The sequence below is a fragment of the Fundulus heteroclitus genome, chromosome 16 (assembly GCF_011125445.2).
Source record: "Fundulus heteroclitus isolate FHET01 chromosome 16, MU-UCD_Fhet_4.1, whole genome shotgun sequence".
NCBI classification, from domain to species: Eukaryota; Metazoa; Chordata; class Actinopteri; order Cyprinodontiformes; family Fundulidae; genus Fundulus; species Fundulus heteroclitus.
Window position 1 is genome coordinate 37,716,005 of NC_046376.1, and position 72,089 is coordinate 37,788,093.

Here is a 72,089-nt window from a genome sequence, read left to right on the forward strand (position 1 = left end):
CACAATGTTAGGAAATTGGAGAGAAAATGGCGCTCTACACACCAAGAGGAATCCTACTTAATCTGGGGGGACAGTCTATTTTTGTATAACAAGACCCTTCGCAGAGTTAAAGCAGCATATTTTTCAGCATTAATTGAAGAGAATAAAAATAATCCTAGATTTCTCTTTAGTACAGTTGCCAAACTTACCCAGAGCCACAGCTCTGTTGATCCATCCATTCCCTTAGCTCTAAGTAGTAACGATTTTATGGGATTCTTCATAAATAAAATTGATGCCATTAAAAATAACATAATTGGCATCCTCCCAAACATGATTACCTCGTCCTCAGTAAATGGGGCAGCATTGGAGGAATCTTTAGAACCTGTGCAGTGTTTGAACTGTTTAGAAGCAGTAGAGCTTCCCTGCTATCTAAAATTTTAGCTTCATCTAAACCTTCTACCTGTATGTTAGACCCAATCCCAACCAAGTTGTTTAAGGACATATTCCCTTTGATCAGTGGCACTATTTTAGACATGATTAATCTATCCTTAATAAATGGATATGTACCACAGGTTTTTAAAGTAGCTGTTATTAAACCTTTACTTAAGAAACCTTCTCTTGATCAAGATGAGTTAGTAAACCACAGACCTATATCTAATCTTCTTTTCTTATCTAAAATTCTTGAGAAAGTAGTTGCTAATCAACTTTGTGAACATTTACAAAGCATTGACCTACTTGAGGAGTTTCAGTCAGGCTTCAGAACTCATCATAGCACTGAAACAGCTCTGGTGAAGGTCACTAATGATATTCTCATGGCCTCAGATAATGGACTTGTGTCTGTACTTGTCCTGTTAGATCTCAGTGCTGCATTTGATACAGTTGATCACAATATTCTCCTACAAAGACTTGAACATACTGTAGGGCTTAAGGGGAAAGCATTAGGCTGGTTTAAATTTTATCTATTGAGGAGTTTCAGTCAGGCTTCAGAACTCATCATAGCACTGAAACAGCTCTGGTGAAGGTCACTAATGATATTAGTGACCTTCACTAATATCATTAGTGAAGGTCACTAATGATATTAGTGAATATCATTAGTGAGGAGCCGTGTGGCAGTGTTTTGTGGGAACACTGCCACACTGTCCCCACAAAAATATAAGTATGTTATCAATGTTTATCTTTTGTTTAATAGCGGTAGTAATGTACTGAATTCAGAATATTTTTTCAGCCAAATTCACAAAAGGATAGCGCAGAGCAGCAATTGTACCAGCAACAAAACATACTGCATAGCATTTCCTAGTTTTTGTTATTTAATTAACCAAAAAAATTTATTTTTGTATGTTACAAAAATAAATTTCTAAAATAGTTGTATTATTAAAATATTCTTGGATGTTCCATCAACGATGACTTAAAAAAAGCGCGTGTGCTGACTGACACTGACCATTTTAATAGTCAGTCAGAGTGTCAGTTTCGGGGCCCCCCTCTGTCCTGGGCCCGGGACAACTGACCCGTTTGTCCCCCCCTGTCGGCGGGCGTGATTCCTCCAACACTGCATCACTTACTGGGGATGAGGTAATCAGTTAGAGATATGAAAAAAAAAAAAAACAAGAACAGCACATATGACGAGTCAATATTCCAGCAGTGGGTTACATCGGAGGCTTGAGTGTCACATGTGAGTCCATGAAGAATTGAGCATGAGTTGTGTGTGTGTGTGTGAGAGTGTGTGCAATTTGTCCATGATTGCTGTCCAGAGGCCATTTTCCTTTATATGATGAAAAGTTTATCAACTGGCGCCACAGTTCTGAACACATCCACAGGTGTCCGCGGGGGGAGGGGTTGGGCAGTTCTGGGCCCTTCTGCCATAACATCCAGGGGAGTTTTGATAAGGTGGGAAGCCAAAACAGAACATACACTTTTTGTTTTGAGCGCAAGCTGCACAAATGTTCCGTCAGCCTTGAAGTCTATGTCGCTGGGCTCCATGTGGTGAATCAAATACTCCGAATTTGTTGGGCTTTTTCGCCTTGAAGCGAGCGTGCACATCCAAGATTTTATCCCATCCCATGTATGAGTTCAACGACCGCAGCCAGCCTGCGTTCCATCGCATCCAGCTTGAGGCTCTGCTCATCCAGTTTACAGTTCTGCTCGTTCACAGCCTTTGTGAGCACATCAAATGCATCCGGCAGCCTGATTATGGCCATAATTGCCACCAACATCCTCTGTAATTGTAGATACATCAGGTATGCTCCAAATCCAAACAGAAGAAATATGAGCATCATGAATCCAAACATGTATACGTCTTCAACGTCCTCGATTGACAAAATCGAAAAGCATATCATTTTCTACCTGTTCCAAGAATCTAGGGTGTATCCCACAAAGTGTGTCCCATCAGGACAGGAAGCAGTCCCCTTTACTCGGCCTTCCCATCGAAAAAAATTTGATCAATTACATTGAGAGACCAGCAGACCAGATCCATGCAGAAGAGGTTTTATTGCTTTTCAGTTTGGATGAGGGAAACTGAGGGTTAAATGTTCAGAAGAATTGTAGTTATTAATTTGCCTATGACTAATTAATAAATCAGACTGAAAGATGGTTGCCATTCCTCCTCTTTGTCCTTTAGTTCTGGGAATGTGAAAATTTTAAAAATTTGACTCATTTATACTAACATAGTTCTCTTGCAGCCAGGTTTCTGTGGGACCAAATAAATCAATCTGATTACTAGAAATCAATTCATTAACTGCAAAAGTCTTTGGAGGGAGAGACCTTATATTTAATTAACCACATTTAATTGTTTTATTTTTGGTTCAAGTTGAGTCGTATATGACATTTTTATCATTTGCTCATTTTAGATACGTTTTTTTTAATTCAGATGTCTGAATAAGAAGAATCAAGACGTCTCAAGGCATTTTTGCACATCAAGACGTCTTAGGACATCTTAAGACAAAAATCTGAAGACATGCACCCATGTCTTAAGACATGTAATTGCAGGAAATGGGATGCTCTCAGACAGTATTTTGTGTCTTGAAGACATTGACTGTCTTGAGATGTCTTAAGACATCTTTTTTTGTCTCAAGGCATTCAAATCTTAAGATGGCTTAAGACACCCTTTGCAGCCTGTCTCAAAAGTATGGCCTAGCTATCTTATTTTAACAGGAGTTTTATGGTTGTAAAAATTGGGGGCAAAACGGGAAAATATGGGCACATTGGTTGTGTTGCCTTTCAGGCATGAATCTGAATGGACCTTTGTTTTGAAGGAGCTCTTATTTTGAAGGGCAGTTTTTACTAACATTCCAAATCTCAGGTTTGTTTTCAGTTAGTACAGCAGTTAGTACGGCAGCTGGCAGAGGAGGTTAGCAGAGTTCACATTTAGCTTCATTTCTGTGTTCAGCTATCTGAATTTATCACTGTAAACGTCACAAAGGCAACGTTGTAAGTTGATAATTTCATAATTTCATAATTTGATAATTACATTTATACGTTTATATGTACTACACACTGGGGAGCATTGCTCCCCAGTGCGTAGGGGAGCAATCGATATGCTGGTCCACCCTATGATTGGTGACTGCAGCCGCTTTGAGTGATACCACCAGAGGATCAAGGACTTGGGTAGGTACCCTTTCCGTACATTTCATATACTAGGTCCTGAAGGTGTTTGAAGCTCACTGTCTTGATATTTTTGTTGTACTTCAGTTATTGCTCATAAAAATGGTATTGAAAAATGAATGGTGAAGAGGATTGCTGTGTTGGATACCTTTTGCACACTGTCAACACCAAACAAGGAAACAGCATAAAATACATCTGTCCCTGGGCTTCCAGGCTACGGCCCGGTTTACAAGCCATCAGTATCAGCCACAGTGATATCTGCAGCTGAACTTCGTCAAAGACATGGGCTTGGTAGGCAAATCTATGTTACAAAAATAAATGTCTAAAATAGTTGTATTATTAAAATATTCTTGGATGTTCCATCAACGATGACTTAAAAAAAGGTAACAAAATTATTTTATTTATTGTAATTAATTTCTTAACAGGGTTGCACCTTGGAACCCAAATGCCAGAGCTATCCCACCTGAAAGTGTCAAAAATTATGCGCCAGCCAGACCTCATTGAGAGAATGGGGGATAGAGTCCTGACACAGGAAGATATCTTCCTTGGCCCAAAGGTGTGACTCCTGTAGTTGATCTCAATCCAGTACAGGAAAATACATATTAATAAATATTAATTATACATTATAATGTACTGTAAGCACTGTCTTCTTGAATAGGAACATAATTTTCTTTTATTCCCAAGGTTTGGAGAAGGGGAAGCATAGCATCAACATCATTAACAACCCTTTCTCTGGGCAACCAGAGAGATGCATTAAAAACCAACCTGCCACACTGTCCCCACAAAAATATAAGTATGTTATCAATGTTTATCTTTTGTTTAATAGCGGTAGTAATGTACTGAATTCAGAATATTTTTTCAGCCAAATTCACAAAAGGATAGCGCAGAGCAGCAATTGTACCAGCAACAAAACATACTGCATAGCATTTCCCAGAAGCTGTGCATCATTTTGTATATTAGACCCTTGGATATTTATCTAAATAAATGGAATACGCCCCCCCCCCCCCTCCCCACCCCATACCCCCAGAGCGCTGAGGCAAATGCCGGAGAACCAGAACCCGAAGCTTCTGAAAGGGCTCCTACAGCACAGGAGCTCAAGAAGGACCAACCCAGGGATAGCTACCTTCCCCATACCAAAGAAGAGCAGACGAGAGCCCCAGGCACTCCAACCCCCCCCCCCCACCCAAGGCGAAGTTAGGAACATATGGGGCAATCAGAACTCTGATATATGATGGAGCTTGACTATTAAGAGCTTTATACATGAGAAGGAGCATTTTAAATTCTATTCTTGATTTAACAGGAAGCCAATGAAGGGAAGCTAAAATAGGAGAAATATGATCTCTCTTGTTAATTTTCACCAGAACTCTGGCTGCAGCGTTTTGGATCAGCTGAAGACTTTGAACTGCATTTTGTGGACTTCCTAATAGTAAAGAAACACAATAGTCCAACCTTGAAGTAACAAATGGATGGACTGACTTTACAGCATCAGTCCTGGACATAATATTTCAATTTTTTTGTAATTTTCCAGAGATAAAGAAAAGCAAACCCTAGAAACATGTATAATATGGGATTTAAAAGACGTCCCGGTCAAAAATACCACCCAGGTTTTGTACTTTATTACCAGAGGCCAATTAATCCAAATCCAAATAATCCAACAAAGTTCCAGGATTTAGATATTATATAAACTGAAATGGGTATTTAATAAATTAGCTGAGTCGGTAAAATAAGCAATTAATAAATAGTGTCATGAGTTCAGGACAGGTTGTGGGTTTTTTAAACAAATTTATCCTAGATATCTATGCACCATATTGTTTATTGTGTACATTGTTAAGACATATTTTGAACTAAAAATGTTAACAGGGAAACATTCTTTTAGATTGCGTTTTGCTTGATTATTAAAACCTGCAGAGCCAGCTGTTTCTGCAGTGTATCATTTGATAAAAGATCTGCTTAATAGCTTGTCATTCTTGAGGCAGCAGTGGATCAGCCTGTCTGGTGAGATAGAGTTGTTTTTTTCTTACATTAAGCTCCACCCAGATACCTGCTAGTTGGTCTGAACCACTCTGACAAGCAGGGTTTCACTCAGGTGAGGTAGTACTTTGTGATACAAAGAAGAAAAGGGTGGTTTTCCCCACTGTTAAAACTCTGCCATAGTTTGTTTAAAGTTTTTATTCCATTCCTGCTTTATTAGGGTTTTTTTATACTCGAGTATATTTGGAGAACTTCTAGGAGAGGGGTTCATTGTGAACTAGAGTGGTGGAGCATTATCTTGAAAATCACAGGTGAGTTTAATTGGTAATTAAATTTTTAGCTTGTTGAACTGTCTGCACATCACTTGTATAAACTGTGAAAGTTAATGTATTGACATCAACGTAAAAATAAATCTTGTATATGTATATTATCTGCATAATATATTTTTTGTTCTCACTTTTACCCTGTGAAAACAGGAAGCTACTGTACCAACAGGGCCAGTCTTAACTCTGCTTGGTTTATTTGATTTGTTTAGTAATTTAGTAAACTCAAGTACTAGTCTGTTTTTCAGTCTACTCACCAAAGATGAAGTTATCTTTGGTGAGTAGATTGAAAAAAAAAAACAACCTGTTCATAAAAAAAAAATCATTGGGTCTTGAAGTCACTAAGCTGAGAGTAGTGACAATAAAGTCATAGCTGTTTATAGGAAGAAAGTCCAGTTTGTTTGGTTAAACAGTACTAAAAAGTAGTTTTTGATCTTGTACATTGCTGTAGAGATAAATAAGCAAAACAAAACAAATTAAGTTTTATTTAGATTAATTTTACTATATACATGGATAAAAATGACTTTGAAAAAGTATTAAGATATTTTAAAATATCAGTTACAAAAGTGGGCTATTTGAACACTTTTAAGATAATCAAGTAATAATCCAGGATAATGTATTGTACAAAAATAAATTTAGATTGATTTAGATTATAACTAGAAGCAGCTTTTTTGTTTTATTTGTAAACACCAATGATTTCTATGACTTAATTTTCTTTAGAAGGATAAAACATTTTAACAAAATAAGAATTATGCTGGTAATCAGATGTCATTCTGCCATTTGAAAATAAACTCGCAGGCAGAGCATTTCCAACCTTAATAAAATAATACTAAAAGCCTTAGCAGTTTCACATTAATTTAAACATTTCCTGGTCTCATCATAAGACTGGAATTTTTAGTCAAATATTTTTCAAGAACTTTAAATTGATTCGAAGGCTCTATTTATTTTTTCTTTTTAGCAATTCCAGTCAAAATTATATGTATCTTAAGCAACTTTTTTTTTTGCAGAAAGATTACAGCAAAAGCTGTAATGCTCCGCTTGTGAAAGTAAATCCGTTGAGCTCTCTTTGGTGCTAAGAAAACAATTATTAGTGTTACACAGCCAGACAGGACATGTAAAAAAGATATTTGTCTTTATACTTTTTAAATTTGTGGCATTTAATAGGGATGGATTGTCAGTGAAAATTTTCAGTCTATTCTTTTTACTGCAGATGTATGAAGATTTTATATCCTGTTTTTTCCTAGCTGTATCTATCTTAAATTTATCAAACACTTTTTGTTGGTCACAGTTCTTCAGGTCTCTCCATGAAACACACCTAGCTCCAAAGATAGTTTCTGTCTTTGCAAATTTATCCTCATCAAATTACCCTGATGGACCCTCAGGTGAGCAGCAGCCAGTCTGTCATTACCTGCCCTGACAAATCCCCTGCCAGCACATTTAAACCATCCCATTCAAGGAATAACAGCACTGGTTCGTCAAAGCACTCAAAACAGGTAACAAAAAATTTTGTGCAGTTGTAGTACTAGATAATTTGGATAGATAATTTTCTAAATGATTCAAAAATAATTATTTATTGAAATTTGATTCTTCATTTGACTTGATCACATTCATTTGAGGCAAGACACTGGGACAGTTACCAGCAGCTTTTTCTTCTCCCCGGACATTCATCTCCAAATTTCTACTTTATTTAAAAGAAAATCCATTGGAAATTAACAGGACACCTGTCAAAGTTACACCTTCTCAGAATGTTTCATACAGATGCATTAATAATTCATACAGATGACACATTCCTTTTAGAGAAATTTGTTGTTGTTGCAAACCAGCTATAATTGTGGTTTTTTTTTTACTTTTTTCACCCTTTTTCGAAGTGTACTGCTAGACCTGTGGTGTCCAACATGTATAGTTTAGATCTTTTACAGTTTCTCCGAGTAGAAGCTTGGGGTACATTTTCTATAATGTACACCTCTGGGAATACTGGTTCCATTCTTATAGTCTATGGAAAAGTTATTCCACTAGAAAATAGGATTGCATTTAAATTGCTTGGATTTGTGGGTGGAAACAATTTAATTTACAATTTTTTAAGACACTTCAGATCAATTAACTGGAATAATTGCTGCTATAAAAGTGATTATGCTTGGTGGGGAAGAGCAGTGCATTTGATTATCAGTACCATGCTAGCTACTCACCCCTGCAATCCAATGGAACTAGGAAGCATATTCTTTGTTTTTCCCATAACTGCAAATTGTATTTAAAAATAACAAACATCTTTATCTTGCATGTACTGACATTTACAGTCACCTGATCAATATTGTAGTAAAAGGGCTCCGCAAGACATGGTTCAAAAGGGCTCTGTAAATTTTCTTTAGACTCAAGTCTATTCATACCTGCCAGCACACAATCTGCTGGTATTAATAATGCATTACATTTCCTGACTCTCAAAAGGTTTTTCTTTTTGTGTTAGTCTCGTAACTGGGAGATCATGGATGATGTTCCTGGTTCTTCTCTGGATCTCAGTATTCCTGGAATCTGTGAGGGATACCTGATGAAAAGAAGGAAGTACCCACTGAAGGGCTGGCACAAGGTGACTTTTTGTATAGCTAGCAAAATGTGTATAAAGCTCTTTGGTGTCATTGCAATTAAGAATGCAGAGCCATATCCATCTAAAAGGGACGCCAATACAAATTGGGGAAATTGCATGTAGAGAGGTAAAATAAAACAGACATTCTGAAAATACTGTAGATTATAAAAGTTAACACCACAGACACGTTTTGTTCTTCTTTTGTGTGTGTGTGTGTGTGTGTGTGTGTGTGTGTGTGTGTGTGTGTGTGTGTGTGTGTGTGTGTGTGTGTGTGTGTGTGTGTGTGTGTGTGTGTGTGTGTGTGTGTGTGTGTGTGTAAATAAATTAATTAATTTTAAAAAAATTATAATCCATCCATTTTCTGACCCGCTTAATCCCTCATGGGGTTGTTTTTCTTTTTATCTATCCTGAGGTCTCCCTCTGGACAAACATGTTCAGCCCCATCATAGTAACCTGACTTGCTGTAATTTTGGTCAAAACTTGCACACATGTTGTTTTTTATTATTGACGGAAAAGCTAAAATTATCTGTAGTTTAACCGCAATCCCATAACTGGAAGAAAATCAAGTGGCACTAACACAAAACAAGGGAAGACATTTTTTAGCAGTTTGGCTGTGCACATCTTTGCTTAGAAAAGTAAATGACTGAATTCAGCAGTTTTTCATTTGCTTATTTTCACTCAGAGGTACTTCCTGTTGGAGAGAGGCATTCTCAAATACTCAAAGACTCAACAGGATGTGAGTCAAAGCTCTTTGCACTGTACTGAACATCCATAAAATGTTTGTTTTTTGATATAGTATGGTGGTAAACATGTCCTTGTGCTTAAGGTTCAGAAAGGTAAACTCCATGGTTCTCTTGACATCAGCATGGCTGTTATGTCTGTGAACAAGAAGTCCAAACGAATAGACCTTGATGCTGGAGACAACCTTTATCATCTTAAGGTATTTAAACCTTTTTAGCTAAGAGATTGAAAACACTGAAAAGATGCTCCTTTAAAACATCTTACCAAAATCTCGATATTTAAACTACATGTTAAAAATGGATGCTCTCAAGTTCATCCTGCATTAATCAGTTTCCTCATTTTCTCATTTTATTTCCTTCTTTTTACATGTTAGGCAAAGAGCAGTGACATCTTCTACATTTGGCTGACGAAGCTTGCCGCCCATCGTCTTTATAGAAAAAATGAAGCAATGAGTGTCCATCGTGGTGTTCTTCAGGCTCTTTCCTTGAGCCAGAGTACACTACCAGTTGTGGCCACTTTGACCCAGCAAAACCAATCAACTGTAAGTACAAATTGATTTCTTAGGGTAATTGCCACACAAATGATATAACTTATTTCAGAAAGAAACGGTTTAATATTGCACTAGTTTTTTTAACCTTTTTATTTAACCAGGGAAAAAAACATTGAGATTAAAAATCTCTTTTTCAAGGGACTCCTGGCCAAGAGGCAGCAAAGTTACATATTGAACAGATACATTAAATTAAATTTCTTCAATTATAACAGGTTTCAAGACTGTATTTAGAATAAAATTGACTGTATAAAATGTGTTTTTAAGGCTCATGGGTTTAGGTAGTGAATTACTTTTAACACACTCATTGATAATTCTAATGTCCTTTTACAGAAAAAACGTTCATATTTATCATTCTGATTTTTGGATTTCTTTTTGTTTGTTCTGATAGTGAAACAGAAGTAAGCCTTGCTATTTTTTGGTTCTTAAAAAGTGAAAATTGAACAAAACATTTTTTGTGGCAACAAAGCACAGCAATTACGTACCAGGGTTTTAATGAAACATTCATTTTATTCTCTCTTTTCTGTTTAAATTTATTACAAGGTCCTAAATATTGTAACCCATTTCTGACCTGCCTGCTTTTCTTCTTGGTGTGTGATTTCATGTTTGTTTGTCTAGCCTCCTCAAGACACCAGCTCAACATTTGTAGACCATCCAGAGGTTACAAGCACCACTCCTCTTTCCTCTTATTCAGGGGTAAACAACAAGGTGTCGGCTTGGCTGCAACAGACCCACAACATTGATGCAACTTCCAACGGTGAAATAGCTGTGTACTTTACATCTTCAGGAAGCTTGATTGGCAGCAGTGAATATAATAACATAGTCAAGGCTATTAAAAGCCTATCTCATTGAATGCAAGCATTTTTTTAATTGATTAATTGAAACTTTCCTTGCTGTTCACCAGAATTAGCTAGGAGTCAAGCAGAACTGACTGAACTGGTTCAACTCGTGCAGAGACTACACTGGCTTGAAGGAGGTATCCCTATTACAAATACCGACCTTGAGATGCGCATCAGTATGCAGGTATGTACACTGATCCCGACTGTCCTTTTCAAAGTTTCTGTAATGGTGTTGTCTTTTTGCTATTTTAATATTTGCTAAGAAAAAGTAACCAATTGACCTGCATTCTGAAACACTTTTTATAACAGTGTTTCTCATTGTTAAATATACTTATTTAATGTTGGACCCGCTCCTATCATATCCTCTCTCTCTACAGCCATGCTATGTTCTGTTGGAGAGCAAAACTTGAGAGCTGACTGAGGGAAAGCTTTTTGTTGCACAGTAATCACATCACATACAATCAATGACAAAAACATGAATAAAACTGAAAAACCTGAATTTTTTTTTAAATTGTACAACATTTTAAACCCTTTTCAGTCAGACCTCAGGCTTCTTGTTTACAATTTACATTATTTGTCTATGTGCAAACTTAACAAGTGCCTCGTACCATTTTTTTAATGCAGATGATTCAATGACTTATTGCTGTTCTCAGTCAATCAGACTTGCATTTCAGTTCTGTAGTCTGCTTTCGATACAGTGCAGATTCACTTGAATAAAAATTCATCTGCTCCTTCAGAGAGCATTCCCTAATTAAAACCATCCAAGGTAAAACTCTGGAGCCAGTCGGCATCTATAAATACCTGGGAATAACTATTGATGTGTAGCTCTCTTTTGAAATCCATGAAATCTATTTTGCATGTTAAATGTCAATTTTACTCATACTTCATGGTAGGAGATGACATTTTAGTCTTAACATCTTTAGATTTCTGACAAATCCATATTTTACCAGACAACATGAAAGTACATCCAACTTTGTTTATACAAAAGAATCAACAAGAGTCAACAGATGTGCGGCAGTAGGAGGAGCCACTGCTCTGACATGTAGACATAACTTGTATTTTACATTTCACAATCTACTTACCATATCGTTGTATGACGTGAAAGCCAGCTGTAGTTTCAAACCCACTCTGGATTGTGTGAATTCAACTAAATCTGCTTTAATGTCTATGAATGTTCTTTACATATATTTTCTCTGCAGATGGTATATTTCAAGATAGACAATCATTTGTAGTCCATTTGTTTTGTTCCAAGAATCTCTTCCTAGAAAAACCCAAGAAGAAGTCGGGGAAGGTGGGTCACTCAAGGACTTTATCCCGTGTTGAAGCCATGGGTGGAATGGTAAGGACTTTTAGATATAAGTATGTAGTCTCCAAGATAGAATCATTGCTCAGAAAATATGCAACAGTTTCAGACCTGACTTTCTAAAATGTCTTTGTTCATTTTTTTTCTACACATAATTGCATACTTTATAAGGAGAGAGGTAGCCTGAATATGTCAAAGCCTTGCAGCAAACTTTGGTGGATGTTTTATTTATTGACACAATTTCCCACAAAAATAATTTATGCCAACCTTAGTGTTTCCAATATGCAATGTCTAAAGTTTTTCCTTTTCTCTTAATATAATTAAATTTAAAAGTAGAAAATATTTTCTCACGTCTTGCCATTCAGTAGGAATGTTAGATGAGAAATGGAAAGACAAGGTTCATAGGTATGGTTTGCAATTGTCAAATAAATCTGAAAACACTTGTAAAGGCCTCTGTACAGTCCACTCTTGGCCAACTCATAATAGATGTCCTGGGAAGCTACCTTTTAGGAGAAAAATATCACTGGTTTTAGTGATTAGGTTAGATTCCTTAATGCCTGTACAGTTATCTGGGTCATAGCAACAGAAACCAGGTGTAAATTGGAGGCAACTATACTTTCGCTCAGTTTTTCAGAAATGTTTTGATACCCATCTACGAGTCTTTGCCAGTTCTGGTACCTCACACTTGAGCAACCTGTTGGCTTGCTGATGTATTCAAGCACATGGAGGCCCATCCTCCTATCTAGGTGGATTCCAAGTCAGTGTGCAAATCAGTGACCCACCCATCACTCTCCTAGGTTGTTGGACGCTACTGCGTGCTGTGAGTTGATGACACTGCTTATGTAATCTCTTGGGAATAAGTCCCAAGACCAAGCTGTATACACTGGTGGAGTTAGTAGCGTAATCATTAACCTCTGTTTGGTATTTTGGTTCTTCGCTTTTGACAAACATGGTTTCTTTGACCCCTCTTTCAAATATCTAAAATCTGGACATCATTGTCATCAAAAGTGTGTCCTTTGCTCTTGTGGTGCAAGTGAACTGTTGAATCTTGCCCTGAGCTGATGGCTTTGCTGTGCTGTGCCAAAAGTTAATGTAGTTTTTCAGTTCCTCTGATGTAGGAATCTGCGCAGTCCTTGCTTCATTTGATCACATACACTACACCACACAGTTTTAGTTTGGGTGTACTGTCTTTGGGATTAACCAGTTTTTGACTGAGGGTGTTATTAGGTTTGAAATTTACCAGTATGTTATATTTTGAGAAAATTCTTCTGGGTTTCTCAGCAACTCCTGATGCATATGGAATGACAATTATTTTTTAAATTTTCTCTTTTGTGTAGATGCAGTGTTGTTTTTATTAAACTTGTTGTTTTTTTTGGCTGACTTAACAAATGGCCAGTTAGGATAACTACATGCCTAAAGTAACTTGCTGACATGCTTGTGTTCTTATTGTGCTGCTCTGTAACAGAGGGAATGTTGTCTGCCCGGTAACTCCGAGTTCTGATAAGAGAGTTTGTGTTAAAGTGGGTGATTTAAATCAAAATGCAGATTTTGATCTATGTGGTTAGGCGTCTGGCAAACCTCCATTTTGAGACTACCATCTGCTCCAATGCGGAAGGCACAGTACAGAAAGGGCAAGATGTTCTTGGCATCCTCTTTAGTAAACTTAATGGTGCTGTTAACTGAGTCGACATGGTTGAATGCCTCAACCTTTTTAGACTGGATTTTGACATCCACATATGTAACGGGACTTTTTCACAGATTCCGCTGTGCTGCACTCAACTCCACACTTTAAGTTTTTTGAAAGTATTTTTCCCCTACCCAACCCAGCTAATTTTTTCTGACCCTTCTCAGAAGTTATTATGGTGGTTGTCGAGTAGAGTAGCAGTCTGCTCATGTAAAAGTAGACTGCTAGTCAGTGATAGGTCATGGGTGTGGCCAGCCAGCCACTGCTGATTGGCCATGGGTGTGGCCAGCCAGCCACCTGACAATGGAGCAAGGGTGATTAAAAAAAAATTACCATGATTTAGCAAGTCAGTACTATGGAGAGGGAAACGGTGGATTCACCACACTGAAAGCTGTGACGTTTGTCTATGAAGACCGTGTGGTTCAAAATGTTCTTTACGTCTTGTGTGTGTGTGTGTGGTAGAGGGCAGCACAGCCACTGCTGCGACTGCAGCCTTCTGTGAGAGACGGCTCGAGAGAGGAAGCATGGGGCAAAGCCAAGGCACTAGCAGTGTGGGGCATCTGGGGCTTTTGGCTGTTAGTGAAGGCTGTTGGCCTTTACTAACCTTCTCTCTCAGAAGCCGCTGAAGTGTGGAACCTGCTCCGCTCCTTGCTCCAGAGAGAAATTGTGCAGTAGTAGTTCAGCCTGATCTATGATCCAGATATTACCTGGAGGATTATTTTATTCAATTAATTTTTTTTATATAGCACCAATTCACAACATGTTATCTAAAGGCACTTTACAAAGTCAAATTCAATGAAATAATACAGAGTGGTCAAAAAGTTTCCTATCTAAACAAACCCAGCAGGTTGAGCACACTTTTAAGGATTTTTTTTTATCCTTTACAAAATTCAAGACATTCTTATATTTACATTAATCATATTTTAGTTTTTGGTTTTTATTTATAATGATTTCTTTACATTTTTACTCTACCGTTTCTCACATATTTCTTCGGAGTTATAGGTATACTATGCAACCGGGGTTGATTTTTTTTCCAGCGAGGCTCCCCCCAGAGGGCGAATGTAAAAGTGCACTGTCGTAAAGATGCTCAGCTGTTCTCCTGGTTTCTCTGCAAGCCAGGCGCGGTTGTTTTGAGCTTAGCAGACAAGCGAACACAACGAAAAGTCGAAAAAACGGCAGTACAAACAATAACTAACACAGTGAAAGTATGAACATGCACACAGAGAGAGAGAAATCATTCCAATGTTACTTACAATCGCATCAGCAGAAACGTGAGGTCCGCGTCAGCCTTGCAGCCTTCTTTTTCTTTTAGCTCTCGCCATTCGGAAAAACTAGCCCAATGTTCACCCGTGTACAACTCCTCTCTCTGTCCAGAGCCCTTTTCCTCTTTCTTGCCTGCTCCGACATAAGCTTTCGCTGTTTTCTCGCTGGTTCCGCCATGATAACTGCACAAATATCGCCACTGCGCTAGCAACGAGCATGCCTTTCACTTGGGGTGTGTAGCAGTTCTTGCCGTAAAGCAAGACCGGCTCTCGCGATGCACCAGACTTCTGAGCCTGCGGGTGCGGGCCGAGGGCTCCTGCAATTGCAAGTTCGGTATTTCCCCTACAGACCACCAGGGCGACCGAGAAAACCTTTGTTCAACCTGAAATTACTCATTTAATCATCCAAAACGGTATGGAACACATTAACTGACAAATGTTGCATAGTATGCCTTTAATGCCACATGGTAAGGCTAAACAGAATTTGGGGCTTAAAGCCATCCCCAGGAGGTGTTCACCAACACTTTTGGGGGGGGGGGGGGGGTTTCTGCATTTGTTGAAAACAAAAAGAGGTACACTGGAGTGGAGCACGGGCAGGAGGAGCACAGTTGTGTGGGGTAGACAAGGGCAATAAATACAAAAGTCCCATAAACCAGTGAGTTGGTGGTGTTCTTTCGTAAGCACTGAGTGCTCTTCTCTCCGCGTACATATTGGCCACAATGGGTCAAATGGGGAGCACATGGCACACCCATGTTTCTGTCTGTAAAAGTTGTCTCTGTACTTGCAATATGTGGTTGAGAGAAAGGGGTCCAACATGTCACAAATCTGGTAAAGTGTTAAATTGGTCCCATCTTTTAGTGATTTTTATCAAGTTCCAGTTGAGTCCTGTCCATGTTCACTTCCTCTGATGTAACAATGCAAGGGGTAAAGGCTGGCACTAGGTGAAACCATTGCTTTCTTGGATGTCACCTCTTTTAAGTGTCAGAATTTTGAAAGTGTCTGGGGAGTTGTGTATATGCCGTGGAGTGTCACCAATCAGCGGAGCTAAAATCATTGCAAGATGTTTTGCAATGTAGTATGTGAAGCAGGTAATGCCGCTGGCAATAGGTCTGAGTGGCACCCCTTCTTATATGCATATTATGGTCTCTCCTTGATACAGTTAATAGTTTGATTACTTAACTTGACTGTTGACTCCACAACCATTATTATTAGTGTCTATTGTCTTGTCGTTTTTTTTTTTTTGTTGTTTTTTTTGGTGTTGTTTTTTGAGGAGCGCCGCGATAGCAGTTAGCTTGTGTCAGCGGCTGCTATTTCTATTAAGTTTCCCTGCACTTTATTATGTAATTCTAGTAGTGTGTGTGTGTGTCTTTGAATCGTAAGATGGAACTGATTTGTGGTCAACTTTGCTGCTCATCCTATTCTGTATGGAATTTGTTTTTGGAGACAATGGTGGGCAACAATTGTTTTCTTTGGGGGGTATATCAATGATCAGCTGCTAGCTCTCGCCAAGAATCCAGCACGGCAGCTTTCAGGATGCCTCCTTTCATGAGTACACCAGATATATCTACAACTGCAATTTCTATTAAATTCAATTAATAATACTTTATTAAACCAAAACGGTAAGCAAATTTGGACATTAATCTGGTGCATTATTAAAAATATATGACATTAAAATTCACCTCTTGGACTGGAGTGTGAAGGCTCCTGTGATTTATGTTACGTCCGTTCTTCTGACCACTAGCTTGGCACTTTGTTTTGTTTTTGTCATGCCGAGGTCTCAGCAGAAGAACTAATGAACAGACTAACACATTGCTAAGTTAAAGTGTCTGCGGACTCATGAAAATCTTTATAAATCGATCTTTGGTTATATTAATCTAATTTTTATTTTTTGTTAGGAATTAATGAGAACTGATTCATAATTGGGATTTTTATTTATTTACTTATTAAACACAGCTCTACTGATAGGTCATGTCACTCACAGATCGTGGGATACCTTAAGGGTTCTTAGTGCCAGTAAGGGACTTTGTGGGGTTCCTAGGCAAAACTAGCAGTGGGAGGGAGCACACAGGCTACTTATCCTACTTCCTTCCTAACTGACTGCACTATTCGGTTAAGTCTAATTTCACTCACAGGTGAAATTCCTTGTCCACATCATCTCTACATGACAATGTAAAGCAAAAAATTGAAGTTTGAGAAATAACCGTAAACATAAACCACAATGTCAAATGTTAATGCTGTATGTCCTGTAGTTAGCATATGCAACAGATTAGTTTAATGCTAATGCAGCGAGTCAGCATTCTCCAATTCCTGGAGAATTACTTATCAACTGCAGCCATCTCCTCTTCTCCTTCTCATCGCATGGGAAATGATAAAATGACAGCTGGAGTTGTTTTTTGTTGCCGATCTATTAAGACAGCACGTCATGATTTGACAGCACTTATTTATCAGGCCAACGATGACGCACTTCCACTTTGGCTAAAGAGTCCTTGCTCTATAAGGGTATATGAATTGAGCCCTTGCCTCCTCCAGGAAGTACCTACCTTGACCACCCCCACCCAGTAAACAACAAGCCAAATGAGGAGGGATGTGAGGCAGACCGCATTGTTTCATTTCTGCTGAAAATGTAGACAAAGTGGCTCTTTTTAGCACCTAATCTGCACAGCGACAGCAGCTGCTCTTTTTTTGATACCATGCTGCAGCAGCTCAAGGGCAATATTATGAAATGGGTGGCATCCACATGGGGAGAGGTGGAGTCGCAGTGAAGGCAACCATATTTCGTCTGGGTTGGAAAAATGGCACCAGACAAAACGGTAGAACAGTGGTTAGCGCTCTTGCCTCACAGTAAGAAAGTCTTAGGTCTGCGTAGGTTTCCTCCGGGTGCTCTGGTTTTCCCTACCACTAAAAGACATGCTGGTCAGGTTGGCCATTAGTGGCAGCACGCTCAGCCGCAGCAGCTCAGGCTAACCCTCCATCTGATTTACAAAATTTTGTTATAACTTGTGTGTATAATGATAAATGAAGCATATTATCGTATGAATGACCACCCCAAAAAAATCTAATTTCAACAAAAAGCAGGAATTGAGCTTCAATTGTAAATCTAGCCTAAGGTTCTTGGGACCTCACAGCAGTAAATCTGTAAATCTGCTGGTCCTGACAATCTGGAGCCTTTCTTTCGAAGATTTGCTGGAGATTTCACAAATAGCCCAGCTTCTCTTTAGGAAACAATATCCCCTGTATATGCAAGTCTGCCTATGTTTTTCCTCTGCTCAAATGGGGTATTCAGTCTGTAATTAACTAGAAGTCTAACAGTACTGTGTGCTCTCCAAAGTTCTTGAAAAATTGGTCAGGGATCAACTTACAATGTTCTTAGACTCAACCAATCTGCTATCACATCGCCAGTCAGGTTTTTGTAAAAAGCACAGTACAATAGGTGCTATTTTAAAGTGAGAAATGACATCATGGATACCCTAGATGGCTGAAAATATTGTTGAGCCTGACTTGTAAAAAGTGTCACACTGTTGATAGACTTGACAAGATTGGTTAAGAGTCAAGAATCTTTTATTGTCACCGCATAGTACCGTGGCAAACTTTCTCTTTGGCCACTCACAATGGTGACTGAGGCTTTGTTTACAAAAAATGTGCATTTAGATATTCTGAGATGGAGGTGTGCAAGTAGGCCGTAACATTAGGGTGATTGTAACGTATGACAGGCTAGTAACAGTGGGGTAATTTTAAAGCGTTGGACTGCAGTCTCCCATCAGAAATAGATTCTTCTCTCCAAGAGCTGTGAGAGGCAGACGTCTGCTAAGTATATCTGTTTTGGCTTTGAGGCTTCTGCAGCATTTACCTGATGGGATAGGGGCAAACGGTGCATTGCCTGGGTTGGTGGGAACAGTGGAGATGCATCTGGCTCTTCTTTGGATCCATTCACCATAGATTGAGTCTAGGACGTGCAGACGGTATCCCACAATCCCCTGCACTCTTCTCAACACCTGTGCTAAGTCTTTCCTCTCCTATGCTGAGACATAAAGCACTCTCTATTGTAGCTCTAGAGAAGTTATTTAGCAGTTTAGTGGAAAGTCCAGACCTTTTCAGTTTCCTCTGGGAAGATGTGCAGGCTCCCTGCTATTTGGAGAGTCCAAGCGTGCGAGGAAGCTGTTTAAGGTGTCAGGGAGAGCCGGGTCATTGCTCAGCTGCTAATTGCTGCGCTGGTAGTCCGTGATGCTGCGCTTATAGTCCATGATGTTTCTGATTCCTTGCCACATCTCGCATTGATTGTTGCTGCTGAAGTGAGCCTCGATGCGCTGCTTCAATTTGCCCTTTGCCTTCTGGATGCCTTTTTAAGTTAAATTCTAGCCCTGTTGTAGGCCAGTCTGTCTCCTGATCTGAACGTTACATCCCGAGCCTTTAGCAGGGACCGCAACTGAATGTAAAAAGCACAGATGAGTAGCTTACTAAATCAGTGCCCTCTTTAAATACATCCCAGTCAGTGTTTCTAAAACAGTCCTGTAGAGCTGAGCAGGCCTCTTTTGTCCAAACATGGATGGTTTTTATCACTGTTCTGGTTCTGCAGATCAGTGGTTTGTAGGCAGGAATCAGCTCTACCGAGATGTGATAAGATGAGCCAAAGTGGGGGGCAACAGTAGCTTTGTATGCTCCAGGGATGTTACAGTAAACTTGATCTAATGTTTTATTGTCTCTGGTCAGGAACTTAATGAATATATATGGAACTTGGTGAACACAGCCTTTAAATTAACATGGTTAAAGTCCCCAGCAACGATTCCAGCCGCATCTGGGTTACTGTTCATTTAGTTGGTAACAAAGCAGTGGAGCTTCTCAAAAGCTTGTTTAGCAATATCTTTTGGCTGGATGTACACTACAATGATAATCACAGAGCTGTGCTCTCTAGCCAGTTTAAATGGTCTGCACATTACTGCAAGGTATTCCAGGTCAGGTTACCACAAGGTTCTGACAATTTTGGTTGAAGTGCACCAGGAGTTGTGGATATAAATTACCAGTCCTCCTCCTTTGCTTTTGTTTGCAGCCAGCGTTCGATCAGCCCTGAACAGTGTGCATTGCTCCAGCGTCACCACTTGGTCAGGGACACTGTTGTATAGCCACGATTATGTGAAAATGGCTACGTAGCTGTCCGTCCTATGCACAGTGATTCTTAACTGGATCTTGTCGAGTTTGTTGGCGAGGGATCTTACGTTGGCTAGAATCACGCTCTGGAGTGTTGGTCTGTATGGATTAGCCTTTAGCCAAGTCAGCAGGCCAGCCACATAGCCTCTCTAACTCCTACTTCACTTACCCTGATTCCTGGGCTTCCAGAGCGGATACAGTGGAGCTTCTTTTGTCCGTTGCAGGTCAGGGTGAATAAAGTCTGGATTTGACGGTCGGTACAGGTTGTGCATTCAGGGGTTGGGTCACAGTCTCAACAGCTCCTCTCTCCTGTATTGTATCAGAGCTTGGAGTGGTGATAACATGAGTAAAAACACAAAAACCAACAAAAGGAACTAAAGCGCCATAGCTGCTGCAGAATCCTGTGCTGCCATGTATTTAACATTAACCGACCAGGCTGTAAGATGGATGTCAAATCATTTATCAGGTGTCACTCGGTCCAAGATGCTGGGTCATAAACCCCCCCCCCCCCCCCCCCCTTATGTGGTTTGTTGTTAACTGTGATGCTGTCCCATCTCCATGCCAATGACAGTTATTTATTGTTCATCTTCTTCAGCCAATCACTAAACTTTTGAAGTCTGTGTATGACACCGTTCAGGTCTGTCTGTTTAGGCTTAAGCTGGTTTTAAACAAAGAGAAATCAAAAGCTAAATGGCCTGTAATTGGATAACACTTGATCAAATCCAGATGACTCTAAGCGCTACATTCAGTCATTCACCTATTCACCCACACATTCACATGCTGACAGTGGTGAACTACAATGTAGCCACAGCTGCCCTGAAGCAGACTGACAGAAGCTAGTCTGCCATATATTTGACACCACTGGGTCACCTCTGTGGTGGCTGTAGGTGGTCACCTCTGACCACCTAATTGTATCTTTTAAACCTTTTATTGATTACTTCTAAGCCAAAACTTAAATTGGGTTTCTTTTTTGAAAACAGTGTTTTTAAAGTCAGGTCAGGAATTAACTCACCACTTCACCCTTTCTCACCCTGATGGTTAATGGAGATCTGTTATTTATGAATAATTCAACCCAGTAAAAATGAGAAGCTGCGTATAATTTAATAAAGGATACTACTACTACTACTGCATACCCGCTTATCCATGGGGGGATCTGGGAGGCTTCAGCAGTCATTGGTCTAGAGGCGGCTACACCCAAGGATCACATGTGGTGCCCTCAGGCCTGTTCTAAAACTAGCACCATCCTCCAATGCGCTGCATCTTAAATGTTCTTTTAGCCTGTTGGTATAATTTTGTAATCACACTTACATTTATATAGATTTAAAAATGACAATATCTAAAAAAAAAAAAAAAAAAAATTCAAAGAGCATTGCAAATATGTTTATTGGTGAGAACTGACCCTTCTAGTTCAAAGGTCAGTGCCAATGAAGTAGCTCTGTTTCAAAAAGGTTGGTGACCCCTGTTCTAGACAGATTGCAGTCCATTACATTGCAACCGCATCAAAACATCAGACCCAAAAACAGATTAGATATTATCCATTCAGGCTCAATAAGGTTGATTTGTGAGGAGCGTTTTTGTGATTGATTGATTGGTTTGTATATTTTTTTTATTGTAATATGGCTTCATTTACGAAAAATAGATATAAGAAAAATGAAACTGTTAATGTCCAAAGTGCTCATTTTAGGAACAGTGCAAAAACATTTACTCAAAACAGGTTTGAGTTAAAGATACTGCAAGCCAGCAAACATAATTTAATGTCACGTAATCTTATGAAAACATTAGGATGAAGAAAAGTTTGGGTTCCTGAAACTCACCATTTTCTTCAAAACCAACTGGTACTGAAAAATATGAAATAAAACACTATCTATTCTCTATATCCAATTTTAAGCTCTTACCTTTTCTCTGTTTTATCTAGTTTACATCAAGCCATCTCAGCACAAACAACAGTTCCAATTTGGGTGCATCTGTTCAGTCCATACCTGACTATGTTTACTCACAGCTGTCAAACCCTCAAGTAACTTCACCTGAAGCAAAAAAGCTCCACCAAGACATTTGTACTCTTTCTCAGAGGGGTAAGGACTTTTTACCTAATGGGTACATACAGGTCCCGTTGTTGTTTGTTGTTGTTGTTTTTCTTTCATTGTAATGTTTAAATTTACTGCACAGCTTATATGTAGATGTTTTAATGGAAAATATTTGCATTGTTCATTCAAATAGATTAAAATATTGTTAGATGCATGTTGTTAACTGAAATAACTTACTATGATCAAATTTTGTGAATGCTTTGTTGTAGTCCATATGTCTCTGAAGTCCATTCATGAGGTTTTGACGTTGGAAAGAGAGCGACTGAGACAGGCTTGGACTAGTCCTGACCTGAGACAGAATGCCTCACAGCAGCTGGCAACACTCTGCACCACACTGTCTGAGGTAACATTCATACTAATACACAAAAGGCTAATTAATAAACACTAAACAATCAAACATAGAAACAAAATACAAATGGCCAAAAAAACATGTTTTTTTTTCAGGATTATAAGAAAAAAATTCTAAATTTTACAGTTTATGATTGCTACACAGTATTGGTATCGGCCTTAAAGAGACAATGAAAGCCAAGCCCTCCCTGTCTCTGGGAGGTTCGCTGTGAAACTGTTCAACAGGTTTGTGCTGTTTCTAGGCAGGAACACACCTTGAGTACCTCTCTCCCTTTGTTCAAGGAAGGCAAAAACACAAATACTTAAATGACTGTCTTCATGTTTCAGTTACATGCTGCTGCATGTTGGAACCATCAATTCTCAGTTGCTATGTGTTTGGGCTTTTACTTTCTGCATTATAACTGACTGTCTTGATGTGTAATGATACTGCTGTGAATGTATCATGTAAATGAAGGAAGATGCATACTTTTATTTCTATTATTGGCCATATCAGGACAAAAAAATAATAATCTGGTGCATCATTTATTAAATATTGTGTAGAATCCATACTAAATGTGTACATATAACAAACACTTAAAAATTCTGATTTGTAAAACCATATGCACACACAGCAAGCACCTTTGCTTTATAGATCAGTTGTACCTGAACATTTGCATACTAGGTTCTGTCATCTTCTGCCCTCTACTTGTCAATATTTAACCATAAATGATCAATGGAAAGCACCTCATGAATGTTAATGTGTATTCAAATGAGTCCGCTGATTGTTATTTCTAGGTTAACAATGGCAACCATGGAGGAAAAAACTGTGAAAATGTCTTTTAAATAGAAATTCTGCTGGGTGTTTTTGTACAGTTCAAATTAGGTTAAAAAATAAAATTTGAATCAGTTATTTTCATGTCCTGATTGTCAAAATCTTTGCAGGTTGAGGTTGTACTCTCCTTTTCCAGGTTCTGTGTTTGGTCTGATTTCCAAATTAACACCCTCTGCTGAATGAATGCATTTGAGTCTGCACTTCTATTTATCATTTCTCCTGTGCTTCTTTTGCATTTTCCTGCCTGGGTGGGCTGCTATTACTCCATGTGTTTGTGTGTGTGTATATGCATGTGCAGCTTGACATGCAGTCCCATCTGACCAAAGTCCATTCGATTTCCCTGTCTTCTGGCTCTACTGAAGAATCCTTCTGCACTGTCTGTACAGAACAGGTTTGTACTATATTTGGTCCATCTTTGATTTTGCACGTGTTCTCTTTTAATCTCAAAGCGTTCTACATATTGTAAAAATGTACAGTAAATATATTTCTTAAATGTTGCTGCATACATACTGCTAAATTTATACCCATCCTAACAATTACAAACAAGACAAGAGCATGGAAATCTTGTCATTGAAAAGGGTGTTACTGAGGTTAAGTATTTTCATTCTACTTTGGCCATTCTGCCTTCAAAACTGACATAAATGAAATTTTTGGCTACAGGTACATCTCCAAAATTTTAATATGATGAAAAAATTCATGTCACTCATTTTTCAAAATTAAACTCCTATACTTTAAAAATACATTGGACAAAGAGGGAAATGCACTTTATAAAAATTTAAAGGAAAAGGAGTATTTTTATTATATAGTGCCAATTCACAAAACGTCATCTCAAGGCACTTTACAAAGTCAAATTCAATCAAATCATACAGACAGATTGGTCAAAAAGTTTCCTATCTAAGGAAACCCAGCAGATTAAATTGAATCTTGACAAGCGGCATTCACTCCTCCTGAAAGAGCGTAGAGCCACAGTGGACAGTCATCCGCATTGTTGATAGCTTTGTAGTGATCCTTCATACTGAGCATGCTTGAAACAACGGTGGAGAGGAAAACTCCTGTTTACCAGGAAGGAAAAACCTGCAGCAGAACTAGGCTCATTGTTAGTGGCCATCTGCAATGACTGACTTGGGGTTTGAGAAGACACAAAAAAAAGCACAGAAGCCCACATTGATCCACAAATCTTTTCTATGTTCGAAAGGGTAACGACAGATGATCTCTTCTCCCCTGGATGGTGTCATAGCAAACACCTATCAACTCTAATAAACATCTGAAATATGGATCTGGTCAGTTAAGTAACAGAGGGGTTGTTAATAGATTCAATTCAGTTTTATTTATATAGCGCCAATTCATTAACATGTCATCTCGAGGCACTTTACAAAGTCAAAATCAATCATACGGATTGGTCAAAAACTTCCTATATAAGGGAACCAGTTGAGTGCTTCAAAGTCCCGACAAGCAGCATTCACTCCTGGAGAAACATAGAGCTACAGGGAGAGTCGTCTGCATTGTCCATAGCTTTGCAGTCCAAGGACTGAACCCTGTGGTACTCCACAGGTGACCCTAGAGTTTGAGGAAGATTTATTATTAACATGAACAAACTGGAATCTGTCCGATAGATAAGATTTAAACCAGCCTAATGCTTTCCCCTTAATCCCCACAGTATGCTCAAGTCTTTGTAGGAGAATATTGTGATCAACTGTGTTAAATGCAGAACTGAGATCTAACAGGATAAGTATAGACACAAGTCTATTATCTAAGGCCATGAGAATATCATGGGTGACCTTGACCAGAGCTGTTTCAGTGCTATGATGAGCTCTGAAGCCTGACTGAAACTCCTCAAGTAGGTCATTACTTTGTAATTGTTCACATAGTTGATTAGCAACTACTTTCTCAAGAATTTTAGATAAGAAAAGAAGATTAGATATAGGTCTGCAATTTACTAACTCATCTTGATCAAGAGATGGTTTCTTAAGTAAAGGGAATACCTCCTTAAACAACTTGGTTGCGATTGGGTCTAACATACTGGTAGAAGGTTTAGATGAAGCTAAAATTTTAGATAGCTCAGAAAGCTCTACTGCTTCTAAACAGTTCAGACACTGTGCCCAGGTGTATGATGTATGCCCAGGTCAGGATTTTCGGAGATGAGCCAGGTCACAATCCAACCTGTCACAAGGAGCTTGTCCCAGTATTGTCGGGCATGCATACTAGCTTTTTTTGGTAACTGATAAGTTTTATTTTCATCAAATTTCACTTTGGCTCCTAACACATTAACCAGTCCATATCAGTATGGATATCCAGCAGGATGTTTTTTTTTTTTTTTTTTTTTTTCAAATCGAAATCTGATATGTCTTTAATTTTGTTAGCCGTATAAATATATCAAATACATGGAATATCAATCCTGCCATAATTAAGAATACATACAAAAAAATTGACTCAATTAAATAAATACAGGGCCAAAAAGTAGCTAAAAATATAAATGTGCCATTAAATGAGACCTAAATAAAAAGGCATTCAATAATTAGCAACAACTATATATTTCTATATTTCAATATTTAATCATGATATTTTCATTGCTTTAATGCTTGTTTTTCACTTAAACCACTCATTTTCAATCATCTGTTTTTCTTGAACTTTATTTTTTTCTTTGTATTTATTTTTTTTCTCTACTCTTATTTTTTTCATATTTATTTACACCCAAATACCTTTAAAACATGCTTTTTTCCCCTGAAATATTTAAAATGATTTAATTGTCCATTTAATTCTAAACCTGATATATCCTTGTTGTTTCTTCCCCAACAGGTTCAACCCAGTCCTTTTTATTTCCATCCCTTCTTTTTCCACTTTAACTTTTTTTACTTGGTCTGATAGTGCAGCTGGCAATGTAAAAACAGAAGGGGTGGTCTTTGGAAAAGTGTCACAGCCTCAGCTTCTCACCTAATAGCTGAGGTCAAGCTTGGTGGAAGTTGCTGCTGAGTCCCTGAGGACAGGGATGGGCAGTATTTCTAATACAAGTATTTGAAATGCATATTTCAAATACAAAATACTATTTTGTAATTTGTATTTTATTGAGATGATGAAAATGCCTTTGTATTTTGTGTCATCAGTGTTGTGTATTTTTGTATTTTCAAAATACTGTAAAATACTTTGTGATGACATCTAACTATCTATAAAGCATGAAATAGTGTCTGTGGCAACTTTGCAATCAACACAAAACGCACGGTGCTGCATATTGGATTGCGTCACATATCTTCTACTTGGTGCTTTGTCAGGACTAGTCAAGGAAGTTGTTTTAAAGCAAGGGGAGCAACCAAATTTACCTAGTTTATTTCGGTAACTAATTTATTCTTAACCATGAATCACTCTTTTTATCACATGTTCCTGTTCAGTGTAACGTTCAGTGTTCTTAAGGCTAGGCTATTTAACTTTTGAATGTTAGCTGTTAACTAACTGTTAGTTTCACTGTTGTTGATTTCACCAGTGAACATTCAAAGAATCACATTTTTAAAGTTATGTTGCACAGTTTCCTTTTTGTTTCATGTAATTAGCCTATAGCCTACATAGGACTGTTGCATCTCATTGGCAATATGTGTGCTGCTGCAGCACCACAGGTGACCTTCTCCGCCACTTGTAGTAGGCTAGTTTTGGCTCATACTAGTGTTGGCCATTTTCATTTACTCTTTCTTAGAAATGTACCTAAATAATGTTCTACTGTTGACTGTATGTAGCCTACACAATATCAATGTTGGGAGTAATACAGTAAAAAAGTTATTTAATTAGGCTACAGTAATGTATTGCTTTTTGCAGTAATGTAAGGCATTACCAATACAATTTCAGTAATATTTTACTTGGTACAGTTCTCACTTACTTTGCTTTTTAATCCAAAATTGAGAAATGCTTAATTGGCACCAGAGAAGATTATCCAAGAATTAAAAAAGTCATATATGCTGCTCCTGGAATTTGATTGGCCTGTTTAGATGACTGTAGAAAGGGAATTTGAGTTATCTCTGCTATTCATGCAACAGAGCTAACATGCTTAGGCTATACTTCTCATTTCAAGCAGTGAGAATAACTAAAATGTTGCTTTTACAGACATAGATCTTAGTGCAAATAGTTTGAGAATAATGGCTAAGTCTACACAACTGTAAGTGGAAGAAAAGGCAACCAGCAATGATGGAACCATTTAAAGTCAATATACAATTTCACTATGGCTATATTTTACTAGATTAAGTTGTGAGTGACCTTTGGCCGTTGGGGCCTACATTGTCCCATGAGCCATGACTGCAACCATTATAATGTTCTTTTATATTGTCATTATGCCATACCACATCACCTCCTGCCGTGTAATGAGCTGCATTGAACACATGAAGAAATCCATATTTCCGGTTACGTTGGTGAAAGTAATGTAAACATAGTGTAATGGCTTACAATTCAAAGACAGTAATATTGTAGAGGGCAAAACATAAGAACTAGAGCACTTCTTTTGATCCACAGTTTAGACAAGGTAAGGTTACACAGCAAAAGGCTTACAAGTTGAGTTCACAAGCTTAGATGGCAACACTTGAGTTTGCAATTTGCCCTTCTTTTTTTATGTTTTACAGTATTAATGTAACAACCAGATTTTTTATTTTTTACTTTTTTTTTGGTATTTACATTGATTAAGGTTGTGCACTTGGGTAGTTATGGTGTTAAACCACTTAAAATGTTAAAATGCTTACCAGTTTAAATGTCTAAATAAATCATCCATTTTAGTCCGTGGGTCAGAATCTGTAGGACGTCTCCTTAAGAAGTTTCAAATGAACTGCCAGTGGGCAGTTGCTACACATAGCAGCGATCTCAAAACACCAATGTTCCCATGATATCGCTTGCACATTAATAAGTTATAGCCGATTAAAAAAAATATATAAACTTTGCGCTCCGGTCCAAGAGGTCACATGATTCGAGTTTTGCTGGTCAGCCAATCAGATCGCTGTATTGTCAGCTGTGCGAGTTCAACCAGTTCATCATGGCTGCGTCCGTAAGGTGTTTGTATGCATCTGTTTCCAGACTAAGAAAGCCATATAATAGCATTTTCTGGCGCCAGTTGGCAGAGATAGCCCAGACTTTTGCCCAATTTTCTGTGATATCACCAAGACCTGCTGCGCTAGGATAGCACAGGTGACGTCGTGCCAAACGACTTATCTCCGCCAGAATTTGTATCCCCTGCGTCAGGAGAGTGCTTGAAATCAATAAAACTTTTAACCTCCAGAGTTGGGAAGTCTAAATATTTTTAAAGATCACATTATAATAAAATGAAATGGATTTTTTTTAAACTCTTAATTTTTTTTTATATTTTTAAAACGACATCTTGTTTTCTTAATATGATTAATATCTCTATATGGTTCTTGGTTGAATTAAAATCTTATTAGATCTGATAATTTTGGCTGTACCTTTTATTCAGTGTTCATTTGATCACACATGAAATCCGCTTTATAGGATCCATTCATGCAGGTTTAGCTACCAAATAAGAAGAAGAAAAAAGATGAACAAGTAGACAGCTGTGATGGACTCAGGGAGGTGGATTTTTAGTTTCAGCTGACAGACATGCGACAATCTAATAACATAAAGCTAATATTTTCGTGACACGTGGAAATGACCACAGAGCCGTTTACTTTCTCATTACGTGTTATATTGAGTGATCAATCAAGTTTTAACCGACATAGCAATCCCTTACGATCGCACTGACAAGTGTTAAATTTTCAGTTTTAACCCATTAACTGAACGATAATTTAACGACTCCATTGCTATATTTCATTAAGAAAAGTAAAACATCTTCATATCCAGTGTGCGAGTTGCAAAAAAACCAGAGGGGGGGGATCCTTTCAAAAGTTTTATTAATGAATAAAAAGTTTGATTAATAATGGTTAGTTAGCACGGTGCTCTTTCAGGTAGCTAGCTAGATCCAGTAGGTTAGAGAATTGTTTTTAAACCTGCGGCATCTACTGTCGGGACTCGGGAGTGGGTATTAGTTTACTTTAACCGCTTTGAGCAGAAAACATAATACTCTTTTAAAAACAGACAACAAAAAAATTAAATGAACAAATGTGAAGGACACAAGACGTATTTATATTAGGGATGTCAAACAATTAAAACGATTGAATTTGAATTGATTAATCACAAAATGTCGATGGTTAACTCGAGATTAATTGCAAATTAATCGCACGTTTTATGCTTTTATTTCTGCAAGTGTAATAGCCTGTTTGGGCACTTTAATATGCAATTTTGCAATAAATGACACTAATACATGCTTGTACAAAAAATATTTTTATTTTATTTTTCAAGCACTTTTGAGAATTGGAATGAAAACATCCTAGTGCCAAATGGTAAACTCTGGACTATAATGGCTAAATGACTTATCATGACGCCCTGATGTTTACACAATGTGTAAATAAATTTGTAAATAAATACCTGTTTTCATGCAGATATATATTTGTTTAACCTGACAACAGCCAGCTGTATGTCTCGCTCCGCCTAGCTCCACTCACATACATCTGGGACACCGCCATAGGGATTGCCTTTACTGAAGGCTGGGCCTTATCAAAACTCCTTGCATATGATTGGATAAGCCACTTGTCTGTCATCTTTATCGACGTGCTATTTCAACCACTCACACCGAAGCTAACCCGTGACGCTGATGAGACCGACTCAGGAAAAAAAAAACTTTTTTTTTTTTTTTTATGTGTTTGCGGCTGTAGTGCAGGGTTTCCCGCAGCGCTATCTTGGCGAGGCGGCCGCGGAAAACGTGTCGTCCACCCCCCCTCCGCGAGCCGGTCCGCGGAAAACGTGTCGACCACCCCCCCCCCCCCCCCCCCCCCCCCCCCGCTCCGCGAGTCGGTCCGCCTCGCATAAGCAAATTCCTGCGGGAAACACTGTAGTGGCAAGCGTTTTATTGACAGTGAGCTGATAGTAAGAGGGGGGAAGACAGGCGGCAAAGCGCCGCGGGTCGGAGTCGATCCCGGGCCGACCGCGTCGAGGACTAAAGGCCTCCCAATATGGTTTGCGCTAACCGCTAACCGCTCCGGGGCGCGTCCGCGTTGCGCGTCCGCGTCCGCGCCCCGGAAAACAAAACTTGCCAAATCCGGTCGGGAGAAGGGCGAAAACATGGTTTCCACCAACAAAAGCCTTCAGAGCCGTTCTCTGATGTTCTTTTAATGAAACAATATCAGATAGATTGGACAACACGGAAGAAATAGCAGCATCAATGCTAACGGTTGCTTCCTCGATGCGAGCCGCCATTGTTGTTGGAATCTCACGGTGGCTTCTCCACTACGTCACATCCATGAAACACCCGCCCTGCGTCCTGATTGGCCAGACCAAAAATTTGTTTGGGGAAATCACTTTTAATCAGCCGTGTCCCAGATGTATGTGAGTGAAGCTAGGCGGAGCGATACATGCATCTGGCTGTTGTCAGGTTAATATTTGTTAGCCTCTTAAACAAAGATAGACATGGTATTAGGCATATACATATAAATTAATAAAAAATTTGCATTTCAATAAAGTCATAAGTTTTATTGTTCATTTTTTCACTCTCTCTGAGCTTTCACACCAACAACAATATTTTTGCTTGCTGTTTATATCCATACTCGTAGAGTTTAAGCCTGGAAAAAGGTTTTAAATTTCCAGGTCATTCCAGTCTTACACTTTGCTTGCAACTGCAGGAGCTTAATACCCTTGAAAGAGACTGTTTAGCAACTGTTTAGTAACTCCAGGTCCTTCGTTTGGCAACGTAATTCAGCCTTAGTTTGTCAAATACAGAGAAAACAAATTATTAAGCATTAAAGTACAGTTTATGGGTTGGGTTTCTGCAATGTTATCAGCATGTTAAAAACTCATCTTCAGAACCAATGTCTGCTCAATGATGATCTGCACCAAGTAATCTACTTTCAGCAGTTATCACCGGTTATCGCACCGTAAACTGCTGAAAATACGTGCAGAGTTGCTCTCTCCGCCTTTCCTACCGTCGGCTCCTATGGCGGAGGGATATTTCAGCTGGATACACTCAGTGTCTAGTGAAGGCAGGTCTCTTAATAACCGCTGTTTCATCACTTATTTTAGAGCCCAAATATGCAATTTCATTTCCAGAAACGTGCCCAAAATAACCGCAACCCGTGACTCATGAAATTTACAAGCGCCTTTAGAATAAAACAAGTCCAAAGTCGCATGAAATAAACTGTCTGTGCAACGGTGAGCGCAGGTCTGTTTTTCTACAGTCTCTAGCGCTCTTGAAACTACGGAAAGCGCCGAGGATAAAAGAAACACAGTCCGAAGAGCACGGTGGGGGGAAACCTTAGGGAACAGTGTGTGTGTGTTTTGACGCGTGATTAAAGGCTAACAAAGTCTAACAAAGTTAACGCGTTAACGCGTTAAAACTGACAGCCCTAATTTATATACATTTTTAAAAATCCATAATATTACTTATTCAGACCAGAGGGAGGGGGGGGAATGTATCCCCCCCCCCCCCCAGGGATAAAACATGAATGACCAGAGGGGGGACGTCACAAACAGAGGGGGGGGGGGTAAATCTCCCCCAGCAAATCGCACCCAGTTCATATCCATTCCTAAAAGGTTGGAAATGAGGCGGAGTTGACTGGATTCATTGTTCCAGCTGAATGCGCTCCCGACGCAGGGGATACAAATTCTTGTGAGGATGTCATTTGGCACGACACCTGTGCAGCAGTAAATAAGTATACTTAAGGAAGGGCTTCTTGAGTTACTGAACATTTCTCAGGGCAGAGGTTTATATTGGGGTGTCTAACACGAGGGGTCAGCATATGTTTTTCCAGATGGTGTACAAGTGAAGGGATAGAAGAAAAAGCCACTTAGAATGAACTATTTTGTAGCATTTTGAAAATACAAAAATACAGTATTTTATTTTTGATAAATTTTTTGGCTGCTGTATTTTGTAGTTTTATTTTGATACATTTTTAAGGTTGAATACTTATGATTAAATGTCGAGTAGGCAATTTTTCCAGAAATGTAAGTAAAAAACGCCCAAGCCCTTTTTGAATAACTGCATTTGCACATGGCAATCTTATCTTAAAGCCCTTAATAATCAAACTCCATCATATATCAGAGATCATATGTTCCTAACAGCACTTCTCTCTGACTTTAGGTCTACTGGTAGAATGGGAGGCAGATCTTTTAGTTATCAGGTTCCTCTCCTGTGGAACCAACTCCCAGTTATGCTCCATGAGGCAGACACCCTGTCTACCTTTAAGACTAGGCTTAAAACCTTCCTTTTTGACAAATTGTATACAGTTAGAGTGGCTTAGGTTACCCTGAGCTATCTCTGTATTGGCTTACGCAGCTGGAGGACATCAGGGCTTATCTTTCTCACTCTGCTGAGATCTCCTACTGTTCTCCAATTTGCATTGTTTGTTGATATTTGAACTTTTAACTTTTTGTTCTGTCATTAATTTCTTTATAATAGGTACACCTGGTCTGGCATTCCGTTAGCTGTGACATCATCCAGGGGAGGTGGATTATCCGCTATTACCATATAAAATAGGATTCCTGGATTATTGTGTGCTTCTGTGCTTTTGTGTCTCCGCTCTGTTTTCTCTAACCCCCAGTCTGTCGAAGCAAATGACCGTTCACAGTGAGCCTGGTTCTGCTGGAGGTTTTCCTCCCTGTTAGAGGGGTTATCTTCTCCGCTGTTGCTTCATGCATGCTCAGTATGAGGGATTGCTGCAAAGCCATAGACAATACAGACAACTGTCCCTGTGGCTCTACGCTCTTTCATGAGGAGTGAATGCTGCTCGTCAAGACTTGATGCAATCTACTGGGTTTCCTTAGATGGGAAACTTTTTGAAAAATCTGTATGATTTGATTGAATTTGACTTTGCAAAGTGCCTTGAGATGACATTTATCATGAATTGGCACTATATAAACAAAATTTAAGTGAATCAGTATGCATATAATTCAGGGGGACAGGTTCATCTGGTTTTGTTATTATTGGCTAAAGTGATATCTCTCGGAAATTAGCTATCCCCTGAGCCTATTTGTCCTGGTTTTGTGTGACATGTAACATCGGCCTGATAATAACAGGTCATACAGGTGATTACTGGAGTCCTTGATGATATTTCCAGCTCTGCTGAGAGTTGGCAATGTCCTCCAGGCTCGGCAGAGATCAGCCCTTCTCCACCCTGGTGAAGGGGATCACCTTCAGGATCTGGTCGCCCCTCTGGTCCGGCTCTCTGCCGGTGGCTGGCGCCTTGACTCTCTGATGGGTTGGTGGTTCTGTGTGTCTTGGGCTGGATGCCATGGTGTGTGCATGGAAACCCTGGATCTGTGGGGGTTCTGTTGAGAGGAGTTGTGCCCTTGGGTGTCGGGTCTGTTGGCCCATGGCTGAATCTGCTCTGGTGTAGCTGGCTCCTGGTGGGGCCTACAGGCTTGTTGCTGTAGCCCCCAGGTGCTTCAATACTGTGGCTGCTGGGGAGTTTCCTGGGCCTATTAGAGTCAGTGCTCTAGGACTCTGATCTCCGCAGTGTCTACCTCAGCACCCTGAGAGTGGGTCTTTTGCTCCTTGCAACAACTATTGAGCATTTATCATAATATCATAATGAACAAGCTTGCAATTTACAAATAAACTTAGTTTAAACTATAATTATTTGCACCCTCATCAAAATCCTGATGAGAACCTCAGTGTGATAGAACACGTCCTGCACTTTCAACTGAGTCTCTCTGCTGCCTTCACACTGCTGATTATTAATTAGGCGCCTGCCTTGCATGTGCAATGAGGAGGCAGTGCTGTGCTTCGCACAGCACCCCCACAACATAAGTATCAAAACGTGCGGCTCGGTCGGGATTTCGAGTTACCATGGCAACAAAATTAGCGAAAAACCAACCCCCAAAAAACCCATAATAATCAATGGAGTCGGGTAGAAAGAAAGCCTCAAAAAAGCCTCCAAATGACCATTATCAACGCTGTACTGTGTCGTCATGCTTTCACCTATGAACACCGTTTAACTTCCAGTTTGTAGATATATCTGTGAACTACTGAGAAGTGAAAACGGGATGTGTATATCTGTTATCGTCTCCTCACTAGTACTTCTCAAATCTCATATCCAAAAATCAGATAAATCATCGTTTACAATGAAAGTCAATGACGGAATTCTCCAACCGCTAGAGTGGCCCACTCTAGCTTTTTAAAGATTTCAAAACTCCGAACAACTTGAGCCTACTCGCTCAATTTTCACTCTACGTAGACAAATTATACATCAAAACGTAGGTATATTTGTCAGGATTCGGGAAATGTAACCCTCATTGGTGTGGCATTTTTAGATTTTTTGCAAATCACCTCAGACCGACACAAACCCGAAACCTCCCCCATTCATTTCCTATGGAGCGGTTTTGAAAAATGACGTCTAAAAATCCAAAACATCACATGTTTTCGCATCGTCGCTACTCCTAAACCGTTTTATGTACAGACATGAGACTTTCACACATGAATGTCCCGACCCTTCTGGCACTCACAAAAAAGGAATTTTGTGGATAACTGTTACGGTTTTTCCGCAGGAACAATTTGTTCGGGAGTAGCGAATGTGCAAAATCCTAAAAACGCTTTGGAGCTGCATTTTCCCACATCATCCACTTTTTTATATCGTCGCTGTGCCTACACCGATTCTTGTACAAACAGAAAAATGAGCTTCATGGTCCTCAAAGGCCTGCTGATACTCATGGTGAAAGAATTATTTTGATATCTCTTAATCTTTTTGAGCTACAGCGATTTGTTCGGGACCCTTTTTAGAGGATTTCTGAAATTCCATAAAAATCCCCTTTAGATCATAATTTTTTACGCCTTTTTTAAACTTTTTCCAGCAAAAAACGATAGCTTTTCTTCTTCCCCTATCCGTTACGAACTAAACACAGAAAAAATTACGTCTCTACCATTTATGGATCAGGAGATATGGAGCGTTGTTCGGGGCAAAATTCTCCATTATAATCCAATAGCAGCCTCTGACACAAAGTGTCTGCACTTCAGTAGACTGGCCAGGTGTGTCAGTGAGTTTCCATGACGACGGAACTCTGGGAGCCAGAGGGAGAAGCTCCATTGGGAAACAATGGCAACTTTCAACGCCCGCTGCAGCGGCTGTGATTAATGTAGGAATCTGAAATTTGCACAGTCACTTCCTCTTGACATTTTAAAATTTTCATGTGACTTTCAGCCATGTGTCAATTTTCTGTCCCATTTTAGATTTCACATGCTTTCCTATTGGGCCTTTGCTTCCAACAGGACCTGGCATGATGCCCAGACACGACCCAATTGGCCAATACAGCACCACCCAGCTGTGGGAAATGGCACTACACACCATTTTGGTCAAATGTTGAGATGTGGTGAGGCTGAGTTGCTAAAGGAGGCCAATCTGACCCATGAACTTTTTTCCATATTTTCCCTCCTTGCTCTCCACTGTCCTCATCATCTGTCCTGTCACTGCCGCTGCTACTGTATACTACTTGTTTGAACTTGTTAACCATCACAAGCTAGGTTATTTGCTTACCCGACAAACTGATAAAGTGGGAGAAATGTCACTTTTTCATGTTAAAACGTTTTGCTTATTGAACAAGTGGTGTGATAAATGACTTACTGACTCTTACACTCTCCTCATCGGATGAATCTGTTGCTCACTGTCTGAAACACAGAGCTGCAGAGAGAGCAACTGCCAGTAGCCCCACTTCTTGGAAACGACATGCAGACCAAACCACTTTGTGGGATAAGGGTGTCCTAATCTTTTAATAATTAGGAAACTCATTTTTCGTTTAGAATTTGGATCCTTTGAGTTAATGACACGTAGTACTTAAAATCGAAACAACACATACTCAATGCCTTTCACAGAGACGGTCTGTTGTTGCTTCTAAACATCACTGAATTTTTACTTACATGGGATAGGTATATATTGTATTCTGTTCTGTTTCTGGTCCACTTCTCTTCTTGGCTTCCATGTTAGCAGACTGCTGTTCTTTTACCAAAATAAAACACCAAATGCTGCGCTCTGTCGAGAATCTAAGTTAACATTCATATGATTTGCTCAGGAACCAGGAAGTAAACGCAGGTTACACACTGAACCAAAGTCGTTCCAGAATGTACCTCTAGGTTTGAAAGAAGAACTTGACAAAGACATTATTGATGGAGAGGACCGTTTGTTTATAGGCAATGTTACTTCCATACCAGGAGACAAATGAGAATGATATAGATTAATTTTACAGTAAATATCTTACTTATCGATCCTTTAACATTATTATAGTAGTATTTTAAAAGCAATTGTTTCCCAAAGGGGAGGCATCCCCTGTCCCCCCGCGGGATTTACGCCTATGCATTCTGATGTCAAGTTTTTTCTTTTTCGATCACTTCCTTTGCATGGAAAGTGACGAGGACTCAGGGGCACCAAGTCCTCCTAAAGTTTGCATTTCATTTACAAATCAAAAACCCAGGAGAGCACAAAATCTGTTGTTTGAAGTCCAGTGTATGTAGAGTTTCCACAGTCTGATGCCATATCATCTGCTGGTGTCGGTCCATTTTTATCTGGAAATTATTTTGCACTTCATACTTGTTTCTTCCTAAAAGCTTAATGAAAGATGCTGATTTTGTTTTGCAGTAGTACTTCCCACCTGCTCACACTGCCACATGTACCTATAGCTGGTTCAATGACCATAGTGTTACTTTTCTATATTGCCCAGAAAACTGTCCTGACCTGAACCCCATAGAGAATTTATGGGGTATTGCCAGAAGGATGATGAGAAACCACACTCAATGATGACGAGAAGGGTGCTGTCAAAGCAACCTTGCTTTCTATTACGCCTCAGTAGTGCTGCGGGCTGTTTGCCTCCATGTCACGCCACATTGATGCTGTAATTCCTGCAAAATGAGGCCCAACAAAGTATTGAGTGCATACATATGATAAAGCTTTTCAGAAACTGGATATTTCTATTAAAAAATCCTTTTACTACTGATAGAGAATTTTGGATTTTCATCATCTGTTAGCCATAATCATCAAAATTACATGAAATGAAAGCTTGAAATATTTAATTTCATCTGTATAGAATGTTTATAATGAATATGTAGGAAAAAACATCACTGTTGGACAGTGTCTCCCACCCCTTGCATTGGAGGTGTTGCAGAGCTGGAGAATTCTTTCAAGGTAAGGCGAGTTTATTTGTATAGCACTGTGAAGGTTTTACATAGACCAGCTAAAGAGATGTTGATGAAATTTCAAAAATATATTCTTAATTTATTACAAAAATCCAAAAATTATTCAAAAAATGATAAATTGGGGCCCAAAAACTGAGGTCAACATAACAAACTACAACTCAGGTAGTAACACAAAGAACTCAAGCACAAAACTGACCTAACAAACGAGACATGAGGGGGAACTTAAATAGTGGCTGATCAGACCACTGCTAATTCACACACAGGGGGTAGTTAAACACACAACAACTTAAACAAATACTGGTCAGCACATAACTAAATCTTTAAATTGGATAAATATTACTATTGAACTAAGTTACAAAAAGAAGATACATTAAAGAAATGGTAAAATTAAATAAACTAAAGGCAAGATTTCCCCTTCCCCTTGCAAACAAATGGAACGACCTGCTGATGAAGTTTGACAGCCATCAGCTGGAGCTCATCTGTATGATTTCAGCTACAGGTCCAGAGGAAACTGGTAACTCAAAAGAAGAAAATTAATTTGTTGCATTTAACAAAATACAAGAGAACTGACAAACAAAGTTAACTAAATGTGTGCACTGCAAATAGTTGACTAAAGTGTCAGACTAATGAAAACTATTTTAAACATATGAACCTAAACTATTCACTAATCAATATGTAAAGTAATATTAAAAGGAATAACAAAAACCCTTTACCATTCCTGTCTCTGTGTGACAGCTGGAACAGCTGTCACAAGCACATTTTAGTAAAAATACAATTCAAAGTGCTGTACATGAACAGAACACAAGAAAACATACAGAGGAAAGCACATTAAAGTGGAACAGCAGCAGCAGGTCAAGATAAGTTGCACTACAAACCAAATCTAATGATTTTTCAGTTAACATTCAAAAGCAACTCTAAACAAATAGATTTTTAACCTTGATTTAATGAAACTTATTTCAGCATTTTTAAATTAAATTCAATTTTATTTATATAGCGCCAAATCATGAAACATGTCATCTCAAGGCACTTTACAAAATCAAGTTCAATCATATTATACAGATTGGGTCAGATTATACAGATTGGTCAAAAATGTCCTATATAAGGAAACCAGTTGATTGCATCAAAGTCCCGACAAGCAGCATTCACTCCTGGGGAACCGTAGAGCCACAGGGAGAGTCGTCTGCATTGTACATGGCTTTGCTGCAATCCCTCATACTGAGCAAGCATGAAGCGACAGTGGGAAGAAAAACTCCCCATTAACGGGAAGGAAAACCTCCGGCAGAACCGGGCTCAGTATGAACGGTCATCCGCCTCGACCGACTGGGGTTACGGAAGACAGAGCAGAGACACAACAAGAGAGACAAAAAAGCACAGAAGCACACATTGATCTAGTAATCTGTTCTACATTAGATGGTAGTAGCGGGTGAGCCGTCTTCTCTGGATGATGTCACAGTTAACAGAACGCCAGACCAGGTGCACCTACTATGAAGAAAAAGAGAGAGAGGAAAAAGTTAAAAGCTGAAATGACAACAGTCATTTCAATGTAATACAATGCAAAACTGGAGAACAGTAGACTGAAGAACAGTAGAAATCAGTAGAGTGAGAAAATTAGACCCTGATGTCCTCCAGCAGCCTAGACCTATCACAGCACAACTATAGAGATAGCTCAGGGTATGAGCCACTCTAACTATAAGCTTAAAGTGTTCTGGAAGTTTGTTCCAGATAAGTGGAGCATATGAACTGAATGCTGCTTCTGGTTCTGGGGATGCAGAGTAGACTTGAACCAGAATACTTGGGTAGTCTGGGAGGTCAAAACACTAAGTCAATAATGTATTTTGGTGCTTAGCCAATCAATGATTTACAGACTAACACATATTTAAAAGTTTATTCTCTGAGATACAGGGAGCCAGTGTAATAACTTTAGAACTGGGGTGATGTGGTCTACTTTTCTTAGTCATGATGAGGACGTGGGCATTAGCATTCTGGATCAACTGCAGCTGTTATCAACATTTTAGAGAGACAGTTCTGCCTAAGAAGATACCGTTACAGTAAATAATTTGACTAAATCAACTAAAGATGAATGCGTGCATTTGTTTATTTTTTAATCCTGCTGAGTGTCCTTATAAATGTTCTTCAGATGATAGAAAGTCGTCTGATTGCCTTTAGATGCTTTTAAACGTTTAGGTTTGAGTCCGTTACTACACCCAGATTTCGGGGCTGATCAGTATTTACCGGCTGAAGCAACTGAAGCTGTGTGTTAACAGTTTATCACTCTTCCATTGGTGCAAAAATTGTTCCATCAGTTTTGTTTTATTCAGCTAAAGGACAATTAGGGAAATCCACACATTTCTTAAAAGCATTTACTCAGCACTTGAATGGGTTCATAGTCATCTGGTGACATTTTGATGTAAAGCTTTGTGTCATCTGCACCCTGTAACTTAAGTTATTTCTTATGATCTAAAGGAGCATGTAGATATAGAATAAGAGTGGACCCAAGATTGACCCTTGGGGTCAATTGACTCTTGGTACATGTCATTTTTGTTGTATGGAAAAAATCAAAGCGGCTGGTCATTGTTGAGAAGGTATTTAACTTTTGAAATGCAGCTTTTTCAATAATCTTACTGATAAAGGGGAAATTTGAGATTGGCCTGTAGTTCTGCACTTGTCCAAATTGTTGTTTTTTTTCTCCAACAGCGGTTTGATAAGTGTTGTTTTGAGCGTGTGGAGGAATATATCTGACAAAAGGAAAGTGTTTATTTTCTGAGTCAAATCAGATGTTATGAAAGGCAGAATTTTCTTAAACAAAGCTGTGAGTAGAAAGTTTAGACAGGAGGAAGAATTTAGTTGGTGTACAATTTCTTCTAAGCTTTTGTAGCTTTAAGTGTCAGGCTGCTGCATCCTAGATGCTTAAAGTAGCACTTTGGCAGATTATTTCTCCCAACTGCTGTCTGCAACTTTGCCTCCTGCTCCCTAAACACTAATTGTTTACAAACTTGAGCATTGCATTGTTACTTTAACAGGCTGTATTATCTATTATTTGTCCATAAATTGTTACCCTCTCTGATTACTCTTTGCTTTAACTATAAATTGGCAATAACATGGTGGTGCGCACGGTGCAGCGGCCCTTAGCTCTCCAGTTTGGTGCTTGTTTTTGACACTTTTTTTTATTTTTGTAACACAGCCGTCAAATACAGAACCTAGTGGACATGGGCTTCAGGTTAATATGTCTGTTACGGACGACTGCCAGCGAACACACAACATCCCGGAGGACATACCGAGATTGGCGGGGTCTCCATGGATGGTCAGCCTGCCCAGCAAGCGTAGGGAGAGGAAGCGGGGATTTCGGTTGGGCTCAGATGCTAGGCTATGTAAACAGACAAGCCAGCATTACAGAGCCTTTTTCTCTCGAATCCCAGATCCATTAACCAAAAAATGGCCACAGATGGCCACAAGGAGCTTTGTGCGGAACTGTAGCATTATTCTTATCATGCTACCCGCGGATTCTTAATGCTGCAGTAAAACTAGCAGGCCGCGCTCCACCGGCACGACCGGAACAGAGACTCGGGTAAGAGCAGAGGAGAGGGTCTCTGCCTTTACATGTATGAGTGGTGTTGTCACAACAGTATCATTGACACACACTGTTCTCTGGATTCAGAGGAGGTTCTGGCAGTCTTGTGCAGACCTTTTCATCTCATCTCCAGAGGGAGTGTACAGTACTTATTGTGGTGGTTGTCTGCATCCCACCGGATGCTAACATCAGCTCTGCTCTCCGCCTCCTGTTTAATACTATAAACAGCAGCTGGCCCATCCCAAGTCGCGGGTGACTTTAACCAAGCGTGCCTAAAGACTGTGCTTCCCAAATTTGTCCAGTTTGTGGATTATGCTACCAGAAGGGATAATACTTTGGACCATGTTTATTCAAACCTCAGGCATGCAATTTGACCACCTGTGCATGTCCCTCACCCCATCTAAACCCCCCTGCCGAGGAAAGCAAAGCCTCAGTCAAAGACAACAAAAACTTGGCCTGAAGGAGCCCTCTCTCACCAGCAGGGCTGTTTTTCAACATGCCTGACCAGAGTATCTGGCAAGATACTTTTACCCCGTTTACATTACCCCTTTTTAACCGTGCCGAGACCAGTCCGAGCTCTGTAACCGAGATAACTATCGAGTGTAAATGGAACGCAAACTAAACTGAACCAAAGTAGACACAACCGGACCGCGTTAAATGCAGCCCAGTTCCATGTGTGAGCTCGGCTCGGTTTTTCCCTAGCGCGGTTCTCGGATAACAAAGAGCGCATGAGCAGATCGCATCATCTCCTTGCAGCCAGCTGACATTTCAGACATTCATAAAAATACTTGCTTCCCTATCGCCCATACCTCAGCATCTGTCGTTGTTTCCTGCGTCTGTCAATCCGTATTAGACGTTCGTTTGTCTTATCTACTTCCCAAAAGCCGACTCTGTCAAGTAAATTCAACAAAAGTTGCCGTCTTCGCCTATCTCTCCGCAAACGACGTAGCACCAAGCTTAACTGCCTGAATGTTACGGGTGCCGGCATCTTAATTTGCTTGGTGATGCCTTCAATCCCAGAGAGCAGTAGTACCGCAGATCGTCACTAGGAGGCGAGGAAACCAAGGAACCGAGATAGCGTGGTGTGTAAATGGTCGTCAGAACCAAGCTTGGCTTGGTTAACTGATCCAAGCTCGGAATGGATCAGTTTAACAAGGGTAGTGTAAATGGGGCTATAGACCGTGTGCTGACCAAATAACTGCAGTTTTAACTTCAACCTGTTCCTGTCACTAGCTACCATCCCACCCTGCCTCAAAACCTCCACCATCATCCCCATCCCAAAGAAGAAAGCAGTGGACAAACCCAACGACTACAGGCCTGTTGCACTTACACCTGTCGTCATGAAGTGCTTTGAGAGACTGGTCTCAGGACATGCCTGCCTCCCACTCTGGACCCTCATCAGTTTGCCTCACCACGCTGTAAATCGGTTTGCCTCACCACGCTAAGTCATCTGGAGCACTTTGGGAGCTATGTGAGAATGCTCTTCCTGGATTTCAGCTCAGAATTTAATCACATAGTGGCAGAGATCCTGCTCCAGAAACTCTCACCTTGGTCTCTCCACCCTCATCTGCCTCTGGATCAAAGGTTTACTGACAAATTGGCCACACTCTGTCAGACTCAGCCCCCACCTGTCCAACACCATCACACTGAGTACAGGCTCCCCAAAAGTTCTGAGTCCCCTCCTATTAACACTCTAAAACATCTGATGTTCTCCAACCCATCTCTCAAACACCATCATAAAGTTTGCAGATGACACAGCTGTGGTCACTGTACATCCATGGGGACTGTGTGGAATGGGTCCACTTCCTGAGATTCCTGGGCGTGCAGATATTTTACCTCTCCTGGACTGCAAATGCCACAGCAGTGGTGAGGAAGGCTCAGCAGCATCTCCACATCCTGAGAGTGCTCAAGAGGAACAACCTGGAGGGGAGGCTGCTGGCTCCTGGCGTACTACATCACAGTATGCTACACGGGGTGCTCAGCAGCAAACAGGAGAGTGCAGCAAAGGGTTATCAACACAGCCCAGACAATCACTGCCTGCTCTCTGCCGAGCCTGGAGGACATTGCCAACTCTCAGCTGAGCTGGAAATATCATCAAGGACTCCAGTAATCACCTGTATGACCTGCTATCGTCAGGCCGATGTTACATGTCACACAAAACCAGGACAAATGGGCTCAGAGGATAGATAATTTCCGAGAGATATCACTTTAGCCATTAATCACAAAACCAGATTAACCTGTTCCCCAGAATCATACATATACTGATTCAATTAAATGTTGTTTATGTAGTGCCAATTCATGATGCATGTCATCTCAAGGCACTCATAAAAATACTTGCTTCCCTATCGCCAATCAAATTCAATCAAATCATACAGATTGGTAAAAACGTTTCCTATCTAAGGAAACCCATTAGATTGCATCAAGTCGTGACGAGCAGCATTCACTCCTCATGAAAGAGCATAGAGCCACAGGAAACTGTCATCTGCATTGTTGATGGCTTTGCAGCAATCCCTCATACTGAGCATGCATGAAGTGACAATGGAGAACAGGGAGGAATACCTGCAGCAGAACCAGCTTCAGTATGAACTTACTTTAGCATCGACTGACTGGGGATTAGAGAAGACAGCAGAGACACAAAAGCACAGAAGCATACATTGATCCAGGAATCCCTCTGGTACATGGTGATAGCAGATGATCTGTCTCCTCTGGATGTCGCAGCTAACAATCATACCACAGCTAGCTGATCATATTGACCATGTGCAATGAAGCAATTTCTGTTTTTTATATATATATATATATATATATAATATAAAAATAAATTTATTTGAACAGAAATTGCTTCAATGCATCAAGACAAAAGAACACGAGAAATACCAAGGGCTCAGGAAAGAACCTGGATTACCTGATGACCATGGGCACCACTGTTGTGCCCGTGGTCATCAGAGCAGTAATCCCCACTCTGGAGAAGTGGCTCCAACAGATACCTGGAGAAACATCAGACATCTCAGTTGTTCCCAAGATTGCACTCTTCTGGACTGAGATCCTAAGAAGGACCCTCAAGCTACCAGGCCTCTGGTAGAGGACCCGAACTTGGGAAATGGAGAACCATCCACCTGCTCAGGAGTATGAGGGGTGGGTGACAGTAACATGCATTTGTTCTCTGAGTGTGTGTACTTGGGAACATACTTATGTTATTCTATGTATACACTAACCTGGAAAGCCAAATTGATGATGTCTAGCACTCTTCATTCTGCACATTATCAATCTGGATCCATTCCAGGAAAGGAGACATTCAGCAGAATTTTCTGAGCTGATTGGGCGAAGCGACACCTAGTGCCCGCCTACCAAAGGCTAGCTATAACCAATCATCATATCAAATGAAAATAAAAGCAGCAAGCGCGATGAGAAACCATAAGCTAAACAAGATGTGCTTATCATCTTATAATGACACTTGTGACAATCATGGATTCTGAAAAAACAGATGGCAGCAGCTACAAATGTGTTCTGCATTGCCACGTTTATTTTTGGTCCGGCTGTGGGCTTGGGACCTCTTGCTTTCGTCACACCTGTATGTGACCTGACAAGTTTTGGTTCGGTCACGAACAGTTGAGGATGGAGAGGGACAAAATGGATTCTTGTATTTGTGAACGCACAAATGCCGTGAGAATTTAGCTTGCAGGCAAGGTTAACAATCAGCGTTTGTGAAATATAAGTTGTTAAAAAAATCAAAATGATAGTTTGCATATAAAATTTCTGTCCTTTTTTGAAAAAAAATTTTTTTTTTATTTTTTTTTACAGCGGACATCTCTGAATCGTCACAGTCATCGTGCTCCCTCAGTGGCAGACTCTATTGCAGAATATTTTGATGCCCATGAAGTCATTGTTTGTGAGACCTCATCAGATGCAGAGGCATCAGATGAGTCAGGCTTGAGTGACATCACTACCACCAGCAACTCTGAGCCTGAAGAAGGTCACTGTAAGTTTTTGGCTATTTTCTTCCCAGAACAAATACTACTGTTACCACCATTAGCAGGCAAAAAATAATAGAAGCACAACATATCTTTTTTTTGTTTTTCTTCTCCTTAGCCACTGCCACACTGAACTACCGAGAAAGTCTGAACAGCGCAACTGACAAACCCAATCTGGTGCCCTCTGATACAGGTTAACAAGACCACTTCTGCTGCTTATTGATTATGTTGAACACTACAGCACAGCAAACTTAATACAGCTGGTTCATATGTAGATCCATAAAATATGAAACCGAAAGCAGAATGTCTCAACATAACTGTCAAATTGGTTGTAAATGAAGCTCATTAGCACACAGATATGTCAAAATGTTTCCCATCTAAGGAAACCCAGCAGATTGCATTGAGTCTTCAGGTTTGTCTTTAAAGGAGATGGTACAAGTTTAACTCCTCCTGGCCTGTAGGTGACACACTTGTGCTCGCCCACTCATATTCCATACCTTCAGATGTACTGTTTTCCAGCCAGTTGCCACATTCTATGGTTAGCATTAGCAAACACTTAACTGTCCAGAAGCAAAGAGGCAACCTCCGTATCACATTGCGTGATAGTTTTTTGTTTTTTTAAAGGAGGTGGTGTGGTGGCCTAGTGGTTGGAAGAAAAGAGTGGTTGTGTCCTGGAAGGCTGCAAAATTCTGGGTTCATGTACCACCGACTGCCACTTTGGGTTCTTGAGCAAGACCCTTGGCCCATAATGCTCCTTGGGCGCCTTGCAGTTGTAGCCCACAGCTCCAGGAATGGGTTAAATAAAGAGGCCACATTTAATTGAAACTGGAATGTATACAGAAATACAGATAATCATTATTAAAGTTTTCATCCAAATAGTGATGGTTTTGAACATGGGTATTTGTGAAGTACATAAACTTTGAACAATTAAGGCTACAGTTACTGCAAGGTCTGTGGGAAGCTAACTGAGCCGCAGGCTAACTCTCTACTGACAAAGACCTTTGTCAGTTTAAAATGACTGCTGATATTTTAGTGTATTATTGTTAGGTTTGGACTATTATCCTTTGGAGGATTATTTCCTTGTGAGGTAGATTGCAATCTTTGTGCTGAATTGAGATGCAGTTTCATCTTTTAAGGTAAGGCAAGTTTATTTATATAGCACTTTTTAGTAACAAGACGATTCAATGTGCTGTACTTTAACAGAAAAAAACATTTAAGCACTATGTATAATGGCAGCATAATTTAGATGCTAGAGCTATCTGGCTTACTGGAACGTTAACTAAAATGTATCCATCCATCCATTTTCTAACTTGGAAACGGGGTTTATTGTTAGGTTTGGACTATTATCCAATAGTCCAAACCTATTATATAGCTTTGACTATTATATAGCTTTGACTATTATAGCACCCCTCGCGACCCCGTGAGGGGTCGCGAGGGGTGCTGGTGCCTATCTCCAGTGTTCAATGGGCCAAAGGCGGGGTAAACCCTGGACAGGTCGGCAGTCTGTCGCAGGGTAACTAAAATGTAATCGGGATGAATTTTTGCATTACTGATTTGATTTCCAATGCAGTTTTTAACTGAACACCAGCATTAAAAAAGATAATCTGGAAGACTATGCTTATTTCAGTAAAACTAAATGAAGGATATTGTATAGATTAACAAAAGCTAGTCTTTTTAAGCCATTATTTTTAATCATCATGATGTTCTGCTTACAGTTAATGAAAACATGACATTTAAGATGAGACCAATAAAATAAACAATTGTAATACAGATTGTGAGCTTAATGAAATGTCTGGAAATTAAAAAAAGAATCCAGGCATGAAAAGGGAATAGTAATGCTTGGGTTTTTTCCATCACTTTTTCCCTTTTGTGAAATACTTTACTATAAATGACTACCTGCCATTCTTGTGTTTCAACATTCCAGGGCGTCGCACCACACTCCCTTCCCCAGGAGCAGAGAACAGTCACATTGGAATTATGACCATCCTTTACAATAACATTGGCAAGGACCTGTCCAGAGTCTCAATGCCAGTGGCTCTTAATGAACCACTGTCCTTGCTTCAAAGACTTAGTGAAGAGCTAGAGTATTCTGACCTGTTGGACATTGCCAATAATACTGATGACCCATATCAAAGAATGGTGAGTATGGTTTTCTTTGATTCATAAACTGCTGGAGCAATAATTACGCTGGATAGTACACAAAGGGTTAACTGATGGATGTTCCTAGGTGTATGTGGCAGCATTCTCCATTTCTGGTTATGCTTGGGCATCATGGAGAAATCGCTACAAACCATTCAACCCAGTTCTTGGAGAAACTTACGAGAATCACAGAGAAGACAGGGGATTCTATTACATCAGTGAGCAGGTAATAATCAGTGAAGTCATCACTTACTATCACGTTAAGAAAAAATTTAAATGCTGTTTTTATATGTTGTCAGGTTAGCCATCATCCACCCATCTCAGCCTGTCATGCAGAGTCAGAAAATTTCACTTTCTGGCAAGGTATGAGCTAGTGTATTTATTGTGCAGTGACTATACCTGGTATATTTAGTCACCACAACCTTTTTATGTCTGTTCATAGATCAGAGATGGAAATACAAGTTTTGGGGGAAGTCAGTGGAGATAATCTCCTCTGGACTGGTCAACGTATCCCTTCCAAAGTGAGTCCCAGCCATTCAGAAATTAAATGAACAAATGTAGTGGGTTTCATGCACAAAATTCCATGATCGGATTAAGATGTATTTGGATTAAATAATTGGATTGTACTGTTTATATGGGCACACAATTAATCCGGTCATAATGTGAGTGTACATGCACCTGGCTTTATTTAGAATAGAACCAGTCTCACATGCATAGTTATCAAATTCATCTAAAAAAACAAAACACAGAAGTACTTCTTTGCTAAACAACAAAAATTTGCAAACAAAGAAGTATTATAGAAGTTCGTTTGTCTTCCGAGTGCCCAGACTGGACTTGCATGATGTTCTAATTACAGTTGAAACATTACTGATTAAGCAACAACTTTGAGCTCTTTTATTTTTTTCAAACAGAAAGGTTATACCAAGAGCCCTGACAGTTTTGCTTCCCAATGTAATTCTGCCACTCACCAACGCGGAAATGTGTCACGTTTACGTCAGGCACACATGCGTACTTGGGTCAGTTTGCCACATTCAGAATAAATTAGGCCAGACAAGTGTTTATATGCACGTTGATTGGATTATCAATTGGCATAAACAACCCCTCTCATTCGGAATACAATTTCATGTCGATTGAGCATAATCCCATCACAATATGGTTTGTTTACATGATGCTTTTTTATTCTGATCGGCCCTTTATTCTGATAACCTTTTTCCATGTAAACATAGCTACTGTGACCTCTATTTTATGCAGGTGCTTTTGCTTACAACTGACAATGGTTTGAAGCAAAAGCACACTTCTGTTTTTGCCTCTATTCATCACCAGTCCTAACCATTTAGATTACTAGCAAAATGTTTGACAAAACTGCATGTCACATGTTTAGATGTTGTTTTTTTATACATACTGAAGATGGTAGTGAAAGCTTATGCTGGTCTAGCAGTTGTTGTAGTTTTTTTTATTAAATTGAGTCCACTTGAAGAGAAAGCACTGCTTAACCTTTTTTCAGATTTGACTGAACATTTGTATCATTGGGCCCACAGCTGAAGGTGGTTGTAGAGAATAATGACCTCACACGTGTAGCGCCAAAGCTGGTTATAAATGCAATGGCCCCTTTAAAATGAAAATTTTGATGAGAAACTCTTCACTTAAATATTAACTCATATAAAGAAAATATGTTATGGCCTGTAAGGACAAGAAATGTTTTCTCAGAAGTAGTAGTGTGGAGACCTACCAGATTGGGACCCTCCTAGGGATTCAAAAGTGCTTTCTGGCTGTTTAAAGCTGCCTTTTATTAGGCACAGTAGACCTAATGAACATTACAGTGTATAGGCTCCCACATACTTGAGCATATTGTGTGCATACTGTGAGCCACAGTCCATGGACATTTTGGCCTTCATAGTCGAGCATACCAATTACCTATATTTCCTGTGATAAATTTCTACATTCTCACAATTTTTGACAGTGAGCGAAAGCAAGGTAACATATATTAGCAAGTTTCATGTGCTAGTGGAGCACCGAGAACAGTTTTTGTCCAGCAGACACCCAGCACATGCCTGTCAGTGCAGCACACAGAGGGGCAATAATGCCGCTCATCCTTGCGACCGCCTGCTTGGTGTATCAGCTCGCTGTCACATATGAAACTGTTCGATATGAAGACTTCCTCCACAGAGCAGCTTATAGCGTGACACCGTGTACGCGGTCATGAAAGTTGTGCTGATGATTATCCTGCATGTACATGTTTTCAGTTATGTTTTGTGTGAAAAATATAATATTTTTAATATTCTCTTTTGATCTAACATTATGTTCACATTTTAATTGAAAAGATGATCAAATCATAAATATTTGAGAGAAATGTCAATAACTATCAAATATAATGCATGGATGTAGGTATGGGGATCACTACCAATGGAATAAGGCAGTGACGTGCATCCACAATGTGCTAAGCCAACAACGCTGGTTGGAGCATTATGGCGAAGTGGTCATAAGAAATACAAAGAGTGATGTCTGTACCTGCAAGATGACCTTTGTTAAGGCAAGATATCATCATGCATGCACATTTCTTAATTTATCCATTTCCTGTAATTGACTCTAGCTGCGATGCATAAGATTTTTGTCTGTTTTATTTTTACTTATAGTCTCGGTATTGGAGCTCAGAGAGCAGTAAAAACGAGATACAAGGTGTTGTTTTGGACCAAGCTGGAGAGGTGGTTCATCGCTTTGGAGGCTTCTGGCATGAAGGTGTCTTCTGTGACACGTTAGCCACACCAACTTGCATCTGGAAGCCCAGTAAGCACAAACATTTTGCATTAAGTTAAAGTCCTGAAGATTCGGTGCAAGTACTGTACTGTTTTTAGACAACATTAATCTTCTCATACAACCTCCCTGATTAACTTTTACCACTAATGTTTAACTTTAGGTTATTTTAGCATCAGAAAAATTCAGCTTCAGAAATGTCAGGTTTTTTCAAAATTACTTAATTTCCTTGGCCTGAAATTTGGTGTTATTTTTGTCCAGATGTACAGCCTGATGACCACTTCCAGTTCTATGGCTTTTCACATTATGCCAGAGAGCTAAATGAATTAAGTGCAGACTTGAAAGCTGTCCTCCCCCCTACAGACACACGCTTCAGGCCAGACCAAAGGTAACAACTGGGTTTTGTATTTAATTTTAAAATATTTATTGCTGTAGTTGTTTTCTAAAGATCCCGGAAACCCCCATTCCACCCACTGTCATTCAGGCTCCTGGAGGAGGGGAAAGTGGCAGAGGCAGACAAAAAGAAGGATGAGGTGGAGGAAAAGCAAAGGGAGAGGAGAAAGGAAATGGACAAAAGAGGAGAGGAACATGTCCCTAGGTTCTTCAGGTGAAAAAAACTGCAATTAATAATCTTTTAAGTGTAGTTTATTTATTAATGATGAATGGTATGCTCGCAAGAGGATTAAATTGAGAAAAATAAATAAATGAATATGGACCTAAGCTGTGCATTGAAGACCGTTCAAAATTTTAAAACTGGGGAGTTGTATTCTAACTTAAACCTTGGACGTTTGGTCACATCATGGCTGCATGTCTTGAGCACCACTACCAATTGCTATAATTTATTATCAAATGTTTTCAATATTTGTGCTTGAATCCAAAAACAGACCAAAAACCGTTTCATCATGGTAAAATAAGGTTATATACACCAAGTGTACAGTCATAGTGTTTTGATGCTCCTTTTTGAGGCTAAATAAAACCCAGTATTGGGTGCGATGAGCAGATATAAACAGACGTGGCACCATCTGCTGGCAGTATCGCAGAACTATCAGAGGGCCAGGTGGCTTAATAAATCAGTTGTAAATACACCAATCTACAGGAACTTTAGGAGCCTCATGTCAAAATATATACACATGTCAATCAACCCTGCAGTCACATCTGAGCGATGGGCAGCTTTAGATTAAACTTAAGTGCTGGGAATTCATACTGTATTCCCAGCACTGTTGCATTCCTTTCCCTCTTGAAATCATATTTTTTATGTTTTTTCCAGTGGATCCTTATTGTTTTGCTGGGAGATGCTAAGAGCTGTTAGTCAATTTCTTTTTCTTTTTTTATTTTGTGGTGCACATGCACAGTGTCGTTCTTCCATTATTATAAATAAACACTAAGGACTTTATTACTAACAATCTGAGCAAAATCAAAGCATAAAACACCAAAATAACAACTGATACATCAGCAGGGTGTAATAATATTTCATAAAAACGTTGTATGCTACTGAAATGTAAATGAAAAAAGTCAAATAACGTGGCTATGCACCTTTTAAAAGACAGCATCACACCCAGCCATGGGGTCAACCCTGTCTCCTCAGATTGAATATGACTTTGTAAATTACCTTGAGATGACATGTGTTCTCAATTGGCACTATATAAATTTAATTAAATTTAATTGAATAAAAATAATCCAACAAATAACATAACATATGGATCATAGATCAGGCTGAACTGCAAATGGACAATTTCTCTCTGGGGCAAGGAATGAAGCAGCTTCAGAGAGAGAATCATTTTCACATGGACAAGCCCCCATGCTGCTAGTTCCTTGGCTTCGCCCCATGCATGAAAAAGCTGATTCTCGAGGACTGGATTTGAAGAATTTTGGTCTAAACTATCGACAAACGGTAGTCACAACCACCAACAGCTCACCAGTTGCTTCTGCTCACTAGCCTTGCAATAAGGACAACACAGATAAAGAAGTGGCACTGAAATATTCAGCTTTAAAACTGGAATGTCCTGTAAATAGGTGTATACTGTACACTCAAGCAGCTACAACTGATCATTACTTGGCAGAATAGTTGGACGAGCTCTAAGCTGAACCAGCGGAGGTGTCAATCTTGTGACCAACCTCTGTGTGAACCTTGTCCTGTTGAGCATCATCCAATAGGCTAGAGCATCAGTCACTGTTTTGGTCCCCATATCCAGACTGTATCTTCAATTTTAAACAGGATTACCCCAACAAGTGTATATTATGCAATGCCAGCCTAGCCTGGACTGACCTACATGGGCTGCAAGTTAGTCTTGTAAGGCTCCATACTCTCAAACCTAAAACAGACTGGACTAATCACAGTGTGGGAGGCAGTACTTTACAATGTGTCCCTCTCAGCCACAGAATTACCCATAATGCTGCAGCGTTTTTCTGTAACCATAACAGTCAAGATACATAAGGAGATTTTTTTTTTATGCTTGCTGCCTTGGAAAATTAAAGTACACCATGTATCCTTAATTTTTTTTAGACAAAAGCAGCAAAAATCATTAACTGGAGAGGTTACTCGCTGGCATGACATGTTTCACGGACTACAAATTACAAAACCAGAGCGAGTCGCTCGGAGTTTATTTTGCGTCACATTCTGATTGGTTCTAACTTGTTGACGTTGACCCTGTTAATCGCGCCTTTGAAATCGGGCTCTACCAGCCCGTTTCCAGACTGATATGATGATGATGAACTTTATTGTCCCAAAGGAAATTTGTTCTGGGCACACATTCTGGCTGCTGCATAGACCAAACCATGGCGGTCACAGTACATTCACCTATAAAAACATCACTATAAAAATTCCATTCTAAGAAAAATAAATGCATAAAAGAAGCATGTCACATTACATTCACACAAAAAACATTTTTTATAAAGACCCTTCTATAAAGAATCCATTATAAGAAAAAATGATAAATAAAAGAAGCATGTCAGTTTAGTTTAAAATTTTGGATACCGTTGCCTATTTCCACAATTTACTGTTTGATAAGGTTTATTGCTTTAATGAAAAACAGAACAAATGAGTTCTTATAGCGGTTCAGACTACAAGCAGGGACTCTAAAACTTTACCCTGAAGGAAGAGACTAATGCTCTAAATAAAGAATGAGTGGGGTCTGAGATGATTTTCTGAGCCTGTCTGGTTATTGTTTCATTGAAGATGGCCTGAAGTGAGGGGCGCTGCTTGACTCCAGTCAACTTCATAGCCCTTTGAGTAAGACAAATAAGTTTGGCCTTCATTTGGACAGACAGGTACCTAATGATGCTCTCTATTACAGCATGGTAAAAGAGCAGCATGTCTTTCTGACTGACACCAAAGGCCAACAACCTGCGCAGAAAATGTAGTCGATGCTGGACCCTGTTGCAGACAGTCAACCTGAGCAATCCACGATAATTTATTGTCAATTTGTAATCCAAGATATTTGTAGGAATCTACCCGGGCAATTAATTGATTATGGATAACCACTGGAGAGTGGTCTCCAACTGCCTCCAGGTCAAAAAATCAGTTCTTGTGGGGTTTTTTGGACATTGAGAGTCAGGAGATATAAACGTTTGATCAGTGGTACGAGGAACAGTTTCTGTCTGTAACTACTTAAGTCTGATATGCCTGAAATGAGGCAGAGAATAGCTGTGTCATCCTCAAATTTGAACATATAGTTGTTTGGTGTATTACAACTGCAGTGATTGGTATATAAGTTGAACAGAACAGGTGAACTGACACACCCCTGGGGAGCGCCAGTACTGATGTTAAGAAGATCAGATGAGGTCCTGTTCACCCGGCAGTGTATACATCATTAGTCAGTCTAGCTGGTCGGTTTTCTGGTCATTGATCCTAAATGACTGCAGAGCCTTCATCCATCTGCTGGTGAATTGAAGATGAGCTCTCAGAGTTCCAATTTCTGAGCTGCTTCTATAGTTGAGCTTTCAGTCCACAAACAAGATAACCCGAAACATTGGAAAATATTACCTGTTGTAGTTCCTTTAGGTCCACTCACAAAGCTCACATAGATCAAGGAAATTAACTAACTTTATTTTCTTAAAGTAGTGCTGCTTCACCTCCTTGTTTCACTTTTTGCTGTATGAGTCCAGTGTTATCTGACAGTTGCTCATACAGTCCATCGTTGTTTTGGGAAGTGGGCCCACATTGCTGCCACTACCCAGCATTGACTGCGCCTTGACCGAGCTGAGCAGTAATTGAATTTAGCATGATGGCTAATTGTTTGGCTATTAAGCAAAAGCAAATGATGAGCTGTTGGTGCTTGTGACAACAGCAGAATCGAAGCGGCCAGCATGGCTTGACAAAATCAATTTATCGATATAATCATATTAAAGTGTTATTTCCTTGAGTGGAAGAATCTGACAATCATGTGTCACATAAACTCCTCAAACCTCAGCTCCATAATCAATTATGGCGTACACAAACACATCCCACACTCCAGAAACTCCCATTGAAGAAGCGTTACCGTGGTGAAATTTCCTTTGAGTCACACCCTGGCTTAGGATGTACACACTCCCATTAGTCACCACAAGGACAACTTCTTTATTTACAAATGGTTTATTCCAAGCTCACCCACTGGATCACTCAGCAATACCATTGTGAGAACTGGTAAAGTAAAAATTATATTTAGAAACTTCACAGTTCCTAAACACTAACAAAAAATGACTTTGTATGTTCACTGGATATGTGACAATCATTCAGGGATCATACAACATCTTTTACAAATAACACTGTCCGTCCGTCCGTCTTCCTCCGCTTATCCGGGGTCGGGTCGCGGGGGTAGCAGCTTCAGTAGGGAGGCCCAGACGTCCCTCTCCCCGGCCACTTGGGCCAGCTCCTCAGGAGGAATCCCAAGGCGTTCCCAGGCCAGCCGGGAGACATAGTCCCTCCAGCGTGTCCTGGGTCTTCCCCTGGGCCTCCTCCCGGTGGGACGTGCCCGGAACACCTCACCAGGCAGGCGTCCAGGAGGCATCCTGACCAGATGCCCGAGCCACCTCAACTGGCTCCTCTCGACGTAGAGGAGCAGCGGCTCTACTCTGAGTCCTCCCCGGATGACTGAGCTCCTCACCCTATCTCTAAGGGAGAGCCAAGACACACTACGGAGAAAACTCATTTCAGCCGCTTGTATCCGGGATCTCGTTCATTCGGTCACGACCCAAAGCTCGTGACCATAGATGAGGGTAGGAACGTAGATCGACCGGTAAGTCGAGAGCTTCGCCTTTTGGCTCAGCTCTCTCTTCACCACAACGGATCGGTACAGCGCCCGCTTCACAGCAGACGCTGCACCAATCCACCTGTCGATCTCCCGCTCCATCCACCCCTCATTCGTGAACAAGACCCCAAGATACTTGAACTCCTCCACTAGGGGCAGCACATCCTCCCCAACCTGGAGAAGGCGCTCTACCCTTTTCTGGTTCAAGACCATGGTCTCGGATTTGGAGGCACTGATTTTCATCCCGGCCGCTTCGCACCCGGCTGTGAACCGCTCCAGTGAGAGCTGTAGATCACGCCCTGATGAAGCCAATAGGACCACGTCATCCGCGAATAGCAGAGACGCAATCCTAAGGCCACCAAAACGGATCCCCTCAACACCTTGGCGCCTAGAAATTCTGTCCATAAAAGTTATGAACAGAATCGGTGACAAAGGGCAACCTTGGCGGAGTCCAACTCTCACCGGAAACGAGTCCGACTTACTGCCGGCAATGCGGACCAGACTCTGACACCGGTCGTACAGAGACCTGAAAGCCCTTATTAAAGGGCCCGGTACTCCATACTCCCGGAGTACCCCCCACAGGATCCCTCGGGGGACACGGTCGAATGCTTTCTCCAGATCCACAAAGCACATGTAGACTGGTTGGGCAAACTCCCATGCCCCCTCCAGAATCCTGCTGAGGGTATAGAGCTGGTCCAGTGTTGCACGGCCAGGACGAAAACCACACTGCTCTTCCTGAATCCGAGATTCGACTATCCAACGGACCCTCCTTTCCTGAACCCCTGAATAGACCTTACCAGGGAGGCTTAAAAGTGTGATTCCCCTGTAGTTGGAACACACTCTCCGGTCCCCCTTTTTAAATAGGGGGACCACCACCCCAGTCTGCCAATCCAGGGGAACTGCCCCCGATGTCCACGCAATGTTGCAGAGCCGCGTTAACCAACACAGCCCCACAACATCCAGAGCCTTAAGGTACTCCGGGCGAATCTCATCCACCACCAGGGCCTTGCCACCGAGGAGCTTTTTAACAACCTCGGCAACCTCAGCACCAGAGATGGGAGAACCCGACCCAGAGTCCTCAGGCTCTGCTTCCGCAACAGAAGACGTGTTGGTAGGATTAAGGAGGTCTTCGAAGTATTTCGCCCACCGAAACACAACGTCCCGAGTCGAGGTCAGCAGCACACCACCCCCACTGTAAACAGTGTTGGTACTGCACTGCTTCCCCCTCCTGAGACGCCGGATAGTGGACCAGAATTGCTTCGAAGCCGTATATGACCAATATAAACCCAGCATATATTAAATTTACAAACATAAAGTCCCTTTTGTCAGATTTACATGAAAACTAAAATTACCACAGATACCTGGACCACTCCTCATAACATGCTATAACCAAATGGGAGAAAACGATCAACTTCGTAGCTGCACTTCACACTTCTTAATGAGCGGTTCAAAAACTGGATTTTAAACAAGGCTTTATCTTAATAACTTGACCTTAATCCTTGATGAACTTAAGCTCAGTAGGAAGTGGGCGGTAAAATACAGCAAACCCTGTGGTAAGCACACCGTTTGATTGCTTGCGCCTAGTGTTGCACCGATACCAGTATCGGCCGGGGTGCCGATACCGCACTAAAATGGTGGTATCAGTATTGGTGAGTACCAACAAATAGGTCACAGATACCATTTTGATGTTTGTATGTCACTTGAACACAGCCTTCTCTCTCCCGACACTCACTAGCTCTACTGGATTCACTTTGTATTAGTCTTTTTTCCTGCTTTAATAAGGTAGCAGCTTGACAAAGCCATGATAGCAATTATTTTACATCCAAGTAGTATGCTGTTATTCATATATACACACACATATAAATTTCAAAGTAATGGTATAGGTATGGTATCGGTATCGGCCGATACTGCACAGCCAGGTATCGGGTATCGGTATCGGCATCAGCGCAACACTAGTTGTGCCACACTTAAATTAGTCCGCACTAAACATAACTTCTGTTCCACTGAGTTCTTAACTACATTAGAGAATAAAACTTTCAACTTTTAACTTTCACCACTGGGGGCGACAGGGTTGCAGGAGTTGGGGAGTTTCTCCAGCAATTGCCGAGTTGCTGGTTCGCTTCCCCAATCCAACCTTCTCAGTCATTGGGTCCTTGGGCAAGACACTTTACCTGAATTGGCTGCTCGCAGTAGTCAGAGGGCCCAGTGACGACAATGTAATGTTATTGTTTCACTGTGCCGTGTCTACGGTGAAGCACCCTCGGTGGACCCAGTTCGTTTTACCCAGTCAGGCGACCCCCACTTACTTTACTACCTTGAATGTAGGACGCATAAAACAGACAAGTATGCTTTTAGTTATATTTTATCTACGTAAATACAGAGAAATAGTTACAGTCACACCAGCGCTGATGGGCCCCTGATCGGCAGGAAGGCCTCGAGTGCTCATCACACAAACATTATAAAGGGATCTCGGGACACACCCATACAGGGGCGGTACACATCCAAACTGTGACATCAGCAGGGAAACTGTGTCACCTCCGGGGTGGTATCTGATAGATATGTGCCAATCTTTTGGGTCAGTGCCATCTAAGTGTGCCATGCAGTTCTGGTATAAACAGCTCGTTCCACTTGACCTTGTTGATATCCTAACAGTAAGGCAGCCTCGTTTCTGTGGCTACTAACTTAGGTCACCACTGTCAGGGTGTCAATGTGTGTGTGAATTGGTGAATCACTGATTGTAGTGTAAAGCGCTTTGGGGTTGTCAGACTAGTTAAAACGCTATACAAGTACAAGCCATTTGCCATTTTAATGTCCATTGTTGGAACACATTATGAACCGGGCAACAGTAGCACAAGAGCTAGGAGTTTGCCCTGTAACTTGTGGGATGCTGGTTCAGACCCTCGCTCCGTCTGAAGCTCTTTGGAGTTGTTTGATTGAATAAAGCGCTATACAAGTACAGGCTATTTACCATTTTTACGTTTTGGATTATTGTGATCGCCTTACTAGTCTGTGTTGTCTTTTTACAGAAAAGTACTTGATGAGGCTGGCAGAGAAGTGTGGACATATAATGGAACCTACTGGAAGATTCGTCAAGCTCCAGGCTTTTCAAAGACTGAAAATCTGGCCTTGTGGTAGAATATTAAAACTGGCCAAGTTTCCATAGAGATATAAATAAATCCATTTAGTTACATCATGAAGAAAAAGTGGTATTCTTTACTCTCTGCAGACAAATGTTTGTATTAAATCAGTACTGCAGTCATTTGGACATACTAAAGGCTGAGTGTGTGTTTCTTCCATTACCTTTAGCATTAATATAGCATGATTGTAAACAAAAACATGAATAAACCTTAACTGAGTATGTATCTTTGAGGTTAGATGCAACAATGAAACCATTAAACTAAATTAGTTTCTTTTGTTTAAACTGTTAGTAAATTACTTTTTAAAAAGATTTGCCTTATCTTAAAATCATAAAGAAAACGTATCTTGAGCTTTAACATGTCTAGGGCAGGGGTAGTTATACTTAAGGGGAATGTTATGCCCAGTCTTTTTCCTCAGTGTGTCATAGAAAACACATACAAGGCTGACATGCATTATATTTTTTCATTTCATCGTGACATCGGGATCTCTTGGGTGTTTCGGGTATACTGTACATGTTATATAAACCAGCATTATTGTATTTCGTTTGCTTGAATGAACTGACAGACTATGTACCACAGATTCGCTCAGTTTTTACCAAAATAAAAAAATTTCAAACAAAACATGGAAAATCTTTATTTTAATTTTTTCCCCTCCAAAATAATCACAAAATCAAGGATGTTATGCTTTTTCTGAGCTTTTAATCATGACTCGGTTTGAAACTAAAGTTGGTGTTGCTTCGGTGTGTGAGTTTGCTAAAACAATATCGGACTCTGTAATTTTCTTATGTCCCCTGCCTGATCTGACCAGTGATGACATGTTTAGCAGCATGTCGTCATTCAACCGCTGGTTGTCTAGGTGGTGTCCTGAAAACAATGTGGGCTACATTGATAACTGGTGAACCTTCTGGGGAAAACCTGGTCTGATCCGAAGAGACGACATCTATCCCACTTTGGGTGGTGCAGCTCTACTTTCTAGGAATCTGGCCGGATTTATTAGTTCTCCTAAATGCTGACAACCCAGGGTCCAGACCAGGAAGCAGAGCTGTAGTTTAACACACCTCTTTGCAGCTTCTGTACTGTTACCCACCCATTATCCTATTGAGACGGCGTCTTTCCCACAGCCAAAACTAAACAGATTAAAACGGATCTAAACGGAGCAAATCATAAAAATCTAATAAAAATCAACACGGCTCATTTTGAAACAAAAAATAAAACAATTAAATGTGGTTTATTAAATATAAGGTCTCTCCCTCCAAAGACTTTATTTCTGATAATCAGATTGATTTATTTTGTCTCACAGAAACCTGGCTACAAGAGGACTACGTTAGTATAAATGAGTCAACTCCCTCCAATTATTCAAATTTCCACATTCCCAGATCTGTGGGAAGAGCAGGAGTGGCAACCATCTTTCAGTCTGATTTATTAATTAGTCCCAGGCCAATTAATAACTACAGTTCTTTTGAACATTTAGCCCTCAGTTTCCTTCATCCAAACTGCAAAGCAATAAAACCTCTTCTGTTTGTTGTTTTGTATTGTCCACCAGGCCCTTACACTCAGTTTCTGGATCAGCTGTCAGACTTCTTATCTGATTTGGTGATAAACACTGACAAGGTTATTATAGTGGGTGATTTTAACATTCATGTTGACACGGAATGTGATAACTTTAGTGTAGCCTTTAAAACTGTCCTAGAATCAATTGGTTTTGTTCAAAATATGCATATGTTTGCTCCATATGAGGGATTGCTGCAAAGCCATGCAGACGACTCTCCCTATAGCTCTACGCTTCTCCAGGAGTGAATGCTGCATGTCGGGACTTTGAAGCAATCAACTGGTTCCCTTATATATGACATTTTTGACCAATCTGCATAATATGATTGATTTTGACTTTGTAAAGTGCCTCGAGATGACATGTTTATTAATTGGTGCTATATAAATTAAATTGAATTGAATTGAAAGGGCACAAAAATGGTTTACAGAATTTATATTTCAAATAAAGCCTTTATGGCTTTAGTGGATAAAACCTATATATTTATATCAATTTTCATCAATTGGCGCTATATAAATAACATTTTATTGAATTGAATAAACCAGCACACTCTTGGTTACATACTTTAGACGTTGTGCTGACATATGGCATTGATTGTGAAGAATTAACAATATTTCCTCACAACCCTGTCCTATCTGACCATTTTTTTTAACAACCTTTGAGTTTAATATGAGTTCTCCACCCCAAAAGAGCGTTCCATTATAGTAGATCTTTATCGGATAATGCTGTATCAAAACTTAGTCTGTCCCCCTTTTAATATCCTCAGTATTGCAGAAATGCCCTGTAGATGGAAGCAATGCTGTTTCTTCACATTCACAAATCGACACCTTTGTTAATGGTGTGACTTCCTCATTGCGTTCTGCATTAGATAATGTAGCTCCCTTGAAAAAGAAGCTGATAATTCACAGGAAGCTGGCTCTCTGGTTTAATTCAGAGCTGCGTTCCTTGAAGCACAGTCTTAAGAAATTGGAAAAGAAATGGCGCTCTACACACCAAGAGGAATCCTACCTAATCTGGAAAGACGGTCTATTGTTGTACAAAAAGAGCCTTTGCAGAGTTAGAGCAGCATATTTTTCATCATTAATTGAGAATAAAAATAATCCGAGATTTCTCTTTAGTACGGTTGCTAAACTTACCCAGAGTCACAGCTCTGTTGATCCATCCATTCCCTTAGCCTCTTAGCAGTAATGACTTTATGGGATTCTTCATAAATTAAAATCAATGCCATTAAAAATAAAATATTTGGCATCCTCCCAAACACGATTATCTCGTCCTCAGTAAGTGAGGCAGCGTTGGAGGAATCTTTAGAACTTGCACAGTGTCTGAACTGTTTAAAAGCAGTAGAGCTTTCTGAGCTATCTAAAATTTGAGCTTCATCTAAACCTTCTACCTGCATGTTGGACCCAATCCCAACCAAGTTGTTTAGGGAGATATTCCCATTGATCAGTGGCACTATTTTAGACATGATTAATCTATCCTTAATAAATGGATATGTACCACAGGCTTTTAATGTAGCTGTTATTAAACCTTTACTTAAGAAACCTTCTCTTGATCAAGATGGGTTAGTAAATTACAGACCTATATCTAATCTTCTTTTCTTATCTAAAATTCTTGAGAAAGTAGTTGCTGTCATGGTTGAGTTTTGGTTTGGCTTTGTTTTTCTGTTATTTTCATTTTTTTCATCTCTTTTGGGTTAGGTTTGACTTTATTTATTGTTAGTTTTCAGTCATCAGTTATTTTCTGTCAATTTTCACTTCACCTCCTCAGCAGTCAGTCACACCTGATAATCATTTACTTGTTAATTAGCCAGACCCTTGTTTCACCTGTTAGTGCTCTATTTAAACCTCCCTCTGTCTGGGCCGTTTTCTGTTATCCACCTCTCCATGCCAGTCCCTGTTTTGCCTTGGAAGATTTGTTTTTGTTCTCTCTTGTTTAAGGTTAGTCCTGCCAGTCTCTCTAAAGACTCTTTACTTTACTGTTTGTTCCTGGAGAAGTTCTGTTCTGTGTCCTGGTGTCTCCAGAGAACTGCTAACCTGACTAGCTGCTCTGGAGAAGCTCTGCTCTGTGTCCTGGGGTCCGTTCTTTGTACGTTGCTTAAAACATCCGAGATCTAATGACACATCCAAGATGATTTCATCCGGCTAATCATGATACGGCTAATTGGGTTCTTCGAACACACCTGTTGTTTACGATTAGTATGGCTGGATTGAGTTATCTGAGACAACTGCGCGTTCATGAGTTTGTTTAAAAGGGGAAATGTATCGATAGTAGAAACACTGCTATTGGCTGTTCAGCATGGCCAAAGAACGCCCACAGTTTTTCTCCCAAGCACAACACGAGCTTTTAATGGAAGGTCATGCCGATTGAGTCATTAATTAAAACACCTCAAAATTTGTTAAAGCCAGGAGAGAGGGCTGGCAAAAAGCAGCAGACAAATTAATGCGTAAATGCTGTCCATGGTAGATGTTTCTATCACTTTCTACAGTATGAATTTTTGCATTTTAAAAATTTGATATTTACTTTATTTTATGTCAGAGCCTCCAAGGGAGCCACTAGAACATGGGGACAAGTAAAAGTGAAATACAAGAATATTCTACAAAATGGTAGCCTTTAATTATTATACTTTTAAAAAGGCACTTGTTAATTCAAGAGATCCACATTTCAGTGTCATTCCTTAGGCACGGGAAATAAAGGACGCATGCAAACTGGGAATTTTAACAAAAAAAAATCTTTATCGATAAAAAATGAAAATTTTCCTTTTCGAAGTCATCCACAGTTTACACGGTAAAACTGTATTGCTCCGTGGCTAGATAATCCATCCATAGTTTTTTCTAATACAATATAAGGCTCGACAGGAAGCAAGCCTTTCAAAGTAAACTAAACTTCACAATAAAATGGCCCGAAAAAATCTTCTTACTGAATAGGATAAAACTAAAAAGCAAACCATCATACAAATAACTTCAATATTTTAGATTTATGGTTCCAACACCACTTTTTCCCCTTTAAAAGCCACTGTTAAATTATGTTTTTGTCTGTTTATAACAGCCACCAAGAAAATCGTACTACAATTACACTGTCGCGCTGCGCTAAAGGATCCTGTCTATTGTGCAATACGCGATTAATTCGAAAAACTCTGCAAATTATTCTTGCACCTTCCGCAACAGGTTGCAGTCGTAAAAATGGACATGGCTACGGCAGACTTCCCTATCTCCTCCGCTTATACAGCCGTGATCTAATCTTGTTTACATGAAATAAGCCTGCTCTCGAGCAGGCTTAAGCTGGCGCACATGTTACTATGACAACAAGTGCAGGATGTCTTTCGAAGAACCAAACGATCCAAGACCATGCCAAATCGTCAACAATGAAATCCTGCTAACTGAGTTAGCAACGTACGAAGAACGGACCCCTGGTGTCTCCTGATAACTGCTAACCTGTCAAGCTGCTCTGGTGAAGCTCTGCTCTGTGTCCTGGTGTCTCCTGATAACTGCTAACCTGACTAGCCGCCCTGAGTCCTGGTGTTGCTATGAGGCCTGCTACCCGAGCAGCACCTAGTGAGTGTGAACTCTCTCTCTCCGGGCCGTCAGCTCCTGCCATCACCTACATCCCTGACCTTCTGCAGTCCTGTACCTCCAGTCTTCATCATCCAGCATACTTCATTTAAATAAAACTCTTAAACTTTAGTCCTGTGTGCGCTTCCTGAGTTCGTCGGTAAACAAACCCTGACAGTTGCCAATCAACTATGTGAACATTTACAAAGTAATGACCTACTTGAGTAGTTTCAGTCAGGCTTCAGAGCTCATCATAATAGCACTGAAACGGCTCTGGTGAAGGTCACTAATGATATTCTCATGGCCTCAGATAATGGACTTGTGTCTGTACTTGTCCTATTAGATCCCAGTGCTGCATTTGACACAGTTGATCACAATATTCTCCTACAAAGACTTGAGCATACTGTAGGGATTAAGGCGAAAGCATTAGGCTGGTTTAAATCCTATCTGTCGGACAGATTCCAGTTTGTTCATGTTAATATTAAATCGTCTTCAAACTCTAGGGTCACTTGTGGAGTACCACAGGTTCAGTCCTTGGACCAATTCTCTTTACTATATGTATGCTTCCGATCGGCAAAATTATCAGACAACATAAGATTAATTTCCACTGTTATGCTGATGACACTAAGTTGTATTTGTCAGGAAGTCCACAAAATGCAGTTCAAAGCCTTCAGCTGATCCAAAATGCTGCAGCAAGAGTTCTGATGAAAATCAACAAGAGGGATCATATTTCTCCAATTTTAGCTTCCCCTCATTGGCTTCCTGTTAAATCAAGAATAGAATTTAAAATTCTTCTTCTAACGTATAAAGCCCTTAATAATCAAACTCCATCATATATCAGAGCTCTGATTACCCCGTATGTTCCTAACAGAGCACTTCGCTCTCAGACCGCAGGTCTGCTGGTGGTTCCTAGAGTCTCTAAAAGTAGAATGGGAGGCAGATCCTTTAGCTATCAGGCTCCTCTCCTGTGGAACCAACTCCCAGTTTTGGTCCGTGAGGCAGACACCCTGTCTACTTTTAAGACTAGGCTTAAAACTTTTCTTTTTGACAAAGCTTATAACTAGTGACTCATGTTACTCTCAGCTACCTTTATAGTTTTACTGCTATAGGCTTAGGTTACTGGAGTATATCAGGATCTAATTTTCTCACTATATTGAGTTCTACTGTTCTTCAATTATGCATTATGTGTTGTCATTTCTGCTTTAACTTTCTGTTCTCTCTCTTTTCTCTTCATAGTAGGTACACCTGGTCTGGCGTTCTGTTAACTGTGACATCATCCAGAAAGGACGGCTCACCCGCTACTACCATCTAATGTAGAACAGATTACTAGATCAATGTGTGCTTCTGTGCTTTTTTGTTTCTCTTGTTGTGTCTCTGTTCTGTCTTCTGTAACCCCAGTCGGTCGAGGCAGATGACCGTTCATACTGAGCCCGGTTCTGCCGGAGGTTTTTTTTTCCGTTAATGGGTGGTTTTTCTTCCCACTGTCGCTTCATGCTTGCTCAGTATGAGGGATTGCAGCAAAGCCATGTACAATGCAGATGACTCTTCCTGTGGCTCTACGGTTCCCCAGGAGTGAATGCTGCTTGTCGGGACTTTGATGCAATCAACTGGTTTCCTTATATAGGACATTTTTGACCAATCTGTATAATCTGACCCAATCTGTATAATATGATTGAACTTGACTTTGTAAAGTGCCTTGAGATGACATGTTTCATGATTTGGCGCTATATAAATAAAATTGAATTGAATTGAATTGAAATCCTGATGAATCCAATCAATTACTTCAACTACAGGCATGTCTTGATGACATCAAAAGCTGGATGACTTTAAATTTTCTTCATTTGAATTCTGACAAGACAGAAGTTGTAATCTTTGGACGAGAGTCCTCAAAAAATAAAGTTCTTAATCACTTAATCTAGATGGCATTAACCTGGCCTCTGGTAATAAAGTAAAAAATCTTGGTGTTATTTTTGACCAAGACATGTCATTTAAATCCCATATCAAACAGGTTTCCAGAGTTTCCTTTTTTCACCTCCGGAATATTGCCAAAATTAGAAATATTCTGTTCAGGAAAAACTAGTCCATGCATTTGTTACTTCAAGGCTGGACTATTGTAATTCTTTACTATCAGGAAATCCACAAAATGCAGTTCAAAGTCTTCAGCTGATCCAAAATGCTGCAGCAAGAGTTCTGATAAAAATCAACAAGAGGGATCATATTTCTCCAATTTTAGCTTCCCTTCATTGGCTTCCTGTTAAATCAAGAATAGAAATTCAAATTCTCCTAATGTATAAAGCCCTTAATAATCAAGCTCCATCATATATCAGAGCTCTGATTGCCCCGTATGTTCCTAACAGAGCACTTTGCTCTCAGACTGCAGGTCTGCTGGTGGTTCCTAGAGTCTCTAAAAGTAGAATGGGAGGTAGATCCTTTAGCTATCAGGCTCCTCTCCTGTGGAACCAACTCCGAGTTTTGGTCCGTGAGGCAGACACCCTGTCTACTTTTAAGACTTATCTTAAAACCTTCCTTTTTGACAAAGCTTATAACTAGAGTGGCTTATGTTGCCCTGACCTACTGGAGGACATCAGGATCTATTTTTCTCACTCTATCGAGTTCTACTGTTCTTCAGTTATGCATTGCTTGTCATCATTTCTGCTTATAACTTTTTGTTCTCTTTCTCTCTCTTTTTTTTCCTTCATAGTAGGTACATCTGGTCTGGCATTCTGTTATCTGAGACATCATCCAGAGAAGACAGCTCAATCGCTATTATCATCTAATATAGAACAGATTACTGGATCAATGTGTGCTTCTGTGCTTTTTGTCTGTCTTGTTGTCTCTGCTCTGTCTTCTCTAACCCCCAGTCGGTCGAGGCAGATGACCGTTCATACTGAGCCTGGTTCTGCTGGAGGTTTTTCCTTCACGCTAATGGGTGGTTTTTCTTTCCACTGTCGCTTCATGCTTGCTCAGTATGAGGTATTACTGCAAAGCCATGGACAATGCAGATGACTCTCCCTGTAGCTCTACATTTCTCCAGGAGTGAATGCTGCTTGTTGGGACTTTGAAGCAATCAACTGGTTCCCTTTTATATAGGAAATTTTTGACCAATCTGTATAATATGATTGATTTTGACTTTGTAAAGTGCCTCGAGATGACATGTTTATTAATTGGTGCTATATAAATTAAATTGAATTGAATTGAAAGGGCACAAAAATGGTTTACAGAATTTATATTTCAAATTAAGCCTTTATGGCTTTAGTGGATAAAACCTAATGCTAACAAATTCCAAAAGGATATGGTTCCCCATTTTACCTTCTTTTTTTTCTCCAGTATTGCCTTATATTCAGAATGGCGTCTCTAAGCCAATACTTGAGAAATAGAGGAACCAGAATTATAGAATTGTGCTACTAAAGTTTGGGAGTATGTTGGAGTAGCTCTATTACTTTCATTCTGATTTATTTTTTAAAAAACTATAATTTCTCCTTTTACTTTTTTGTGTCTGGCAATGTGGCATTAAGAATTGTCTTAATTCCAAAAAGAGCCCAACAGATTTTACTTTGACAAGTAGATCCTTACTGTTTTCGCCATAGTGTTCCGCTTGATTTATATATGCAAGAAGCTTTATTAGATTTTATGCTGGAATTATGTCATGTTCAGTGGACACAGAAATGGGAAGGGAAAGAGGAAAAAAGGAGAGAAAACAGATTAAACGAAATGCTTAAAGGGAGAAAAGATGAAAGAAATGTATAAAGTGACAGATAAAGATAATAGGGGTTTTACCTGAATCCAAGCACCTTTAGGGGGTTTGAGAGTATGCTTGTGTATGTAAGGTTTTTCCATAAGGAAAATGCTCCATAGCGGTTGTGAGGAGCCTAAGACCCACCCCCTAGAGCACTCAGGCAGATGCCAGGGGAACCAAAACTCTAGATGCCCGAATGGACACCACCAAGAGCAAAGGTTCCCAAGAAGGACCAACACTGGTAAAGCTGCCTCCCCCATATGCGGGAAGAGCAGAGATGGACCCCAAGAACCACCCCCCAAACAGCCACAACGCCGAAGCCCCCGGCAGCCACAAGGGTGAGCCTGTGGGATCCGCCGGCAGCTGGCTACACCGGCGCGGATCCAGCCATGGGCCCAGAGACCCGAGGCCCAGGAGCGGCCCACCCCCCAGTGGAGCCCCCAACAGAGCAACCTGGGGCCCAGGCCCCATGAAGCATCCACCAGGAGTGAGCCGGCGCCCGCCGAAGCACCCTGCCCCGGACAACGAGGACCACCAACGCACCAGCAGACCAAGGTGCCAGCCAACAGAGAACAGGATGGGGGTCGGCTCCACACTTGGAGACCTGAGATGTCCCATGAGAGGTGGCAGTCTAAACCCAACCAGACAAAAGGACAAACAGAAAGCCACGGTTAGTCAGATTCACATGTTCCCACCCTAGAGTGCCCTAGAGATCATGAATTTAGAATTCTCTGCTTGTACCCATTCGTACGTGCAAGTTTGGAATAAAGGAAATTCTCGTTGACAATGACAAAGGACCGATTTCTCCCCGAGTCTTCTTTCTTAAGGTTCAATAGTTAAATAATCTCCCACGTAATTGGTGGCCCCAACGTGATTTTTAAGGAAGGGGAGAAATCCCAAGGCGGTCTAGGTTTCCTCGGCGAGCTGGCCATTCCAGCCGGGGTAAACGCGGACGGAGAAAGGCAGAGGTGAGTGTAAATGTTTTTTTAAACTTCTCTCTGTCTCTTTCTCTGCTTGTTAAGAGAAAGAGACCGCTACTACCATCTAATGTAGAACAGATTACTAGATCAATGTGTGCTTCTGTGCTTTTTTGTTTCTCTTGTTGTGTCTCTGTTCTGTCTTCTGTAACCCCAGTCGGTCGAGGCAGATGACCGTTCATACTGAGCCCGGTTCTGCCGGAGGTTTTTTTTCCCGTTAATGGGTGGTTTTTCTTCCCACTGTCGCTTCATGCTTGCTCAGTATGAGGGATTGCAGCAAAGCCATGTACAATGCAGATGACTCTTCCTGTGGCTCTACGGTTCCCCAGGAGTGAATGCTGCTTGTCGGGACTTTGATGCAATCAACTGGTTTCCTTATATAGGACATTTTTGACCAATCTGTATAATCTGACCCAATCTGTATAATATGATTGAACTTGACTTTGTAAAGTGCCTTGAGATGACATGTTTCATGATTTGGCGCTATATAAATAAAATTGAATTGAATTGAATGAATGACAAAACTGCCGCCTGTGAGGTTTGATTTGGGAAGAGTGCTTTTAATTGTTTGATATATGGGAGGGGTCGTTCTCTTGTCTTGCCATCTATCGGTATTTTCCTGGGCAGGAAAAGATTGTCTTAAACACGAAAAGATTTGGAATGATATGGCATTCCTACAAAATTGATTACACGCGACAACATACATAGAATGGATCTAACTTTCGCGGTTTTGCTGATATTCTACTAAATACATAACTTTTTAGAATCAAAAATCATTGTGAGAGGTTGATTTTAGAAATGTCCGGCTGGTCGGAGTCCATTTAGGGCGTGGCCCTGGTAATGTAAGCGCTTGAAGAAGAAAAAAGGCATTTCTTGGGTCATTCCGTGTGGAAATCCAATGAAAATGTGGCCTTAAAAACTGCAGTCTGTTGTGGTTAAGTACTCCAGGTTTAGGTAAACGAGGTGAAAGAGCCTCCTATCAAATTCAAGGCCTTGCTTTGAGCACGTGAAGTATAAATGTTTATTTTTAACTTTTTTTTGCTACAGGTCCAATAAAAAAACCTGATTTAAATTTTCTGTGCGCACATTAAAAATCCAGGAACATTGAACATTTGGACCATTAGAAAAAAAAACAATAAGTTTCCCAGGAGAGTGAGAATGTGTGAATGTTGAGAAGTGATGATTCAGAATGAGTGATGTGTTGTGTGACAGAGGTCTACATGTGAGTTTAAATGAAGAGAGCTCTATTGTTTGACTAAAACGCATGTATGAAACTGGGTGTTTACACTGGGTGGTCTGTTTTTCTCTTCAAAGTTCCGTTGTTAGAGGTAAAGTTTGTCTAGGTTGATGAGGTAAACAGTGCTTGGAAACTTTTATTTTTTCTCTAGGAGTGAATGAAAGGAAATCTTGGTGGACCAAAGTGTGTATACTTATTGAAGCTGCTATGTTGAAAAGATGTGGGTGAAGATACTTAAAAATTGTGTTTGAAGATCTGATTTGTGGGGAAGAAGGCTGCGGCGTGGCCCCTTTCTGCGTTTTGCCTGTCAGCGGGGGAGAGAAAAGCAGCAGCCTGAGTTATTTTTAGTCCATCAGTGAGCGTTGCCAAGCTGCTCATCCCCGCCCGAAGAAAAATCACACACACACACACACACACAAAGTTCTCTTCAGGCAGAAGAACCACACACACACAGCTGTCCCGAGCCAAAGAGGCCCCCTCCCTCCCTCCGCCCGCGCAGACACACACAAATCTTTGAAAGGAAAGAGTTCAGTCTGCAGGAGTTTTCAGTGTTTCTGCGAGAGAAATTAACCCCGCGTCACCTCTTAATTTTTTTTTAACTTGGTTTAACTAAACTAATACAGAGTAAAATGGCAAACATTCCTATCGTAATTATAAGATTAAAGAACCCTGAGTTTGCTTCAAAAATTCTAAAGATTTCTAAGAAATGGAGTAAAAGGACACAAAAGTTAAATTCGCCCTGGCCTGAAACAGGCTGTTTTGACACGTCTCTTTGTGAGCAAATGGAAGTCAGAGTTATGATTACAAAGCAAACAACAACACTAAAAAAAGAAAAGGGAAATGTGACCTTGAGCTGAAGATTTTAAACCTCTTTAAAACAGAAGGAGAGGCTTATAGACGTGCTTTAAAGCAGAAATATATGGAAATGAAACAGCAATCTGCAAATAAGGCAGAAAATTCAAAAGCTGCAGGAATCTGTCCATCCTTATCTGGGACAGTCAATATCATGGGAGATTTCCTGTACAAGAACAAGGATTCTCTAATCATTGATGCAAGAGATGGAACTCAAGAGGGTTCTACAGCACATAAGGAGATTATGACTAAAGCCTCGCACATCAGTGCTACAAACGCAGGAGGGTCGTCTTACCATGTCTCATTTTCACGAGGGAGCAAACTGGAAGAAGAGACCTTGACGAGCCTGGAGAGCTCCCTGGACGAGTGTTTTGACATCGTGATGGGGAAGAAAAAAAATCCCGCAGCCACAAACACACCTTCACTCAAACGAACTCGGTCTAGCTCTACCGGTGCGTCAACTTCCACTTTGTCTCCCGAAAGGAGCTACAGTGACGTCCTGGAATCAATCGACAAAAAGCTTACCAGCCTGGACGCTCGCCTCGCCTTGGTAGAGGTGCTCCACAAAGAGTTTCAGAATCTGAGAGAAGCGGTCGAATTTAGCCAAGCCCAGCTGGCTTCTGTTGTCGTGGAGAACGACTCGCTGAGGGGGAAAGTCACGGAGCTCACCGAGGGGTTGATGCGGCTGACCGGCGACAATAAGAAGATGAAAGAATCCATTCTGGACATACAGTCACGAAGTATGAGAGACAATCTCATCTTTGCAGGAATCCCGGAGCGGCAAGAAGAAGACCCCGAGTTTGCTATACGTGAGTTTCTCCAGCAGAAGCTGAAAATACCGGCGGATCAGGTAAAAAACATCACCTTCCATCGCGTTCACCGGCTCGGAGGTAAGAAACCCCATAAAATCCACCCTCGTCCGATTGTTTGAGCATTATAAACAAAAAGTGTTTGTTAAAAGCTATGGCAGTGAATTGAGAGGAACGGATTTCAGTGTTAATGACCAGTTTCCTAAGGAAATCCTAGATCATAAACGAGTGTTATTTCCAATCAGGAAAAAATACATTAATGATGGTGTCAGAGCTAACGTTGCAGTTGACAAACTTTATATCAATGGTCAGTTGTTCAGGGATCAGAAGATCACTCCTTGGCTTTATTAGATGCACAAAGGGTGGATTTATAGCTTGTCTCGCTTGGAAAAAAAAAGAAAAGAAAATGTGTTCGGAACACTGTGATAAAAGAAATAAATGCACAGCTCAAGAGCACGTTGGCACGGTATGGTTGTTAGTCACGGTTGGGTACACGAGGCATGGGTGATGGTTATTTCTCTTTCATCTTTTTTCACTCTTTGCACTTTCTTAATTCTCTGTCTTTCTTTATATTATTCATCTGCTCCTTTCCTACTGACCAGAAAATCACAAGCACTGCATGAAAAGTGTGATTTTCGTCACTGTGCGGCACTGTAGATTGTCGTGGAAGTTCAGGTTAACGGCTGTTCACGGTAATTTGCAGGCAACACCGAAAACTGCCATGAATTGTCAGAAATTGACGTGGGCTTTCCTAGGCAGTGGTCCCCCCATGGCCCCCCTCCTCCTAATTCTAGGGGAGGCTTTAACATGTAAATGAAAATGCTGTGAGCTATACAAACGCAAATCAGTGTTGCAGGGGGAGGTTTCGCCTTTCTTAGCAAGACAGAGCCACATTTCTTCCTTAATGCAGACTTTAGCTGTGGGTGATTGTAGAATGGTATGTGACCATAAGCCTTACAAACCTTTGTGTCATCGCGTCTGAGCTCGTAGGTTTCAGTAAGCATGTATACTGTCATACATTTTGGACAAACCACATACTGTAAGAAGTTGTCACAGAGCACACCAGTCCATTTCCTCAAGGAGAATAAAGTCTTTGGAATATTGCTTGCAAAGGCAGTGAGGGAATTAGCACACAGAGACAACATTTCCAAGTATCCACATGAAATGTTTGATGCACAGAAGAAGTGATGTGATGGCATTGTCAG

The 72,089-nt window shown here is 40.3% G+C and overlaps 1 protein-coding gene across 4 annotated transcripts; it reads left to right on the top strand.

The window, feature by feature from the left end:
• Window positions 1-5,603: 5,603 nt before the first annotated feature.
• On the top strand, window positions 5,604-58,800 carry LOC105922321 (oxysterol-binding protein-related protein 6). Of its 4 annotated transcripts, none has more exons than XM_036148637.1 (24): window positions 5,604-5,662; window positions 5,768-5,858; window positions 7,159-7,363; window positions 8,332-8,451; window positions 9,131-9,184; window positions 9,275-9,388; window positions 9,563-9,730; window positions 10,355-10,493; window positions 10,641-10,759; window positions 11,828-11,914; window positions 21,882-22,038; window positions 22,260-22,393; window positions 23,508-23,600; window positions 44,758-44,935; window positions 45,046-45,120; window positions 46,852-47,066; window positions 47,155-47,292; window positions 47,366-47,429; window positions 47,509-47,587; window positions 49,452-49,596; window positions 49,700-49,850; window positions 50,079-50,205; window positions 50,302-50,424; window positions 58,069-58,800. In XM_036148637.1, the coding sequence occupies exons 3-24, from the start codon at window positions 7,241-7,243 to the stop codon at window positions 58,175-58,177; spliced, it is 2,712 nt and encodes a 903-aa protein (XP_036004530.1). In that variant the 5' UTR covers window positions 5,604-5,662; window positions 5,768-5,858; window positions 7,159-7,240; the 3' UTR covers window positions 58,178-58,800. The 4 variants fall into 4 exon arrangements, with proteins under 4 accessions (XP_036004530.1, XP_036004533.1, XP_036004532.1 ...); XM_036148639.1 differs by having other exon boundaries at window positions 5,606-5,662; window positions 7,253-7,363; XM_036148640.1 differs by lacking the exon at window positions 7,159-7,363 and having other exon boundaries at window positions 5,605-5,662.
• The last annotated feature ends 13,289 nt before the right edge of the window (window positions 58,801-72,089 follow it).

Excerpts from the sequence above, each read along its gene's own strand:
- LOC105922321 (XM_036148637.1), top strand. The coding sequence starts at position 7,241 with ATGGACCCTCAGGTGAGCAGCAGCCAGTCTGTCATTACCTGCCCTGAC. Across the intron at positions 9,185-9,274 it reads ACTCAAAGACTCAACAGGAT|GTTCAGAAAGGTAAACTCCA; the intron begins GTGAGTCAAAGC and ends CTTGTGCTTAAG. Across the intron at positions 47,588-49,451 it reads GTCAACGTATCCCTTCCAAA|GTATGGGGATCACTACCAAT; the intron begins GTGAGTCCCAGC and ends GCATGGATGTAG.